Here is a 72,089-nt window from a genome sequence, read left to right as displayed (position 1 = left end):
AGTTACTGTAAACGAGTATTTAAAGGCACAGTATGACATTTTCACCACTAGAGGGAGTGTATTCACCACAAACAAAGGTGTAAATCTAAAAGTATTACACTTATTATGCTAGTATGAAGCAATCCATGATGACATTAGAATTTGAGCATGCAAAATTCTGTTGTCCAGTGCTACGGAAAAGGGCGGGGTAAAACAAGACAAATAGACATCGATAAGCGAGTGATTCGGTCCATATTTTAAATTTCTGTGAATAAGAGAGGTCACGTTTCCATCTATTGGTCTCACGCAATCACATGATGCTCTTCCGCAGGTCAGAGTGACGTCATTCACATGAACACACACACACACACACACACACACACACACTGTCGAAGGAAATTTAAAGGCACAGTATGTAATTTTCTCCACTAGAGGGCGAGTATTCACCACAAACAAAGGTGTAGTTTGATGATGCTGTGACTGAGTGTGGAATCATGGAAGTTGTGGTATTGTAGTATAGTTGTCAAATTTGACCATGCGAAATTCTGTCGTCCAGTTCTTCTAAAAAGGCGGATAAAACGAGACAATTAGACATCGATAAAGCAATCGATTTGCACCATATTTTACATATCTATAAAAAGAGGTGATGTTTTAATCTTCTATTGGTCTCACGGAATTAAGTGATGCAATTTCACAGCTCCAAATGACGTCATTAACACACAAACACACACTCCTTTAGTAGTAAAAATTGCTTGTTTCTCTAAATCTGAACATTCTTCTAAAGATTTAGGATAACGTAAATACAGTTGAAGTCAAAATTATTAACCCTGACTGAAATATGACATCACATGAAATATTAACATGAACACACACACACACACACACACACACACACACACACACAGTTAAAGGATATTTAAAGGCACAGTATGTGATTTTCACAACTAAAGGGAGAGTATTCACTACAAACAAAGGCATAGTTTGATGATGCCGTGAATCATAGTCTTCATTACTCCTGCAGAAATCATGTTACTGGATGAGCTAAAGTATTACACTTAACATACTAATATGAAGTAGAGTAAATCCATGGTGACATTAGAATTTAAGCAAGCAAAATTCTGTCATCCAGTGCTGCGAAAAGAGGCAGGATAAAACGAGACGACAGACAATAATAAGGCAAGCGATTGATTTTTAATTTCTGCATACAGAGAGGTCACGTTTTCATCTTCTATTGGTCTCATGCAAGAAACGTTACGCACGAGCTTGAGTTTCCGATCTGCTGCATTCGCATGTGTTTGAATGGAAGTATGGGGTAAAATCTGCAGCGTGACTGCAGTTGAAGCAATTGCTGGTTTATACGAGTGTGACGTTGCATGAAAGCCAGAGGAGCTTTTATTAGGCCACAGTCCACCACTTCAGCTCGCGATCACATGGAGATGGCAGCGCTGTTTATATCAGAATAATACATTTAAGGATTCAGTTATAATGCTGCTCTGTCCAGACTAATAACACACAACACATTTAAAGCCTCACTGCTGTTTCCATGTTAAAACCAAAGCAGAAATCTGTTAACTAGTTAAAATTGGATTAAAAGATTCTTCCTTACATTTGGGATAACGTAAATACATAAGTCAGCAAAATATAATAATAATAATAATAATCCTTACATTTATATAGAGCTTTTCTGCACACTCAATGTGGTTTTACAAATTGGGGGATCTCCTCATCCTTCACCAGTGTGCAGCATCCACCTGGATGACGTGACGACAGCCATATTGCGTTAGACCGCACACCACACTAGCTGATTGGTGGAGAGGAGACGTTGAAGTGATGAAGCTAATTATAATAAGGGGATGGCTAGGAGGCCATAATGGACAGAGGCCAGTGGGCAAATTTGGCCAGGATGCCAGGGTTACACCCCTAATCTTTTTCAAAGGACATCCTGAGATTTTTAATGACCACAGAGTGTCAGGACCTCACGTCTAACACAAAAGATGGGGCTTATTGAGCAGTAGAGTGTCCATCACTATACTGGGGCGTTAGGACCCACACAGATCACATGTTGAGCGCCCCCTCCTGGCCTCACTACTTCAGACAGCAACCTAGCTTTCCCATGTGGTCTCACATCCAGGTACTGACCAGCGCAGCCCAGTGGGCGACCGTTTGAGAGTTTGCTGCCGGCAAATATAATGCTGTTCTAGTGATTTTTGGATAATTGAATGACATATTGTGCCTTTAACTGCTGAAAACAAAAACTTAACCAGCTCACATTGTGATTTCAGACGTGATTTAATTGTCTGAAACTTCCTTTAATCCTAAGCTACAATTAATGGTGTTTGATCACTGGTTTGACAAGTTCACCAACATGGTTTTTGTGGTCAAATTTTCCCTCCGATAAAATTCTGGTGGTCAGAAAATTACAAACAGTTTCCTATAGCAAAACTTCTCTTATATCAAGCATTAATCCAACAACCAATAGGAGAGCTGAATCGGTCTGTTCTCAATCCCACTACCAACTTTTTAAAAAGATAGCCATTCTGCTGATAATAGTTTAGATTTCAGTCACAAAGACAAAACCTCAAGTATAATAATAATAAATACAATGCCTTTTTAGATTTACACCATAACTCTTCACACTGTCCACAAACCAATCAGCCTCTAAATAAAGCTGATATTACTGTAGCAGAGAGTATTTCACTGATACCAGCGAGAACAATGGAGCTACAGTACATCAAGACAGTTTCAAAACGTTGAAAGTAGGAAAAAGATAAAGGGGAAATGAGAAAGAAAGAGTTTTGTGCCAATGAGACCATAATAAATTAAAACATGAAAGTAGACGGAGAAAAGAGAACAGCTCTGAATGGTGTCTGATAAGTTTTGAGGTCAGTACAATTAAAAATAAAATGAGAAATTAATACTTTTATTAAAAAACAATCGCCAGATTATAAAAGATGCCTATTTAAAATGTGTTGAGAATCCTGAAACAAACAGATCATGATTTATACAGCGCTGTATTCAATACTGATCATCAAATATTATTACTGTTCCTAAAATCATCATTTTACAATGATTTTCTGAAGGATTACATGACACGGAAAACTGGAGTAATAATGATGCTTACAAATCAGCTTTAAGATGAAAATAAATACATAAAAATGGGCAGCATGGAGGCTCAGTGGTTAGCACAGTCACCTCGCAGCAAGAAGGTCGCTGGTTTAAGTCCCAGTTGGCGTTTCTGTGTGAAGTTTGCATGTTCTTCCTGTGTGGGTTTCCTCTGGGTGCTTTGGTTTCCCCACCTTCCAAAAATATGCACTATAGGTGAATTGAATAAACTAAACTGGCCGTAGTGTATGTGTGTGAATGGGTGTTTCCCACTACTGGGTTGCAGCTTGACGGGCATCCACTGTGGCGACCCCTGATGAACAGAAACTAAACGGAAGGAAAATTAATGAACAAATAAATAAAAAAAAATATTATTTATTTATCTTTATAAATATCAATTTTCTACATGAACAAATTTAAAAATATATATATTTTATAATGCTCAATTTTGTTATGACATTACTGTTTTAACTCTATTTTTATATAAATATATGCAACTTGTATATTAAAAAAATAACTTTTCTGACCATTCTATCAATTCCGTTTTACTAAACAAAGTAAAACTAAAATATAATATAGTAGAAATAATGGTGATTTTACCAAATAAATACAAATACCTGCTTTGATATTTCAAGTGAAAGTCAAAATTGTGTCAAAAATAATATTCAGCCATCATTCAGAGCAGGGGTTTGGAACTTTTTTTTTTAGCAAATGCATTTTTTTAAAGAGCCATTTGGATGTATACAGTTGAAGTCAGAGTTATTAGTAAATAATATTTTACTAGATATTTTTTAAGACACTTCTATACAGCTTAAAGTGACATTAAAGGCTTAACTGGGTTAATTAGTTTAACTAGGCAGGTTAGGGTAATTAGCCAAGTAAAATTGTGCTTAAAATTGAAAAACTGCTTCAATTCTAGCCAAAATAAAACAAATAAGACTTTCTCCAGAAGAAAAAATATTATCAGACATACTGTGAAAATTTCCTTGCTCTGTTCAACATCATTTGGGAAATAATTAAAAAATAAAAATAAAAATCAAAGGGGGGCTAATAATTCTGACTTCAACTGTATTTCTCAAAATGTCTTTTTAAAAATGCATTTGCAACTGTATTACTATAAATTATTAACAATTATTATAGTTTTACTACTACTACTATCTTATTATTTGTAATATTACGATAAATAATACAGATTTACACAAAACCTTAATTTATGTCCATGCACAACTCAAAAACAAACAAATATGAAGCCTCACATGTTGAGCAAGTCCATGAATGAAGAAAGAACGATTAATCATATTTTTATTTTCACCATCAACACTCATAATAATGTTGTTTGAATTTAAGTTACCATATAAATATAAAGTTATTTGCCCTTTATTGCTGTCGCAATTCACATTTATCCTCATTGCAACCACTGCACATTGGTCGAAACTTCCTTTTATTGTTAACAGAGTTCTTATTCATTGTGCTGTATAAAATTACAATTTAAAGGGAATTGTAATTGTATTTTCGAAAGGAAACTGATTTTCAGTGATGGTTATGGTTTTCAAACTGTAAAATAATTAAAGAAGAGAGCTGGAGAGCCACATATTTTTGGTCAAAGAGCGACATGTGTCTCGTGAGCCATAGTTTCCCTACCACTGATCCAGATCACATTCATTCCGACTTACTGACAAACGCCTATTTCTAAACTCACAGACAAATGTGTACAACCCAATGTTCTGAAAGACTGTGGCAAGATTTAAAGACTTTAAAAAGAGTATTTTTGTCTTGCACTGATGCAAAAATAGAGTCTTTTAAATATCTCATCAAATATTTCATCTGCTACACAACAATATTTCCAGACATGAACTAGTCCTCCTGACATTTACACTGATGCCTTTTTTAAAGTACCACAAAAAACTATTAAAGTGTTATTTTAAACACAAATGAATCTAGTTTAGAGCATCTGAGGAATACATTTTGGCATAACTATACGAATTTAAAGGGACAGTTCACCCCAAAATGAAAATTCTGCCATCATTTACTCTGTCAAAGAAGATATTTTGAGGAATGCTGATAGCTGGCACCCGTTGACCTCCATAGTAGCCATTTTTTCTCATATGGAACTCAATAGGTGCCAAAATCTTTTCTTCTTTTTTTCTCTGTAAGAAGAAAAAAAAACGGTTTAAAACCACACAAAAGATCACAAACGATGAGGTAATTTCCATATTTTGTGTGAACTGCCCCCTTTTTCTTTTTAATCAACAAAGCCTGTCAGATCTTTCAGTTTCTGCTGCAAATCAAACAGACCACTGGTCACCGGGTTCAACATCCATGCACAGCTCTTCAATTATTAACGCCGTAGTATAAAAATAAAACCTGATGCCTTCCATTTTCGCCTTCTTCCCTGCTTTTTTTTTACTTGACGAGTTCACCGTCTCCGTGTCTGCCTGATTACTCATCCCTGCAGGAGAGAGATGACACTAGAGCACTAGACTAGTTATCCATGCTGACTAGTGCTAACAGGTGAAAATCCACATTTTGATCCCCATAAATCAGTATATGCATGGATATATGCTCACATGAAAAGAAATATTGAGTGTACATGTATGTAGTGTGTGTTGTGCATTCACACACACCTGTCTGTGGTCTCCAAAAAAAAACAAAACATGAATGCTGGTGTGAGAATCAATGCATGAAGCACGCAGCAGCGCAAAACAATACTTGTTGCATGTTGAGAAAGTAATGCTCAGCCTGGACTATCAGATTAAACAACACAAAGGAGGAATTAGACAGAGAAAGAGAGTTTATTTAATCACATGACAGAACAATAATGCATGCAACAAACATCGCATACACACACACATATATGCATACACAGACATGTAGTACACTATACAGACATACATCTAGTATATACTCACTTGACCTGGGCTGAGTTCAGATCATATGTTAATCCATCAGAAAAACACGACGCTTTTCTGTGATCACGACATGAATGCTCCAGCTTCCCGCGGGTGTTAATTAAGATAGTAAACAAAAGCATCAACACTAATTTAAACAACACACACACACACACTCTGTAGTATATGTACGTGTGTGTTTGTGTGTCACTTTCGTAGGCAGCTCGCACAAATAAAATTAAATCTCGAACAGGTTTTTTTCCCCCCGCGGAAGGACGGGGAGGATGATGAAGATGACGATGATGGTGGTGGTGCTGATGGTGAGGATATTTCCCGCGTTTTGAAAGCGCTCCTGGATGTCTAAAGCAAGCGGTTCATGTTTCAGACAGACGCCACACACACATTCACACACACGCGAGCGCGCGTACACACACACTCTCACTCACTCGGGGCTCCTGGCGGAACTGCACCTTGCTCATTTATTTATTTATTTCATGTTTTTTCTCTCTCTCTCTCTCTTTCAGATGTCACGCGTGGGCGGTGGGAGGACTCACGCGAGTTCGCGAGGTGATGGTGACGTGGCGCGCGCGCGAACGGAGCTGATGGCGCGTCATACAAAAACAAAAAGGAGATTCTTGAGTATAAACAGCAGAAATACCAAACTAAAGCCCACACTTGATGCTGAGGGTTGTGGGGAATGCCTTTAAAGTACACATGAAATCAAAACTAGCCATATTGATTTTGTTAGATCACATTGCTAGTTTTGTGGTGGACAATTTATCTGTGCATGTCACTGGGAAAAACTAAATAGATTGCCCTTGTAATCTAAATTTAAATCTGAAAATGCACTTCTGGTTTGTTTTCAGCTAAATTCTAAGGCTGCATCCGATATCGCATACATCTATATATTAATATATTGGAATATATTCCATATATTAATAGAAATGTAATCGAAATCGACATAAGAGCCTATAATCGGTCACATTTTTCAAGGTCAATTTTTTCAATTACAGACCGCGTGTGGAGTCATGTTGCATACCTGTCAACATTGGGATGTGAAAATAAGGGATATGCCAGCCTGATCTCACAAGGAAACGTAATTATTTTACGTTTTGTCAGTTTAGTGGCTAATTCGTACGATTTTAAAAAGGAGGCGTGTCACCTAACCCCACCTCTAACCCCGACCGTCATTGGGTGATGAGCAAATCATACTAAATTGTACAAATTAGATCATACAAATTCATACGAATTAAGCCTGGTTTATACTTCTGCGTCAAGTGATCGGCGTGACCCACGGCGCATGCAACGCGCGTAGTTGTGCATTTATACTTCTGCGCTGTCCCTGTCGGTCTGCATTAACACTTCCGAAACACTAGTTGGCAGTGAGGTGTTAATATTCCTCTGTGTTGAGTTTCTTCGCTGCTGTTTTGCTTTTCCTGAACACTTCCGGGATGTACAAGTGGCTCAAACTCGCTCATCTTGAGGCAGGAACCGGCGGACGTGCAACAACTTTAACTATGAGGTAAACACAAAACAAAACTTTCCATCTGGAGCTCCTTCACGGGACTCCACACTTGTAAACAATCACTACATCGGGCTCGCACCATTCACGCAGCTCTTGGTCCCGCCCAGACTCGTCAGCGATACCAAGCCGACCAATCACAGAGCTTGCGCTACACGTCGTTGCAACGTGTAGTTACATTTTTTTGAGAGCTGCACATCAGCGACGCCGACGGCCACGGCGAAGTAGTAGAGATGCGCGGTTGGCGGTTATAGCCGCGGACTCCGCGGATAAACCGCGGATCGGGCGGATGACGTTACGAAAAAATAATATTTTAATTAAATTCGGGCGGGTGTCGGGCGGTTGTACTGTTTTTATAGGCATAGGTGGCGCACCAACAAAAAAGCCTAGGACTGACTTCACAGAATGGGAGGAGGAATCGGATACACTAATTCTGGATGAAGTACAGAAGTATTCCTCTACAAACTTCCGTATAGACGGATCAGCAGAGGAAAATCTACTTTCCTTTTGGAAGAAATAAGGCCAGGCATTCCCACGACTACAGCACCTTTCCAAGAGAATTCTATGCATTTCAGCAACAAGTGCTGCGAGCGAGCGCTCCTTCAGTGCAGCAGGGCGCATTATAGTGGCTATGCAGGCGCTCCCGTCTGAATCCTGACACAGATGCTATTTTATTTCTCCATTGTGCCAAGAAAAAATGAAACTAGACCTAAAGTCAGGCATATTAAACCAATTAGCCTATGTTATTTAGGCTACACATATGTTTAATATAAACCTTTGAGTTCGGTCAGCTGATAATTTTACGTTCATATTGGTTTAGCCTATTCTATTCTAGACATGTTGGCCTCGCTTTTACGTTCCGAGGCTAAGGTTATTTTGCCAGAATTTCTTTGTCGCAACTTTAATGGCGTAGTATTTTGTTATGCTTCAAGTTTGAGGGGAATGGGGATAATCCTCCATGGGTTATTGGGGCACTTGTCATACATGCACTTTAGCCTGGTCAGATTTTATGTTCGCTCAAAGAGGGATGGCATATCTGTTTTTCTAATTTAATTTCTAATTGTGGGGGTGACTGAGCCTACAAGGCTTAGGCACGATATGACGTTTTTATTAAAACTTTTTTTAACTGTTTGCCAAAGCATGCGACTATAGCCTATGCCTACATTAAGATATTTATGTTAATATATTTTTTACTGCCTGTTGTTTCTTTTGGCATATAAAATAGGTATTGTCTGATAGAGATATCAATAAAGGTTCATCTGTGTCGCAGAACTGGTGTTGTTTCCGATTTCTACAAGCTCAATAACATCCACAGCAAAAAATAAAAAATAAAAAAATAGTCGAAAAACTGTGCCTTATTTGTGCATCCTCGTTTCCTTTCCTTGCTTTCTTTCCCGTGTTTCCACCCCACCGGGATAACGGTAAGAGGGAAACACGCAAGGAAAAGACTCTTGGACCGAGGAATCGAATCAAGTGAAAAGACACGTCTTCGTATCTTTAGCGTCACTTCAAAGCGTCTTCAATTGCACATTTGGATTAACTGCATGTCTACATTAAAGTCATTCTCTATTCTATAATGATCAATAAAGAAACATTCATTTTATAATAAAAAGGAATAAGCTATTCAAATAAAGAGCCCAATCAGCAGATGGCGGGCGGTGCGGTTTTAAAAATTGGTCAAAAATGTTAGTGCGGATGGATGGCGGACGGATGATGAATTTTGTCATGCGGTTGCGGATGAAATAATAGCCCATCCGCGCATCTCTACGAAGTAGCATACGCCGGCGTTTGACGCAGAAGTATAAATCAGCCTTTAGCCACTAAGGCAAAAAGTTACGAATTGCCGTGAGATTGCGGTGGAAGTTAACGAGAATTATTTTATATTATTAATAAAATTTCATGAATTGTATTTTATTAACATCTACCCCAACCCTAAAGCCAACTGTAAAAGCAATATAAAAACAGTAGTTGTACTAAGTATTATTTTTGTTATTTAATAAATTACCCAACACATTTAATTTTTTTATGTCTACCCCTACCCTAACCCTAAACCCAACCATCAAAGTACTGTAAAAATATTAATTATTGTTATATAGTGTCACAAAAATTATGCTATATTGATGTGCAAATCCACAGCTGTATCCTATCTACCGGCAGATAGCTCTCTGCAACTCTCACATGGTCGCCCACTGAAGCCAAGCAAGACTGTGCCTGATCAGACCACATGGGAAAGCTAGGTTGCTGCCGGAAGTGGTGTTAGAGAGGCCAGCAGGGGGCACTCAACCTGCGGTCTGTGTGAGTCCTAACATCCCAGTATAGTGAAGTGGACTCTATATTTATGACGTTAAACCGAGGTCCCGACAAATCCCAGGATGTCCTTTGAAAAGAGTAGGGGTTTAATCCCGGCATCCTGGCCAAGTTTGCCCACTGGCCTCTGTCCATCACAGCCTCCTAACCCTCACCATATTAAAATTGGCTTCATCACTCTGTCTCCTCTCCACCAATCAGCTGGTGTGTGGTCTGGTGCAATATGGCTGTCATCCAGGTGGATGCTGCACACTGGTGGTGGCTGAGGAGATTCCCCCAATGTGTAAAGCGCTTTTAGTGTCCAGAAAAGCACTAAATAAATGTAAGGAATTATTATCTAGAATTTACCATTACTTCTGAGGTATTGGGCATGGATAACATACTTAACCACGGCCCTCCAACTGTCAGTTTTGACAACACACAGAAATGGTGAGGAGAAGGAGTCTGTTAGCTTGTAATAACTCTCCCCCTTGTGTGCAGATTCTTGGGTGTTGGTATTGAGTTAAAGGGCACCTATGGTGAAAAATCTCCTTTTCAAGCTATTTGGACAGACATATGTGTATATATAGTCTATAGACCATCATATTGGGGTGATATAAACACACCCAGTCCTTTTTTTAATTTAACAACATTAAAACGGTGGACCAATTAGAGCGGTTTTCAGACCGACTGCAACTTTACGTAGGAGTTGATTGACGGCTGCGCGCATTAACATGTTCCGGTAGTCACGTGTATATGTCAACAACACCAGGCAGACATACGCAAAGCAACCGGGAATAAAAGGTCTGTTCTGTTCGCTAGGATCAGCAATCATCATCAAATGTGATTAAGAGTAAGTTTCACATGTTTAAAGTGTTTTAAAACAGTACACGTGTGTAATTAACTACAGCAATTTACTTCAGCTTAACTTCATCAGCACAGCCGCGTGTCAGAACAATTATAAAAGAAGACGCTTCAATCCCGGTTTGTGGACGTTAAATCGGGTTTATTTTGTACATTAGCATAACAGATATCCACACAGTATTGGAGGTTAGCCTGTATCCTTTCACATTTGAGTGCAAAAACAGTGCTAAGCTAAGCGCGCTCTGCCTGTCTGCCTGCCTGTGTGTGTGTCAGATGTGGTGTGCGTGTGTATGTCTGTGTGTGCGCGCGCGTGAACTTTGTAATGATATTGTGTGTGACTCATCAATGCAACTTCACAATACTGATTAGTAAAGGTTAGTTCTTACTGTAGTATTTCTCACAAACGCTACGTGAGACCTTCTTCCTTTAAGTCTGTCTGTTGTCTGACGCAGCCGAGGGAGGAGATTAGAGCACGCGGGAAGGAGCGTATTAACAGTAGGTGGGAAAGACTCGTCTTAAAGGCGCAGTACGACAAAATCACCCCCTGCTGGAAATCAGTATAAAACAGCATCTTGTAAAAGGTCTAATGAAAAATCTGATGGGTGTTTTGAGCTAAAACTTTATATACACATTCTTGAGACGCAAAAGACTTATATTAAATCTGAAAAAAAGGGGTAACCTAGGTGCCCTTTAAAATGATTCTAAGGGCCCACTCACTTTTGGGGCCCCCAGAGTTAGTATAAGGGGGTCCAACCACCACACCCAAAAAATTATGTCATAGGTCTGAACCAGCCAGAGGCACACCTGGCCCCAAGAATCAGCTGGTATTAACAGTTCTAGCAGGGGTCCAATGTCAAAAATTTACTTTCATTAGGCCCAAAATTGTAAGCAGCGCCCCTGGTGGACATGGTAGAAAACATTGGCAGGCAAATCAATGCAAAGGCAAATGCAGCTTGACTAATGTATTCAGCAGTGAATTTCATTGCTTATGTTTTTATTTTTTCTAGTTCTTTCTAAAATGTAAAAAGGTACAGGGCATTAGTTAATTCAATTAATGTGTTCTATTTGTTTTAAAATTGTAATTAATAAATTAGGAAATTACTAATGGTGACTTTAATGTAATATAGTTTGCTATATTTACTTTTTCAAACTGCCCTCAACCAGATTTGTGTTTGTCCCTACATAGGAAACATCTAGAGATGAGGGCTGCACAGTATTACAAACAACAGACATGGTGATATTTAGTTTTTCTGCAATATATGCTGTGATAGGAATATAAAATCAGAAGATGACAAATGACACTATTTGTAAACAATTTATCATTTTAGATTGATTGGGAGTATTTTGTAGCGGAGTGCATCTGTGTAAAACATAATAATATACGAGCATAAAACTGAACATGAAATAAGTAGCGCTTTATGATTATTGATGGACTCTAACAGTATTGAAATAGAAAAACTCAATAATCAGACGTAAAATCACACTGTAAATCATTAAATAAAATTCATCTGATAAATCTACAAAATCGTATGCAAATGATTTAAATTCACCTTACACTGCAGACACAGACCTTAGAAAAACACATCCGTATAAAATATTTCACTCAATTATAAACTTTGTCAAGTCTATCACTATAATCATAAATCAAATCACTCCATATCCACATTTTAATCTCAATTAAAACAACACTGACAGTTGGATCAGAACTGCATCGTCTCCAGGATAAAAAATATATATATATATATATATATATATATATATATATACAGATGGATAAAACAGAAAAACTCTACAAAAGTGAACGGAAACAACAAAAAATTGTTGTTTTAGAAAATAAATCCATTATTCATTTTTACCTGAATTGCTTTGTTTCAGACACTTCTGTAGTTTCAGTCATTTTTAATAGATCTTCTTTCATCAATGGAAATCCACTGGAAGACAGAAATTAATCATTGACAATATCATTAGAGTTTCCATTAATATTACCTCATATTAAATGATGATGTTAACCTAACCTATAACCAAGCTAAATCTAAACTACATGTTTTTTAAAATACTTTATTTATAGGAAATCAGAAGTACACTTGATTGTCACCTGTTTATTCAACTAAAATTACTGTTCAGTGTGTATAAAACAAATGTATTATGTGGCTTAAATATGCTTTGTGTTTATATCAAATACATATATCTCTGTGTGTGTCTGTGTAAACCAAAATGTAAGAGATACATAACAGCTTTTAATCAAATCACTTACAACAATTGAAAGTCTTAGTTACATCAAGAGGATAAGTCAATCAGTAGATTGACTTATCCTCTCCACTGAGTATCTCCTCAGTTTTAAGAGCTTTATGACAAACAATCGGTGACTTCTAGCTAATTAAACAGATCTACTGAATTAGTTTTCTCTCATAACATTAAGAGTAAGCAGTTCATTACTGTTACATTTACACAAGTGCATAAATCTTTCAGGTCACTGCCCTCTAGTGGCTGAATAGACAGACAACTCTGAATTCTCTGTACTTTTGAGTCCTAAATATAAAAACAAATAGGGAATCCTCACACTGACACTTACTAAAACAACCAATGAAAACAACAGAACATTTGTTTGTTTTTTAATACAACAATAAAGGAGAACAGCTCGCTCAATTTCTCTCTCACTTCAAATGTGCAAAACCAAAAAGATTTAAGACGAAAATTCTTAATTTCTTACCTGATTATTTAGTGTAGTTTTACATAAGTAGGATTGTTAGAAGAGGTAAACCCACGCTCCAATTCGCTACAAAGCGTGCGCGCGCATAATATCATACCTGAACGTGTGAAGCTTCCGGTACGGTGTACAGTTTAGGACAATCCTCAAACCTCAGTCATAAAATGAAACGTTGTTATCGTAGTGAAAGGCTTCATGTAGCAGGGAAAACTACATCAGAAGATTTCAAAGGCATCAATCTCAAAGTTATAAAAATATATCGTAAGAAATGGTTACCGTGAAGGTGTGTCAACCATATTTTCACAGAGGGCCATTTCAGCATTATTGATGAGCTCAAGGGCAGGTTATAACTGTAAAATTTTATAAATATTACTACTCCTTAACATATTGTTCAATGACTGGCTCTTTATTTCATTGTAACATAAAAAGTAACATAAAGAAAAGTAAATACATGTTATTTCTGTGGGTTATTTTAACATGCATTCTTATATTAGGTTGAGAAACCCACATTTCTCCATCAAAGAAAAGATAAATACCATGAAACACAAGGCATTTCACCTTTCTCCAAAATTGAACTGCGTTTCATTCTAAAGGGCTCATCCCTATGCCCTATTCAGGCACTACTGAGAGCATCCTGACCAGCTGCCTCACTGTGTGGTTTGGAGCCTGCAATGCATCCTGCAGGAAAACTCTTTAACGCATAGTGAGAACAGCTGAGAAGATCATTGGTGTCCTTCTCCCCTTCCTCCAGAACATTTACAGCACCCATCTCACCCGAAAAGCCCTCTGCATAACAGCAGATCTCACCCACCCAATGCACAGCTTCTTCAGTCTGCTGCCATCAGGGAGGAGACTGCGCAGTCTCCAGGCCAGGACCAACAGACTGAAAGACAGCTTCATTCATCAGGCTGTCAGGAAGCTGAACTCTCTCCCAGCTCTGCCACCGCTTCTCTCTCCCTCTCCACGCACCTTTGGACTCTGACACATATGAAAATACACACACATACATACACACATCTGCACTGGTCACTTTATGCAACATTGGACTACCGGCCTATATATCATGCCTTTACAAGCCTTTTTGCACTATATACTGTTCTATATCTCCACAACTCTGGTTTGCAGAGTTTTTTTATGTATATATTACCATTTTATGTATATATTTAGATTACATTTTATGTATAATTATATTTATTGTAAATTCTTTCTTAAAACTTTACTTTTTGTATTAATATTATATGTTAGACACCTATGGTCTGAGAGTAACGTAATTTCAATTCTCTATATGTCCTGTACATGTGGTTAAATTGACAATAAAGCTGACTTTGACTTTGACTAACCCTTTTTTTACAGAGTGACAGCTGTAAAGCGATGAAGGGTTCGGAGGGCAAAAACAAAACTTCTTTCTGCAAAGCACTTCTGAACATTTACAATGTTTATTTTGCAACCTCACATTGTTTTTGTTAAGGTGAATAATACATCTGTGCAAGTTAATCCACTGAAAGACGTTTGTTTTTGGTAATCTTTAATCAAAGTCTGAGTAGTTGCTTCTGTGTTTGGAGTGGTGGTCCTTCTGTTGACGTTAACCTGAGGACTTCCATAGCAACTTAAGGATATTAATAGTATATATTAATGTCCTTAACCACACCTACTGCTAGTTTGCTATGAGGGAATGACATGCAAAAGAAAGCCCCGCCTCCTACTGAATATTCTGTGTTATTTGGAAGTATATCAGCATTCATTCATTCATTTTCTTTTCAACTTAGTCCCTTTATTAATCTGGGGTCGCCACAGCGGAATGAACCACCAACTTATCCAGTGTATGTTTTACACCAAGGGTGGCCAACCCTATTCCTGGAGAGTCACCTTCCTGCAGATTTCAGTTACAATCCATATCAAGCACACCTGCCTGTAATTATCACGTGGTGTTCAGGTCCTAATTAATTGGTTCAGGTGTGCTTGATATGGGTAGCAACTGAAATCTGCAGGAAGGTGACTCTCCAGGAACAGGGTTGGCCACCCCTGTTTTACACAGTGGATGCCCTTCCAGCTGCAACCCATCACTCGAAACAGCGACCTTCTTACTGAGGCAATTGTGCTATCCACTGCACCACCGTGCTGCCCAATACGTCAACATACTGAAATAAAACTTCAGTTTGGAACAACACTTGATGTGGTGGTCAAGCGTTTTCACTACAAAGTGCCCTTCATTCAGAGAGCGACATGTCCCGTTTGGAATGCACCATTTGTCACATTTGAGAGAAGCTAAAGTGCTCTTCTTCACACAGGTGAGTGGGCTTCACAAAGCACAATTTAGAGAAACACTATCTGTAAAAAAAAACATCTCTTTCTATATGCACCAAACACTTAAAATCAATCTTGAGGAAATTATGTTTACCTGTGAGTGTACCACAAATGAAGTTGCACAACTTGTTTTTTTCCATTTATTAATTTTCCTTCGGCTTAGTCCCTTTATTAATCAGGGGTCGCCACAGCGGAATGAACCGCCAACTTATCCAGTATATGTTTCACACAGCAGATGCCCTTCCAGCTGCAACCCAGTACTGAGAAACACCCATACATTATCACATGCACACTCATGCACTACATCCAATTTAGTTTATCCAATTCACCTGTGGGGGAAACCAGAGCATCAAGAAGAAACCGACGCAAACACAGGGAGAACATGCCAAGTCTACTTGTTTCCTTCAACCTTAAATACCTCTTACTAACTAATAACTAAAAGCACTTGTATAGTCTGTCTTTGGTTATACAATATGTATAGTTAGTAGTTTAATTATCACTCCAGTATTGTGTATAGGTTTAAAAAACTCTTATGTCCAGTATTGTGTTCATATATGATTGTTTATTTATGTAGCACTGCGAGACATGATATTTCATTGCAGTGTATGTCCACACGTGTAGAGAAAAGGCAATAGAGCTCAACTTAATTATAGAATTTCACTAAAATGAAAATTCTTCCAGATGGCTCCAAAGTATGAGGCAAAACTGTAATTGTATGCAAATAAGTGTAATAATAATTCACTCAATTTAAGATAAAACTTTGTCCATGTTTAATCTCAGTAAACCTGTTGTAAGCAGTAGTGCTTCTCATTACAAAGTGTGGCATCTTCTCGATTGTATTTTCGTGTCTTCTCTGTGTTCTGGCCTCTCAGGTGTTTGTGTTGTTTCTCATGGTCTTTTTCTTTCTTGTGTCTGTGATTGTCTTGTTGATGAGGAATCCACTGGCCTTATGGCAACAGTCCTTTCTGTTAAAAGGCTGTGTGATGACCTTCTGGTTGACACTACGTTCTTTGTGATATCTAAATGCTCATCTTTCACTGAAATTATTGACACACAAGCAAAGAAACAGCACAGATAAAACTTGTTAACTCAATAGATCATAAACACACAAGTGTCTGGTAAATATTTCTAATTATGTCTTACTGAATGGGGGGGGGGGGGGGGGGCAATCCTTCCTTACTATCTGCATGTAAATGCGGTGGACCTAAAAATGAAAAGAAGGTAGACAAAGCCGATCAGAGGAATAAATCAACTGTACAGCCATGTAGGGTTTAAATATTACTTGTGTACTTTTTGTTCATAGGTTAGTAATAATCTGTTCTTTAGAGTGTTTATAGGCTAACAACCTGTATGTTTATAATGTAGGATAATAATAAACATTTGATTATGATGTATAGAAATATAATACTCTATAGAGATTGTGTATAGGCTAGAAAGAATGTTTTAAGGTTTGTTTATAATGTAAAATAATAATAATCATTTAGTGTTTGTATATAATCAGATTTGTTTATAAAATAATAATTTGTTTAAAGAGTGTTATAGGATAGTAATATTCTGGTTTGTTTATAAGATAATAATAATCTGTTCATAGAGTGTCATAGGCTGGTAATAATCGTGTTGCTTATAATGCTTTAGTTTAGACCAAATGTCTAAAACCACAATGTCTTTTCTCATCTCTGTGCCAGTTGATAATTTACATTTACATAATGACAAAAGAAAATCCATCTATAAATGAAAACTTTAAAATGTAGAAACCAAAACCGGCTTTTGGCATTTCAAGATATTGTATGGGTTAAGAGTTTCTTACCATGACCACATAGTGTCATCTGTTCAATTACACATCTCTTCAGATCGTCACAATCTTAGTGTAGAAAATAACAGATGTTATAAAAAAATAATGTAATTTAGTTTACTGTATCTATTCCACACAAAAACATGGAACAAAATAATAATATACATCAACAATTATCTCCAATTTTAGATTAATTCAGAAACTCATTTCAAATGTCAAAATAATTCTTACAATTTTACACAAACATGTGCTATATTTTAAGAATAGGATATTTGTTTCTGTACTGGTTGTACTGTGTATGCAGTGGTGTGAAAAAGTGTTTGCCCCTTAGAGATTTCCTACTTTGTTCAAGTTTGTCACACTTTAATGTGTCAGATCATCAAACCCATTTAAATATCAGTCAAAGATAACACAAGCAAACACATCATAGAGTTTTGAAATTAAGGTTGTGATCTGTGTGTGTTTGACTTGCCTGGATTTGTTTTGGAGCATTCAGCCATTTTTGATATTTGTGCAAATCCTAGACAGATGAAAATCCACTGTAAGCTTAATATAAAAGTCAATAAACATGTTTTACTTGAAGTTTAATACACAAATTAAAAAAAGTTGAGCACGTATTTAATTAAAACCTTTAAAATAAACTTAACATGTCAAACTATGTAAATAAATGTACTAACCTCCTTGCTAAAAGTGACACCGATAGCTTGTTGACGTGTTGGACCAGATCTCTGTTGTTTCGAGGAAGTAGTTTAGTAAATCAAACAGGTTTTACAACATGAAGTTAAATATTTTCTGGCAAGAAAATATTGTTTCAAATGACTCTGACATGTTTGGACCTTATAATAAAAAACAAACTGTACACTTTTTTTTGTTTCCACGTTTCATGACAAGAAACAGGTTTCCAATGTTTCGCTTGGGCTTGCTTTGCTTCCCTGAGAGATGTTTGAAAAGTTGTTGAATATCTTTACACAACCATGAGGTAAATTTCATTGGTTTACTTTCACTTTTATTTATCTTCTAATGAGAAATTGGACAACAAATACTTGTCCAAAAATCAAACACAAGGCCTACATCAGAATGACCATAGAAACTACCAAATATCAGACATAAAGGCACCCAAAAATTTAAATTTCCACTTTAATAATAAAAAGTCTGTACTCCAGTCAAACGCTTTCTTTATTTTAATTACAAATTTCATTTTCAAATTTACATGATCACCGTGATAATTGAAGGGAAAGGATGCACTTGAATTTCACCATTTCTTTGTATCTGATAGATGTATATTGTTAAATAAATTGAACCATCATTTAAGAGTCATTTGTAAGAGTTGAGATATTGCAAATATTTTTGATGTCATTGACAATTCAAACATGAGCTGAAAACAGAGACAATTGACTCCACAACCCAGCAGGTGGGAATGCGGGAAAAAACACCTCCTGCAACATTTACATCTGAGTCTGCTGAAACTCGGCTTCATCCACCCCATCTCACGCATATGGTCATTTCAATGTTTGAATGTTCTAAATAAACCAAAGTGACTTTATCTATCATGTTTGATATCATTTGAAATGTCTCAGTGCGACTGATACAATGGTCTCATTCTCTCAGAAATGAGACCTCTTAATTCTCAGAAATAGACATAATCAAAACAATAAATATATAACTTCAGGCATCTTTTGAACCACTGTGAAGGGTGTGACTTTATGCACACACCCTTTTCCTTGAGGGAATTCTTGGATTATTTAAGGTAAGGTTTGAGAAAGGCTCAGGGCGATTCTGCCTACCCAGATCAGCCGTAACATGGAGCTTACGCTCCACGTTATGTATAATTTGAAGTCAGGTATGCATCTTTTCATCTTGGATTTATCTTTGATAATTTGATGTTTTGTATTGATCATTTATGAATTGACTGATTGAATTGGCATAATACATTTACCTGACTTATAAATTGTAATGTTTGACCATATTTTGCTCACTCTGTAATTATTAGTTCTTGTAGATTACGCTGTATCCTTGTTTCCGCACGTCTTGCGTCAGGTCAGTAGACGGACTAAAATCCAGTTGAGATGGAGCATTGGGCACACTAATTGTGTTTTAGGGATCCGGCTGACTCTTGATATTGATTCAAGTGTACTTAGGTGGAAAGGGCGTTAACTTACATCTAGGTCAACAAGTTGTTGCACGACTAACCTAGATTGGGTACCCGACCTTTGTTTGAAGGTAATATTATTCTAAATTAAGTTCATATGGGAAACCATGTGCTTGGTGAAAACCAAAGTTACTATAGAGTCCAGTAGTCGGGTACATTTATATTAATGCCCTAACCTCTAATTAGAAATGATGATTGTCTTAACTCAAAGGTGTACATCTAAGCGGGACTAACGAAAGTATTTTAGAACGAGCGCGCTGGTAGCGGCCATCTAAAGTATTAGTCAATTTACCTCTGTTTAATATTCAAGACTGACCAGAGTGTGTCCGTGAGGGACGCCTTCGGCCGAGCCGATTTCTCTGAGCGACATGAGCACCCGAATGAACGGATGTAATAGTTACTAGTGAAGACAAACGGTTCAAACATTTATCTAAATTACATATTGATATAATCTTTTTAATGTTTTATGATTGGAGTCAGATAAAACTAAAGATAAATATATTAATATTCTAAACCACCTCATACTAAAATTGGAGTCAGATATGAGCTAAATTTAAGGTAAATCAACATTGTGCACTGGAAAAACCGAACATGCAGTGAACCTTCATCCACCAGTGGACACCGGCATTGGGCCAACTGGGTGGACCTTACACATTCAAAATAATGATAAATGAACAGTTTCTAGCTTCTGTTTTGCTGCTCTTAACCATCTATGACACAAAAAAATAAGACTTCAGTAACTTATTAGCAATATGAAATCATCACAACTAAAGTACCCTAAACTGAGCTCATACTACAGTATATACAGCACACTATGCACCCATAAAGTGTATAAAATGTAACATTTTAGTATAGTGTTATGACAGATTGTGCTGACAATCGATATACAAATGCAGCTTTATTATAAAGTGGGATGGTCGTACAGGTATGGGTAAACAGGAGCACCAAAAACAACATAGAAGATCCAAAATGTAATCCAGATAACAAGCAATAGTCCGGGCAGGCAGAGAACGGTCAAAAATGGAGTAAACAGTCCAGGGATCAAAACACAGACAGGCAAACACAGGTAAATGCTTTGAAATGCACATAAATAGCAACAAGATTCAGCTAAGCTGTTGCTCATTAAACAAAGATTACATGATACATGATAAATGTGATATTTAAAATATTCATTCATTCATTTTTTTTTTTGGCTTAGTCCCTTTATTCATCAGGGGTCGCTACAGTGGACTGAACCGCCAACTTATCCAGCATATGTTTTACACAGCAGATGAACTTATAGATGCAACCCATCACTAGGAAACACCCATACACTCTCATTCGCACACACACACACACACACACTACATACAATTTAGCATACCCAATTTACCAATAACGCATGCTTTTGGACTCTGGGAGAAACAAGAACACCTGAAGGAAACCCACACCAACACGGAGAGAACATGCCAACTCCTCACAGAAATACCAACTGGACCAGCTGGAACTCGAACCAGTGATGTTTTTGGTGTGAGGCAATAGCTACCCACTGTCCCACTACGCTGCCAAAATTAAAATACAATATTGGAAAAAATTACAAACTATTATTTCTGTTTCTTAAACAAAAGTTTATAAAAATATGTTTAGTCGTTATGAGTACTTAAGAGTACAATATCCAGGAACAAATTGTGAAGTCTTCAGTAGAGCACTGATTTTGATTAATTAATGTAATTATGAATTAGATTATTATTATGTTGCATTCAGTGGTAACATACATTTTAAAGTGTACCTGACATTGAGGAAATACACATATAAGATGTTTATATATATATATATATATATATATATATATATATATATATATATATATATATATATATATATATATATATATATATAAAATGATTCTATATAAACATACAATGCTTCTACATACATAAAATGCTATAAAATTGATTATAATGCTTCTAATTCTGGGCCCCTTAATAGTAAATATGGGGGCACCAATGGTGCATGGGCCCTCGGAATTGTCCTAACTACATACAGTAAGTACATCTACATACTGAAATAAAACTTCAGTTTGGAATGACTCTTCGATAAAGCGGTCGTGTTTTCACTCCAAAGTGAAAGTGTCCTGTTTTGAATTACTGCACCATTTGACAAAAGCAGAACTTTGAGCAAAAAATTATTTTGAGCTGCTAATGGGTGACAAATGGTGACAGGGAGGGGCAATCTTGGTTCTGGAGCGCTCTAACACTAACCAAACACACCTTAACATGCTAATCAGAGCAAACTCACACTATGCTATCTGAACCGTGCCCAGGCCTGTTTCCCGGATCGTTTGAGAAGTGTGAGTGCTCTGAATCAGGCTCAGGCACGGATCACTTGGCCGGCACTAGCCCGGTTGGAAGAGGTGTGCCAGAGTACAGTTCACTTGGGCTTTGGCATGGTACACTTAGTATGTGAGTGCAAAACGTGCCCGAGCCCGAAACTGAAAGCGAGACGTGACTTTTAAGGTACTGTTTCATATGGATTTATTAACCAATCTTAATGTTCAATGAACACAAACTGCCGTAGATTATTAAAGACGCAAACCTCCTCACTGCACGACAGCTCTGCACCTTCAGCAAACCTCCTCATTCCTGCAGCACAAGGATTTTATGATTGTTTATGAGCGTCAAAAGTGGCTGATCTGTTTGGCGAAATATTTGACTGCATGTCACTGCATATCAAACGACTTTGTGTAAATAGTGTGAGTACGCCCTCTGTGTCATCAAGATCACTAAAAAATGCAATATGAAGGTGTATTTGATTAGGGTTGGAGCTAAACTCTGCAGGACACCAGTCTGTTTATTTAGCACTGTGGTCCTGCGAGACACAACATTCTTAAAACTGTATATCCACACATGTAGCGAAATGACAATCAAGCTCAACTTCACTTAATGGCTGAAACCAATTATTGCTCTACAATTAAAAAAAGATTTCAGAGGGCTCCAAATCTATGAAGCAGAACTGTAGCTGTATGCAACTAATAATAATAATAATTCAGTCACTGTAGGATAAACCTACTTTGTCCATGTTTAACCTCAATAATCCTGTTGTGTAATAGTGTTTAATTTTACAAAGTGTGGCAACTCTTCTTTTTATTTCTGTCTTCTTTGGGTTCTGTGTTCTGGCCTCTCAGGTGTTTGTGTTGTTTCTCATGGTCTTTTTCTTTCTTGTGTCTGTGATTGTTTTGTTGGTGAGGAATCCACTGGCCTTATGGCAACAGTCTTTTCTGTTAAAAGGCTGTGTGATGACCTTCTGGTTGACACTACGTTCTTTGTGATATCTAAATGCTCATCTTTCACTGAAATTATTGACACACAAGCAAAGAAACAGCACATGTAAAACTTGTTAACTCAATAGATCATAAACACACAAGTGTCTGGTACATATGTCTAGTTATGTCTTACTGAATGGGGGGGGCAATCCTTCCATACTAACTGTATGTAAAAGCGGTGGACCTAAAAATGAAAAGGAGGTAGACAAAGCCGATCAGAGGAATAAATCAACTGTAAAGCCATGTAGGGTTTAAATCTTACTTGTGTACTTTTTGTTCATAGGTTAGTAATAATCTGTTCTTTAGAGTGTTTATAGGCTAACAACCTGTGTGTTTATAATGTAGGATAATAATATGCATTTGATTATGATGTATAGAAATATAATACTCTATAGGAATTGTTTATAGGCTAAAAATAATATGTTTTTATTGTTTGTTTATAATGTAGGATACTAATAATCTATTAGTGTTTGTATATAGGCTAGTAATATTCTGGTTTGTTTATAAGCTAATAATAATCTGTTTAGAGTTTGTCAAAGGCTAGTAATAATCTTGTTGCTTATAATGCTTTAGACTAACCACTAAATGTATTTTTTTTTTATCTCTGTGCCAGTTGATAATTTACATTTACTGTACACAATGACTGTAAAAAATCAATTTATAAATGAAAACTTCAAAATGTAGAAACTAAAACCTGCTTTTGGCAATTCAAGACACTATAATCACTAAATTAACTAATACTAGAGTTAAAAGAGTTTCCCACCAGCACCACATGGTGTCATCTGTTTAATTACACATGTCTCCTGATCGTCACAACCTTACAGGACAGAAAATAACAAGATATTATGAAAATCATGTAATTTGGTATGCTGTATCTTTTCCACACAAAACATGGAAAAATAATAATAATACAAATCAATGATTAAACCACAATGACAAATCCCCATGTCTTGATTAATTCAGAAACTGACTAAATGTCAGTAATTCTTACAAGTGTATACAAACATATGCAATAATTTAAGAATGGGATATTTGCTTTGTACTGGTTACTGTATATAGGGTAGATCGTGTATATAACAGGGAGAGTTGTAACAATTCCACAAATCAGGGATGAGATGGAAGTCATGTAATATGTTCAGTTTCCTCAGGTTAACTTAAAGGTTCATGAAACCCTCTATACTTTTTTTGAGATTTCGACAAATTTGTGTGTTGAGCATCAGTTAAGACAATGTTAGCACCTGTCAGCTTTAATTGTGGGGAAAACGGGATAATTTTGAGCTTTTGTAAGCTAATTTTAGCTTCCGGGTTTAAAATGATTTTTGCGGCAAAAATCAGGGCCAATACAGCAAAGCTGTGTGTGCAGCAAGCATTTTTGTCTGGAGAGCAGTACGAGTATTGGAGAATGGCGGACGTTGTCTTTTAAGTTTTTTCACATTTAGACACATCGCCGTGCTGCTGTGTTCCCCTAAATCCTCCGGCAGGGCTAACGGTTAAAATAGACAGGGCAAGAGACCTGCTGCACTGAGTCTGCATTCAGACCCAAGGACTGAGGCAAAAGTCCTTATTTAAAGAGTTTATATGAACACGATAATCTTTATAATGATATAAAATGTGGTTATGTGTATCTGAAATTACAAATGTAGCAGGGCATTAAATTACTGTTTATTTCTTTGCATTTTAACTTTGTAAACTATAAAATCATGGGTCTCCGCATAGTTTGTGTCTCATTTTGTGAACCGACTGACAGTTGTTCGCTCCTCTCCTTCTTCCCGGCTCTGCTGGCCACGCCCACTATGATGCATCTTTTGAAAAAATTCTGAGGTGGACCTGAACCGAAAGTGGGGGGTGTCATGACCCTTTAACAATCACACATGGAGATTTTCCCAACCCAAGCTCATTCTGGAAACATAGCCCCGCGGACGTTTCTGGAGACCGCGATTTACGTGGCCGGAGGTACATAAAGGCCGCATTTAGTTTTTTTCGAGCGAATGCTGCGGGGCGGTATGGCACCGCTACGCCCCTCCTCTTCGCGCTCGCCGACCGACGGCTCGGCTCCGAGTGGAGGGCTTTCCCGATGCAATCAGTTTGTCCGCTTAGCTCACAGCGTTGTGTCGGCAGAGCGGAGGCCCCGGAGGAGGAGCCGGCCGCAGTGGACAACGACCGGGATCGAGTCCGGGGAACAGCAGTTCCAGAAATCAGGTAAGACAAAAAACGGAATCCGAAAAATGAGGGCAAGAATGCGGCGGTATCCGAAAACGCGGTCGAAATCGAAGACGAGGGCTTTTGTTTTTTTTTGTTTTTTTCTGGACGGCTTTTGCGAACCGTCGCTCGGGTTTAGGGAAGGAGGAGGAGGAGAAGGAGGAAGAGGAGGGCGGCCGAGTCGGCCGATCCGGCGGCTTTTCGTGTGAGAACGGCGCGGGCGCGAACAGCACGCGCTCCCGAGAGGCGCCCGAGACGCGAAAAAGCGCACACAGCGGCCTCTCGCGGATCCGCGAAAACAAAAAACGCTCGAATACGTACCTCCTGGGACGTAAATCGCGGTCCGCAGAAACGTCTGCGGGGCTACGTTTCCACAATGAGCCCGGGTTGGATTTTCCAGTCTTGCAAGCTAACCCTAATCCTGAAACTACAATAGAAAATCGAATTCTGAGGTAAGAAAGTAAAAAAAAAAAAAACAAGATAATATTTTGTTTATTACCTCTGCTGTTGTAGATGATGTTATATGAGTTATATCAGGTCAAATTGTAGTTTCTTTAGTAAAGAATGGTGTATCAACCGTCTGCTAATTTAAAAAGCACCATGCTAATACAGCTAGCTAAACAGTGGGTAACAGAAGGTGGGGTAGGTTGAAACACGTGTTTTGAAAGAATACAAACACACACACACACACACACACACACACACACACACACACACACACACACACACACACACACACACACACACATGAATGTGCACATAAAGACATGCAAAGAGAAATGTACTTGTGCTTGCACAAACACAAACATTACGCAGTACACTTCCAATATTCACATATATTGTATTTTTGCAGTCATTTATTTACAATAAAACTGTTGTTATGGCATATCACTTGTAGTACCCTTAGTTTTTGTGCATTTTGTCAACCTGTTACAACTTACCCCGTATGTGTTACAACCTACCCTAGTAGTGGGGTAGGATGTAACAGAGGGCAGGTTGTAACAAATGACCACTTTTTATTTGTCGTCATCTCACGACACGATCTTATCTCAAGTCTGATATAGTTTAAGAAATTTAAATGGTTGACATTTGTAGTAGACAAATGTGGGTACTTTGCCTGAAAAGTTTCAGTCATGTAGCTTAAAAAAAGGTAGTTTTAGGTGCTAAAGAAAAATTGTGTTATACAATCATCCCCGGTCTCCTACAGAGGTTTGATAAAGTGTTGGTCAGAGTTTAATGTTTTAGATCATTAAACTGATTTAAATAGTCAAAGATAACGCAAGCAAACACATCAGGCAGTTTTGAAATTAAGGTTTTGGTTCGTGTTTTTATTTTTATTTGTGTGTGTGTGTGTGTATTGGACTTGCCTGGATTAGTTTTGGAGCCTTCAGCCATTTGTGATGTTCATGCAACTCTGAGACAGATGAAAAATCCACAGCCTAAAGAACTAAAAGTTCATGAATATCTTTAACCTGAAGTTTAATACCTAGTTTTAGTGAAAACTTAAATTGTTGACTTAATTCAAACCTTTAAAATGAACTTAAAATGTCAAACTACGTAAATAAATGTACTAACCTCCTCGCTAAAAGCTTGGTGCTCGTCTCAGCTTGCTGTCAGGTCTGAACAGATCTCTCTTTTTTTGAGGAAGTGGTTTAGTAAATCAGACAGGTACTTTCCTTTATGGTTTGCATTAAACCGGTTTTACAACATCAAGTTAAATATTAAAGAGAAAAAAACAGTTTCAAATTACTCGGGAGATTATAACAAAATAAAACAAGCAACTTCCAAAAAAACGAACAAAACTGAAAACGTACTACACTTTCCTTTAAATCAAGTGTTGTACTGTTTAGTCTGATTCATGCTAAGAAACAGGTTTCCATTGTTTTGTTTGGGCTTGCTTTGCTTCCCCAAGTGCCAATTGAATAGTTGTTGAATAACTTTGCATAGTCGTGAGGTGAATTTCATTGCTTTACTTTCACTTCTGCTTATCCAAGTTGGACAACAAATACTTGTGCACAAATCAAACAATAAGCCTACATCAGAATGACCATACAAACCACCAAATATCAGACGCAAAGGTAGCCAACAATGAAAATTCACTCACTATTTGCTCTCTCTCAAGTGGTTTTAATCCTTTATGAGTTTCTTTCTTCTGTTGAGCACAAAAGAAGATATTTTGAGGAGAGTTGAAAACCTGTCACTATTGACTTACAGGAAAAACAAATACTATGGAAGTCAATGGTTACAAGTTTAGAACTTTCTTCAAAATATCTTCCTTTGTTGTTTAACTGAAGAAAGGAACTCATTAAAAGTTTTAAACCACATGAAGGCGTGTAAATTATGACAGAATTTACATTTTAGGTGAACTATGCCTTTAATATTATTTAAAAATCACCTGTCAGACTGACAAAACTCACATGATATTACTGTCTATTCATCAAGTAAAGTGACAACTGTTGGACTTTCCCCTAGTCCCCCAGGTTCAAAGATCAGTCAGAGGCTGCAAATAAGTTCAAATTAATTTAATGAATGAAATGGATAAAGCATACAGGGCCCTGCACTTAGATTTTTTTATGTCTTGTTTCTAGTCCAAATATCTAAAAATTGTTAAATCAAGAAGAATTTTCTAGATAAACAAAATATATTGTCTTGTTTTAAGAAATAATCTGCCAAAATTAAGAGAGTTTTTCCTTAAAACAGTCAACAAATAGTCTTATGTCAAAAGGAAAATAAAAATTATTTTGCTTACCCCATTGACGGATTAATTTGCTTGTTTTAAGGAAAAACTGTTTTAATATTGGCATATTATTTCTCAACCCCCCTCCCGCCCTCCAGTACTTCAGTAAGAAAGATCCTTCATCCAGATTAGCTGAATCTTCAGTTGTCAGGCAGAACAAATAATATGCACAGAAAAAGTTACACACACGCATAACAGAACACACAAGAGAGAGTGAGCCTGCACCCTCCCATCCACGCTAGATGGAGATTGCAGCGCAGCCTAAAAGAAAGAATTGTAACATTTAAATGATAACAAGCTGTCAGAATTTATTTACCTTCTCGTTTATCAGTCACACGAAGCCACAGCTGTTATGGAACAAAGTTATATGAGCACACAAACATAAGTTCATATATTTGATTAAAATACGATTAAATTATTAATGCATGAAACAAAGTTTAAAAACATCATAGTTTTACAATCAATCGTTACAACACCAGAGATAAAGTCAGACTACATAACAGCCTTATTGTAATATGTTTTTTTTTTTTATCCAAGAAATAGATGCTTTTTGACAATATGGATTTTATATATAATATGGATATCCATATAAGTATATTTTGCAATATACTTGCAAAAACAATTAGGCCAGAACAATAAGAAAAAGCTCACATATATATATATATTGTTGTGTACAAAAGACTGAAATCAATTCTTGGTCAAACAAATTCTTTATTTTGTAAGCTTTCATTACAAATCACATTACCCCCATGATAATTTAGGGCAGGGATGTCACACTCAATTCCTGGAGGGCCGAAGCCCTGCACAGTTTAGTTCCAACCCTGCTCCAACACACTTACCTGTAGGTTTCAAACAAGCCTGAAGGACTCAATTAGTTTGATCAGGTGTGTTCAATTACGGTTGGAACTAAACTGTGCAGAGCTGCGGCCCTTTTGGAACTGAGTTTGACACCTGTGCTCTAGGGGGAAAAGATGCACATGAATTTCAGCATTTATTTGAATTTGATATACTGTATGTATATTGTCAGATAAAATTAACCAACATTTGAGTCATATTTCATTCAAAATAATGATAAATATACTGTTTTAAGGAGTATTTAGCTTCTGCCTTGGAACCCTTAATAAGCACTTATAACACATAAAAAAAGCCTTCAGTAACTTGTAAGCAATATGGATTCATCACAACTTAAGTACCCTAAACTGTGATCATACTATATGCAGCACACTATGCACCCATAAAGTGTATAAAATGTAACATTTTACAAGCAGTTTAGTTTACATAAAAAGTGTGTTAATTTCATTTGAAGGAAAGCTAAGCTGTTGCTCACTAAACAAAGATCATAGATATATACACTAGATATCACATTCGGACCCTGAGCATGCGTCAATACCGCCGCCATACATGTACAGTGCTCCCAGAACAAAAGTCATTTAACAGCTCTAGTCAAGGCTAAAGCCAATCTGAAGATGTTGGACTTTAGCGCTGTGTACAGGTGTAGTAACAAGAAAAAAAAAAAGAAAAAGTATTTAGGCAGAACAATTCATAGATAAGGTTTCATTTATGATTTTGTATGCATCAAACTTTTGTGCTCAACAACTAATGTTATTGATGATAATACACTCTCTTACTGCACTGACCATCAGGCAAAATAGCACCAACTTGCTCAAAATACTAGACTTACGCTAGTTTTTTAAAAATAAAATCAGCAAACAACCTAAATGAAATATGACAACAAGATTCTGCGGTGCCAGAAACCTGTATTATAATCGGCTAAGTGAAGTAAAGGCTAGTTTTTGAAGTAACTTACTGTATATGGGTGCCTGATAACATAACTGTGCCTGCGCCTCAATGTGCATAACGTCCACCAAATGATTGAATAATAAAAAGGCTATATATTATTTAGATCAGAAATGTGGATATGCACATTGAGATGCAGGGATATCGATGGTTCACACGAGTCGTTCATAACAGAGATTAATTCACAAATGAATCGCTTCCTCTGTTAGAATTTGAAGTGAAAGCAGGAGGAGAGAAAGGGGATCTGATTTAACAGGGAGGGAGATTAATACATTTCCATGCACACAAACACATTCTCTTTGTCAGCAATGCCCATGCGGTCAATTATCTATCGATTTAGAAAAATGCTATAAAATTATAATTTTCCTAATTTAAAAAAATATTTGCATACGGATCACCAGGAAAACTCCCGATCACAGATATATTTATATATTTGTATATCTCTGGCTCCGGATGGCCAGTCCTCCACTGCACCTTGGTCCCGCATTCATTTCAAAGGAGCGCTACCCTGTACCAAAATGGCGGCTCTATTGACGCATTCCTTTCAATAATCAACAACAGCATAGGCGACATCTAATGTAAATATCTATGAACAAAGATTATATGATACATGATAAATGCGCTGCGTCATTTAAAATACGTTTTTGGAAAAAACAAACAAATTTCTGTTTCTCAAACAAAAATGTATAAAACATGTTCAAATGTTATGAATACTTAAGAATACAATGTCAGGAACAAGCAGTTTATGCTTTATGTTTGATACATTTCTGGGCCTTCTTGCGTTGGTGTTGTGTCTAATTTGTCTGTGTCACCTTCTAAATCTGTCATTGATTGCTCTTGCTCTGTCGCGTCAATCTCATTTTTTTTCTTGAGCCCTTTCTTCCTCTGAGGTCTCTGGAGCTTGTGCTGTTTGCTGATCTGTTTCACTGTCAGTGTTATCTTCTACTGCGGATGGACTTCTGCTCTCTCTGTTCACTGTAACATTGACACAAAAGCAAAAAAATAATAAATAAATTTAAATACATTTATAACTAACCACAACCACAAAAACATTTGCAAATGCATTAAAGAACTGTATTGTCCAGGTTGACTTCTCTCTCTCTCTCTCTCTCTCTCTCTCTCTCTCTCATTTCAATTCAATTCAATAATTGCTTTATTGGCATGACAAATGTTACAAATGTATTGCCAAAGCAGTTATAAAGTTTACATAAAAAGTAACAGTTGTACCATACAATTGAAGTCAGAATTATAAGCACCCTTTTGATTTTATTTTTTTAAATATTTCCCAAACTATTTTTAACAGAGCAAGGAAATTTTCACAGTATGTCTGATAATATTTTTTCTTCTGGTGAAAATCTTATTTGTTTTATTTCGGCTAGAATAAAAGCAGTTTTTAATTTTTTTAAAAACATTTTTGGGACAAAATTATTAGCCCCTTTAAGGTAATTTTTTTCCGATAATCTACAGAACAAACCATCGTTATACAATAACTTGCCTAATTACCCTAACCTGCCTAAACCTAATTAACCTAGTTAATTCTTTAAATGTCACTTTAAGCTGTATAGAAGTGTCTTAAAACATATCTAGTCATATATTATTTACTGTCCTCATGTCAAAGATAAAATAAATCAGTTATTAGAAATAAGTTTTTAAAACTATTATGCTTAGAAATGTGCTGAAACAATCTTCTCTCCAGTAAAAAGAAATTGGTGAAAAAAAAATAAACAGGGGCGCTAATAATTCAGGCGGGCTAATTATTCTGACTTCAACTGTATATCTCTTTTAGGATAAAACAGTAATAAAAACAATAATAATCAGTATATTGACAATGATTCATTTACAATCATCTGTGTGTGTGTGTGTGTGTCTCTCTCTCTCATTTAACAATAACAGTAAAAATAAGATTTTGGAGTCTTACTGTGTGTTAAAGTTTTGGTTTCCTGTTAACCTGTTGACAATTAATGGTGGGTGGACTGATTGATTTAACCCATATATTGAATATGATTGCATAAGCCGGGTGCCTCCATTGCAAATAACGAACTTGTGCACAAAAGACACAATATGTTAAAGACCCCTAAAACTCACAACCAAAACTCAAACTCGGCCGCTTCTCACTCAGGGCTGTTTATGCTAATGAGGGAAAGATCATCACTAGTGGGTAGGGCTTTCCCCTTCTGATGCCACATACGTTTACAAGTAACAAAACACAATTAAATACATCATTTACAAGCTAGAGAAAACAATGAGGCAACCATTTTAATCACACTTAAGCTACTTACACGTGTGAAATGGAGAAAGAAACTGATCCATCAACTGTGCACTGATAAAGTTAACAGTCAAGTTCTGACCAAGTCCCACACATCATTAGTCTTTTCTGATCCTTCCTTTAACAAACGGCTGACAAATACCCCGTTGTAAGCGTGTATTGCTGAAGCACTCGTCAGAAAAATTACAGAAACACAGCACAAGGCTGGGGCTATAACGCTGAGGTAGATTGGCAAAAATAAACTTTAACCACTGACTCAACACAGCCTCATCTTTGGGTAGGAAAAATAACACTAACTTTCCCTCACACTTTAGAGTAAAGCATCTATGCTACATGATTAAATGGGGATCTGCTACAGTGTCTTCCACTTTTTCTTTCTACAGTGTTTGTGGGCAGGGCCGGGGGTTTCAATTTTCCAGGGTCTGTGCGCGCAACAAATGGGTATGGCTTGAGTTCCGCATCAACATCACGCCAACACATCTAAAGACTCGTTATCCCACGATTCATTCAAACCACTATGAGTCAACTCTTTTATAGATGAATCAAGAGTTTTAAACAGTGCTCTTTCAAATTTAAGCCTTAGTTGGATATTTCATTTCACTTAGAGCTAGCTGTGTTACACACTGCATAGAAGGTCATTTTCAAAAACCCATAATAGGGGCTCTTTAATGTTTATCAATAAGAGGCTGGCTATTCACACACTGTTGCCGCACAACTGTGTTTAAATAACTTATCAAACGGATTTTTGCACAATAGTGAAAAATAATAATTTTAGACGTCTTGGTTTACGTTTTTAATTGATACACTGGAAAATGCTTACAAAATATATATTTTTTAACTGCTGTATAATTACATTGAATGCTGTCTATGTGCCTTCTCAGTAGATCCATTACAATTCTCAGCTGATCCAATAACTGTAGCTCCAGTCCACTGCCATCCACTGTGAGAAATCACAAGATATTAAAACTTGTCATTCAAAATTTATAATATATATTAATATATTTCTAAATTATATTAGGGTACACTATGGAATCTGACATCTCTGGTTATTACAAATATATAAAAAAATGCAATTTCTTTATAGTTACTGAGACATTGTAAGATTCTAAAGAAGACTATCACACTCCTCAGACCATTTAAAGTCATTTCTTACAGACTGGACGAATTCCTTCTGTACTATTTCTGCGTAGGTGTATCCAACCTAAAATTGGAGAAAAGTAAATATCATTTGTAATGTGACAACCTCAAAATGTGTTACAACCTCATTGCAGCTACACCTGTGAAATTAAACATTATTAAAATTTAATCCTCCAAGCTTAGTGTGAAAAGAGAGAGAATCATGCTATGGAACGCCCTCAGATATGGCCTATCTATTTTAGGACCTACTAAACCTGATATGCACTGTCAAAACTGTTTTTACGGTTGTGAATTGCCTTATGGGAGGTTGCTCTGCTCTGTAGACTTCTGATATTGAATATTCAACTCTACAGTTTAACAAAGTGACTTTTATTGACATTTTTGTAGTTTGAAATAATATAATGCATAATAGTCTGTAAGATAACAGAAAATGTAAAGGCAGTTTATTAGAAGGTTATTGTAGCGTAAAATACAACACCAACCCAGACAATATAGCCCTTTATTCTATTGAAAATGTTCAGAAAAGTAACTTTTTCTATCTTTTCAAGATTAAAATTGCAAGAAGAAACAACAAGTTCCTATAATGCAAATCTAAAGCATGATGTAAGGGGGGAAATAAAAACATCAATCACAAAATACTAAAACAATATGTAAATTTATGCATATTTTTAAAAGAGTGTGATAAGTAGCTTGAAGCAAAATTTTAAAAAGTCAATGAACTGCAGAAATTAGAAAAAAATAAAGAAAGAAGCTACTGCTGCAGTTTTAATGTCTTACCTCTGACTTGAAAGTCAACTTTTCCTGTTAACAAATGTCCACCATGAAAAACTCTACATGTGTATTGTCCTGAATCAGACGGTTGAACATTTCTGAGAGTCAGAGACACATTTCCTCTCTCCAGCTCCCGCATGTTCAGACTGAATCTGTTTTCAAAATCATTATTTATCAACTCCCTCTGTCCATTTCTATGCTCATAAATCAGTTCTTTCCCTTTAAACCATCTGATCGTCATGGACATAGCATTGGTTTCAGGTGAGAGATGAACAGGTAAGGTGACGTCTCTTCCAGGGTCAGCAGATATGGGGCCAATTAAAACTATAAGATTACTGTCTTCAGCTGGAGAAAATATAGAAATATATTCTCAATGACATGAATAATCCCAATCACAGCCATTCTGTAGTCACTAAAGAGTACTTAAATCACAAATATCTTTTCAACTTAACCCTTATGTGCTGTTGGGGATGTTTTCATCCACTTTGGGGGGACTTTGAGGCTTAATTTGGCAACAACTTTCTCTGCGTTTCAGCGAGTGGAATGATTTTTGGTGACAAATCTTATTTTCACATAAATTTTAGGAAAATGCAAAAGGAAAAACAATACACTCTGGGTAAATTGACTACCCTTTTGTTATGTTAGTGGAAGTTTTGGCCGCATTGACTTTCATTATAATGACATTTTTGATTGCAAAGCATTGACAGCATATAATTATGCATTCCTGATTGTTGCTGGTTTTCTGGTTTTTCCAGTTGGGAAGAGGTCAATAATACATACACATAGTAAGTGTATTTCTGCACACACACAGACACAATAATCTGCTGTTGTACTCCATATAAAAGCCAGAAACATTTTTGCACAGGCCTATTGAAAGGGTTAATAGTAGTCGGCGCCAGTGGTGTACTGGTTAGTACATCGACACATGCACTCTTGTCTTCACTGCAACCCGAGTTTGATTCCGCCTCGCTGTCCTATGCCAATCCTTCCCCTCTGTCTGCTCCCCATGCTTTCCTGTCAATTCTCTCTACTGTCCTATTTAATGAAGGTGAAAACCCCGATAAAAAAAGGGTTAAAGGTATAATATTACAAATAAAGGGTTAATAAAAATCACAAATAGTACCTCTTCCTAACACGGAAAACCACCAACAATCAAGATGCATGATTACATGCTGTCATGGCTTTGCTATCAAAAAATGTGGATATGCTGGAAGTCAATGGGACAAAAACAGCCCTCAACATAACAAAAGGGTAGTCAAATTGAACAATACACAAGGGTTAAACTATGTAGCATAAAAGTTTTCTGTCAAGAGATAAAACCATTTAAAAATCAGACTATACTGCAGCATTATTAGTGCAAGCATTTAACTCAAGAAATATACTTACAGACGACAGAGAGAAAAATGTGTTTCTTCAGTGTTTGACCTTCATGGCTGACCTCACATCTATATGAGCCGCTCTGTGATGATTCGACATCTCTAACAGTTAATGAAACATTTCCAATGGCTAGATGTTCAGCTGAGAGTCTCACTCTATTCACATAGTCTACAGACATGGTAATCTGTTTATTCGTATAACTACAAACCAGATCATCCTCTCTGTACCATCTGATCTCCATTGAAACAGCACTGATTGATGGATGGAGATAACATGACAGAACAGCATCATCTCCAGGATGAGACTGAACAAAGTCAGATGAACAAACCAGAGACAACGCTGTGGAAGAGAAAGAAAATGTTTACATTTGTATCTTCTAATAGTGAGTTATGTACAGTTCAGAAAAAAATTTAGTTACTTGCCTTGAGTAGTTTTTGACTCTTCTTTGGTATCAGACATTTTTATCTCTGTACATTTGGTGGAAAATTCATTAAAATGACTATGAAAACAAGTGTTTATGCTGTAAAAAAACATCAACATTGTGAGACAATATTAACAATATTTTAACAAAATTAACAATATTTATGTGCTGATCAATATTTGCCAACCAAAAAATGTAAAAACTTACTTTAGGCTCAGTGGTCTACAATAACAAATTCCCTATGTGATCTGTGACTCCACTTGATGATCTTGAAAATGCTGCAAATGAAATAGGTTATCTCATTAAAAAGGGATTGCTCACCGCAAAATTTTAATTATGCCGTCATTAACTTTCCAAAAACTATTCACAAACCTGCTTGAGTTTCTTTCCTCTGTCAACATTCCTGAAAAATGTTGAAAACAATATTGAAATTCTTAGAAATATTTCTTCAAAATAAACTCAAAGTTTGAATCTGGAACAAGTGTAAGGTGTGTAAATAAAACCCGTTTTTTCAAGTAATCATAAATATTTATAGAAAGCAAATCTATTCACAAAACAGAAACTATTTTAAATAGTGGAACATTTCAACATTATTATTATTATTATTTAAACAGATTACAATATGTTCCCTACTGGTAGAAACTAATTAGGCAACAGACAAACTTTCTACCCTAGACAGCAGAGTATGACACAAAATAAAATATGCTGTCATACAGGTTACTGATCCATTTAAACAAAACACAAACTGAATTTCTGTCTCTAAGTTTGGCTTTTTAACTGACACAAAGAAAAAATATTTTTTTATTTGACTATCATTTCAGTTTCACATCACTTTAAATGCTTCTTAATGATCTGGAAAATGTATAATTCATTTCATTTTCTTTTCGGCTTAGTCTCTTTATTAAAGAGGGGTTGTCACAGGGGAATGAACCTTGGACTTGAAGGGGAAACCAGAGCACCCGGAAGAGACCCACGCCGACACATGGAGAACATGCAAACTTCACACAGAAATGCCAACTGACCCAGCTGGGACTCGAACCAGCAACCTTCTTGCTGTGAGGCGACAGCACTACCCACTGCGCTACCGCAACGCATGGGAAATGTATATAGTATTCATTCATTTTCTTTTCGGCTTAATCCCTTTATTTGTCTGGGGTCACCACAGCGGAATGAATCGCCAACTTATCCAGCATATGTTTTATGGAGCGGATGCCTTTCCAGCTGCAACCCATCACTGGGAAACATCCATACACTCATTCACACACATACACTACGAACGACTTAGCTTACTCAATTCACCTATACCACACATGTTTTTAGGACTTTTTGGAAACCGGAGCACCTGGAGAAAATCCACACCAACATAGGGAAAACATGCAAACTCCACACAGAAATACCAACTGACCCAGCCGGGGCTCAAACCAGTGATCTTTTTGCTGTGAGGCGATTGTGCTACCCACTAAGCCACTGCGCTGCCATGTATACAGTATTTATCAATATTTGTAGTTTCACACAAATTATTCATTTAAATAAAATAGTAAAATGAGAGTGAGATCGCTCGCTGTCAAACTGACACTTATAGCCTGTATACAAAAACAACGTCACATAGCATCCAACATCACAAGTCTATTTCTACACATGAATCACTTTCAGAAGATTCATCTGAAAATAACAAAAAAAGAAGAAGAAAACTGTAACTTGCCTTGGGTTTTACAATCCTGTTGTCAAGAGTGAACATGGTGAACTGAACACAAACATGGATATCTGCACCTGACACTGAAACCAGATTTTCAGGTCTTGCATTTAACACGTAAGATTGGTTCTTCTGAAATGGAATCTGCTTCACTGAAAGTTCACTATGAATTTGAGAACTTATCTGAGCTCAGATGGCTGCTTTCCAAAATGCAGAGCCTGCTAAAAACAAAACATTCTTAAATATCATATACATGAAAAGAGAGGAAAGTATCTCTGAAGTTCTCCACACTTTGGTGATTTTCCAAAAATTAAACGCTGCTGGACTCACTGTAAAAGAGATCTGCGGTGTCATTTTAAAGATGACCGGTGTGGGATGTCAGAATACTTTCACACCTTTTTCTAATGACAAAATTGCTTAACAAAACTATAAATGTATGCATAGAGTAGTATGCATCTGACCCCAGTTCACTTGAGTATAATGTAACATATCCTAATGCATCTTCTATTTACATTCTGTTAATGTAAACAAAAAAAAAATCTGGAAAGCAGATATTTACAGCCAAGACTTTGCAAATCCTTCTGAAAAACACACCACAGGATAACACAACACCTTTTTAGACTTGATCTAGACAGTCAAGAGAATCTATATAAAAGGCTTGGCATCATTATTTAGCACATTAAAGGGCATTTTGCTTAACTGAAACGAAGCAAGGCCTCCAAAATTCTAACTGTTCAATCAACTTCTGAATTAAACATTAATGAACTGTGATTAGAGCATAATTAACAGTACCACTCAAGAAATAAGGGGACTGCTTTTCAGAGAATGCCTTACCACAAAATGTATTTTATAAATCACAGCTGGACTGATGTTAGCATTTACTTTCATTTTTGCATTTGCTTTTTATATATTAAGATTTGATTTGTGACTACTTACTTATTTATTTTTATTTTGGTTCGATGCTTAAAATCAATATACAGTGCATATGTGAGTACACCGCTCACAAACATATTTTTTAAATTGATATTTTCTACATAGTATGCTTTACAATATTATATTATATGTACATATTTGTGCATATACATTAGATTAGTTCAAATCGATATGTTAGGGGGAAATATATAAAATATATTTTTAAAAGAGGAAAAGTCAAGAGAAACAAAAAATGTATAAAATTTAGTTGAAATTTTGAAGCTTGAAATTTATTTAATATAGGCCTACTTTGTACTTGAATTTAAATGTATTATATTTCTATTTCTAAAGATGTTCGGTGACTAAAATATACTTTTAATAAATCTATTTGGTTCAAATGCACCAAAAAATATTACCTATATGCCACAGCAGAATGAACCACCAGCGGATACCTTTCCAGCTGCAACTCAGTACTGGGAAACACCCATATACACACATACACAAATGACAATTTAGCTTACATAATTAATCTGTAGCTACCTGTATCGTTGGACTTGCGGTGGAAACCCACGCCAACACGGGGAGAACATGCAAACTCCTTACAGAAATGCAGTCGAGGCTCGAACCAGCGACCTTCTTTCTGTGAGGCGACAGACTACCCACTGTAATTGAAATAAAAAATTATGACATTAAAAATAAGTATTTGAAAATAAGTTTAAACAACTACTCTCGTGTGTAGAAACGCTACCTAAAAAATATAACATGGATCAGTGGATTTGAAGGTTTTAGAGCTTGCTTCTTGTTGCCGAGCAACAGTCTAACAAACGCTTGTTGTTTACACGACACGAGAAGAGAGAGGTGAGTTACATAGAGGGCTAGCTTCACTCTCTGTTGAATATATTACAGCATTTATACTCTCACACATTCACATCCTTTCTATAAGAAAGCATTTTTTCCTTGACTAACAGTTGGATATGCTAAATATTGCTGCGAAACAGTGCAGACGGCTGCTAATAGCTAACAATCAACATCAGTCCGCTGAAACGGGACATGAGAAGTGCAGACATTCACACGCAACCATTTTGCTGATTGCTAAATTATTTTCATTGATGAAGGATGAGCGCTCGTGGGACTGTTGAGGGTGCGGGCTGTGTGACCTGGTGGGGATTTGGACCAGCTCGAGACCTGCTGAACTCAGGTAACCAAACGTAAGTTGAACAAGACTAAACACCAGATTATCCTCTAATGTTAAACTTAAAACTGTAACGCGAACTAACGAACTACTAAAACATTACATGCTTGGAAAAAGCCATTACAAAACCATTGATTACATATGACTAAAGTTTCAGGAAAAAGACCGTCTAACTGTTTAATCAGGTTTGCTTACAGGTGTTGTGTCGAGAAACGCAGCCCCTCGTCATAGACTTTCATTCTCAGTCTTCATAAAAAAAATAAAAAAAATAAAAATCAAAGGCCATAACTGATTAAAATGTAAAATTATTAATATTTTGATAGATAAAGCAGGGACAAGAAGTGAAACGCATTTTAAAACGCACGAGGTTTACAAATAAATGTAAAATAATAATATTGATTGTAGCCTAAAATGAGGCCTTTTTTTGGTGGGTTTTAAACAGACATTTAGGCTACATGGAACACATAAATTTGGTGTAACTGTTTTAAACTAAACTAAAGATTAAACAATTTACTTAATCTCATCTGTACTATATTAAAGTCAAACTATTTATTTATTTTTATATCTTCAGTAAGGCTTCAGTAAGGGTTCCATTAACTCACCTCAGTCACTCTCATTACTGTCTTAACTCTGTTATTGATTTTTTAAAAATCTATTGCAGTTAATAAAAGGGTGCGCCTCCCGCCACACCGGCATACATCATTTGATTGATAGATTTCTTTAGTGTGTTTTAATATTACCAGATATTTACTTATTTGTTTATTCATTTGTTTTAACTTTTATTCACTTGTTTTCTTAAATAAAATGTATTTAATTTACTTACAGTAGATATTTACTTGTTACTTTTTTAAAACTCATCTTTCTGCACTGTTTATATTGAAAATAGGGTAGAAAAAGAAAATATGTATTTCTTTGTTTGTTGGAACTTTGTTTAAACATCAAAAAAGGCAAAAAGAAAAGTACAAAACATCACATAGATTAGCTTAACTAACTAAACTCGTATGTATCCACTTGTGTTTTCATCATTGTATTTACAGACACACACAGACTGAGGCCACATGGAGAGCTGAATGTTTTGCTGGTGGGCAGTGGAGACCCCAGACACATCCTGAAGACCATCACTGGACTCATACACTCGGATACACTACATGTGTGTAAATTATGAATTCAGAGCCTTTATCACATAATACCACATGACCTAAATCAATGCTTTTGCTCATTAATAATAAGATGTGTGGCTTGTTGCAGGTTTGGGTGATTGAGAACAGTATGGAAGTTCTTGCCAGACAACTATTACTGCTGTATATATCACTTCTGCCCCCTGAAAAGATGAGTGTGCACAGTACGTATCCTAACATTACTTTTTCTGACTTTCATGATTAAGGGATGAACAATAATTTTACAGCATTTATTTATCACAGTTCAACATTTACTAATCAATTGTTAAATTATACAATATTAGTTAATTCAAATAGTTATTCAGAACTATTAATGAATGGCTGTACTGTTTAAAGGAAAAAACTAAGGTTAACTAAGGTTAACATACAGTCACTAGCCACTTTATTAGGTACACCTGTCCAACTGCTTGTTAATGCAAATTTCTAATCAGCTAATCACATGGCAGCAACTCAATGCATTCAGCGGCATGTAGACATGGTCAAGACAATCTGCTGCAGTACAAACTGAGCATCAGAATGGGGAAGAAAGGTGATTTAAGTGACTTTGAACGTGGCATGGTTGTTAGTGCCAGATGGGCTGGACTGAGTATTTCAGAAACTGTTGATCTATTGGGATTTTCACGCACAACCATCTCTAGGGTTTACAGAGAATGAAGAGAAAATATCCAGTGAGTGGCAGTTCTGTGGGCACAAATGCCTTGTTGATGCCAGAGGTCAGAGGAGAATGGCCAAACTGGTTCCAGCTGATAGAAAGGCGACAGTAACTCAAATAAGCACTCGAGGTCTGCAGAAGAGCATCTCTGAACACACAACACGTCCAACCTTGAGGCAGATGGGCTACAGCAGCAGAACACCACACCGGGTGCCACTCCTGTCAGCTAAGAACAGGAAACTGAGGCTACAATTCACAGACTTACCAAAACTGGAAAATTGAAGATTGGAGAAACGTTGCCTGCTCTGATGAGTCTCTATTTCTGCTTCAACATTCGGACAGTCGGGTCAGAACGCGCCATGTCATAAAGCGCAAATCATCTCACACTGGTTTCTTGAACATGACAATGAGTTCACTGTACTCAAATGGCCTCCACAGTCACCAGACTTTTAGAATGTGGGATGTGGTGGAACGAGAGATTCGCATCATGGATGTGCAGCCGACAAATCTGCAGCAACTGTGTGATTCTATCAGGTCAATATGGACCTAAATCTCTGAGAAATATTTCCAGTACCTTGTTGAATCTATGCCATGAAAGATTAAGGCAGTTCTAAAGGCAAAAGAGGTCCAACCCAGTACTGGTAAGGTGTACCTAATAAAGTGTTAGATGAATATTCCTATAAGAAATGTATTGTTCATTGTTTGTTGAGGTTAATAAATACATTAAATAACATTTACGTATGGAATGTCATTGTAATGTGTTACCAATAAACGTTAAAAGATTGATATATTTTCCGTTGTTACCAAGGGAAACGTGTAGGAAAATATAGGAAATAATGCAATAAAAAAAACTCTGAAAATACGAAAAGCCTTTAGTTTTTATAGACCTAACTAAAAATCTATTAACTAAAATTATATTTAAATGAATAAAATAACACTATTATAATAAACTAACATATTACTTTTTATTAATTTCTTTTTCCTTTTAAAGTTAGGGAATGATATAGGTCTGAAAATAACGTAAAGTATTTCAGTTTTTGTACCCTAACAATGTAGCATACTGCATATATGTTTGCTTATATAGTCCTGTGAATCTAGTTTTGTGTTGTATTTTTCAGAGAAGACTGAAGTGTTTCTGGAGGTGTTTGGAAACTTAGAGATCCGCAAAGAGGCAGAAGAGAGTGTAAAACAGGCTGCAGCTCAGCTCTCCATCTCCATCACTGACTCTCTGTCCACAGACACTCTCAGTCACTCCTGCCTCGACACCAGCTTACTGAAGGTCCATCACACACATACATACGCTCACCTGATCATATAACAATAAGCTCAGTGTTATTCACTCTTCTGCTGTTTCCTCATAGTTTAAGGAGAGAGATGAGCTGGTGCGGATCTTTAAGCTGTGGGAACGGCCTCCGTCAGCTCCAGCCAGTGTTAGTAAAGTGTGGGACGCTCGTGTTCGGCAGCATCTGGGCTCTCGATACGACTCTCGACAGGGAGCATTCGACTGGGATCTCAACATGAAGCTACATCAGAGAGGAGTATGGAGCACATCTGATGCTATTATATACTGCTTTACTATTCACAGCCAATCAGAAAAGTGCAACAGAGCTCAATTTACTGCATGTTATGATGACATTTGTTTAAAAAAAGTTAAATATTAACAACTTATAGGATGTTCATATATGAAACGACACCAATTTTAGTTAAAATCATCACTTTAAATTTTTAATTATGAAGTAGATTATGAAATAGGACATAGAAATAAAACAGAGATGAGATTTAAAATGGGTAAAATTAAGTGAAAACAATTTTAAATAATTGTAAGGTAAACAAGATAATGAATTCATTCATTCTTTCACTTTTCTTCAGCTTAGTCCCTTATTTATCAGTGGAATGAACCGCCAACTATTCCAGCTGCAACACAGTACTGAGAAAGACTCATACACACTCACATTCACACACACCCTCATACACTACGACCAGTTTCATTCATTCATTCATTCATTCATTTTCTTGTTGGCTTAGTCCCTTTATTAATCTGGGGTCGCCACAGCGGAATGAACTGCCAACTTATCAAGCATATGTTTTACACAGCGGATGCCCTTCCAGCCACAACCCAGCACTGGGAAACACCCATACACTCTCACATTCACACACACACTACAGAAAACTTAGCTTGTTCAATTCACCTATAGTGCATGTGTTTGGACTGTGGGGGAAACCGAAGCACCTGTAGAAAACCTACGCCAAGACGAGCAGAACATACAAACTCCACACAGAAATGACAACTGACCCAGCCGTGACTCAAACCAGCAACCTTCTTGCTGTGAGGGGACAGTGCTAACCACTAAGTCACCGTACCACCGATAAATAAGTTGATATTTATGTTGAATATGGTATAAAAAGCTCAACATTATGACTTAAGTAAAATATGACATTATTATGAGAAGATGAAGTCAGTTATTACATAAAAAGATGAAATTGTGGGATATGGCTAGATAGACATCACAAATAAAAAATGACAAAGCCCTCATTATAATTAAATAACAAGTTGAAATGACATCATAATGACATCATCATTTTTAAACAGTGAACATTAGCATGTTCATTTTGATATAAAATATTTAAATTAGGACATAAAAATTATTATTTGATTGACAAAGTCAATCATTAACAAGCCCTTTATGACAAAAAGTGTATGGGGAGAGTTAGGAGGCCATGATGGACAGAGGCCAGTGTACATAATTGGCCAGGATGCTGGAGATTTTCAATGACCACAGAGAGTCCTGACCTCAGTTTAACGTCTCATCCGAAAGACGGCACAGACTGAGTAGTATAGTCCCCGTCACTATACTGGGGCATTAGAACTCACACAGACCGCAGGTTGGGCGCCCCCAGCTGGCCTCAGTAACACCACTTCCAGCAGCAACCTAGCTTTCCCATGTGGTCTCCCATTCAAGTACTGACTGGGCGCAGTTGTGCTTAGCTTTAGTGGGCGACCATGTGAGAGCTGCAGAGAGCTAGCTGCCGGCTATTATTCCAGCAATGATTATTTCTTATTATTCTGAAGTCTTCTTATAATTATTACTATTTTGATAATTGTATGAAAGCATGATCTCACTGCTGTTTAACAAAACCCTGTGATTCTCCTCCATCAGTGTGGCGTCATCAACAAACATCAGTATGCCAAATGGAGAGAAACAGGCGTGGCCTTTGAGATGAGGGAGGGGCTTTACCAGACAGCCAATCAGAGTCTGCTTTCAACTCGAGTCTTCAACCATGTGAGTGTTTTCAATATTTCATAGACATTCACCATATACATTTATTTAATAGTGTGTGTGTGTGTGTGTGTGTGTATGTGTGTGTTATTACCAGAGAGGAAATGGGGTTGCTTTACGAGGATACTGGGGCGACATTGTCTCCAGTCCATATCTGTCCTTCGGCATTGAGACTGAAAACAAAGAGCTGCTGAAGACACAGAACAATCATTATGTAAAGGTGAAGAACACTTATTAATTCAGATTAAAATTACAGATGGAAACCTTGTGTGTACAACCACAGCTTTTAACATGTTGTATGTTATAGTCTGTATGAAACTGAAACGTACAATGTTTATTTTGCCAGCTCATATTGTTTATTCTTAAGGTGAATAATTACTCAGTGCTAGTTCATACACTAAAAAATGTAGTTTGTTTTGGTAATCTTCAATTAAATTCTGACCAATTGCTTCCACATTTGGAGTGGTGTTCCTTCTGTTGACGTTAACCCTTGGGTTTCCATAGCAACTGCATATAAATACCCCCTTTAGTTTGCTGTAGGGGAATGATGCCCAAAAACAAAGCCCTTCTCAATATTCAATTTCAGTTGGAACTGGAAGTACATCAACATACTATAAATAAATGTCTAAGCAACTTCCGGTTCATGCAGGCTTTAAAAAAACTCCAGTAACGTTTAATGAACTGCAGTGATATTTAAATGGTGATTTACCTCTCTCTGGTCATCTGTGTCTCTCAGACGGCTCAGGATATTTCTGAAGTGAATGTGCTGGAGTTGTTTGAGTGTCTCGCCGCTAGAGGGAGATCTCCACTAAATGATGATCCACCAAACACCTCAAGTTCCTGCTGTCAATCCACAGAAAGTCTCAAAACAGAAGAAAACTCACAGAGTGATCCGTCTGCTTCTCAAACTCAACCTGTGGAACATTCGCCAACTCAAGAGCTTGGTATCGTCCTATTAATGTCAAACCAATTAAAGCAATAGTTCACTTCAAGAATAAAATGTTCACTCCCTTGTCATCCAAAATGTAAATGTCTTTACTTATGCAGACTCCGGTCATAAAGAAATTGTTTTTTGAATAAACATGCTGTTTTTTCCTCTATATAGTGTTGTATTTTGAACATCCAAAGTCATTTTCATGATGATTCCTGGATGAGGATTCAAAACAATCTTATTTTTTTTTAAATTACAAATGTTTTTTTCTAATCAAGCAAGTTTTGGGATGCAGGAGTTTAAAGAAAATCCTTTAAAGTACTGCTATTGACATATTGAATCAAACTAATCTTCTTATAAACTTCCCATCACATAGACTTAAATAACATTTGTTTTGTCTTCCAGATCTGCTGAACGTGAATGGAGTGAAAGTGTCATTTCTGTCTCCAGACTCACTCAGCAAACTTCCTCTCAAAAGCAAATACAGGAACCTGTTCAACACCATCTTCTGTTCAGCAAGGTGAAGCATGTTTATATACTGGAGATCTGAGTGACCATCATAAAATATGTAATGCTAACACAATGTGTCTGTGGTTTTTCAGTATGGTCCATCAGCTGGATTCTGCTCTGAGAGAGATCGCAGCGCCTGATGCTGCTCTGGTTATAGAGTTAGCAACGTGAGTTAAGCAAAGTAAAAAATAAAACACTGACCAATAACTGTTGCTTACAAGATGTTTATATTAGCACAGATCTACTCAACCTGCACTGAATGCTTATGATCTCTGTTTTTCTTGTTCAGCTTCCTGTTGGATCTTTCAAAAGAGCAAGTGTCGGGTTTTGCTGTCAGAGTGAAGGAGATCGCTGAAAAATCAGGATTCACTCCAGTGCACAACCAGAACAGTGACAAATATGCAGTATTCACACAGAAAAACAACTGAAGAGGACACTGTTTAACTCATGCTATTGATTTTTTTTTTATTCAGGTTTTTAAAAACATTTCCTTCAAGTAAAATTAGATATTAAATTCAGCACATATTAACATATGAAGAATCTGTGTGTGTGTGTGTGTGTGTGTGTGTGTGTGTGGTAAAAAAACACTAAAATCTATATTTTAATAACTTAAATGTAGATGAACTAGTTATTTTAAGCATTACAAAATATACTTTCATTTAATAATAAATTTTAATGGAAAACTAGTATGAAGTGTTTGCTAAATTAACTCAAATAACAAATAAATGTCCCACAAATACACATCACAGGATGGGTGATTAATTGAATTGATATAACAATAGAAGGCTTTAATAATTTTATTGAAAAAAACAATGTATTTACACATTTCCACATACAATACAAAATTTGTTAAAAAAAGTAAAAGTAAAATAACACACAGATTCATTGTCCATTGTATTAAAACCGTAAACACCAAAGAAAATGTGACACACAGCTACAGAATAAAGTCTCTCGGTCTCCTGCCACTGCACTGGTAGGTATTGAACGGAGCAGGTTCTTTATTCTGATAATTTATATATGAGTGTGTGTGTGTTTGTGTATAAAAACTACCGGTCTAAAGTTTGGTGTCAATAGGATTTTTAAATGTTTTTTTAAATGTTCTGCTCATTAAGCCTGCATTTATATCACTACAAATACAAAACACATTGTAAAATGGTGAAATGTTATTGCACTATAAATGAACTGTTCGAAATTAGTTTTATCATTTTATTAAATAATTTATATCAGTGATTTAATAGATGAATTTTCATCTTCATTATTTCAGTCTTCAGAAATCACTCTAATATTAGTTATAATTATTATTATTATTATTATTAATGCCAATAATAATAATAAAAGCAATAATGACTGGACTAATAATTTCATTTGAAACTACATATAATAAAAAAAGCAGTTATTTAATTTTTCTTATAAATATATATTTTTTACATTTAATAAATGCCGCCTTTGGGTAAATATAAAGATAAAATATAAAAATAATAATATAAAGTAAACAGATAGCTTATTACGGAAGCTAAGCTGTGCAATAAAAAAGAAAGAAAGAAAAAAACAATACAAAACAGAACGATTAACAGAAGTGTATTGAGTCATAATTATTTTCTCCCCAGACCATCTCTTTATTTTAATACATAAATTCCAAACTGGCTAAAAGCAGTAAACCTAATACGCAATTTTTGCTGGTATCTTCTAATCTGATTTAATGCTTTTTTTAAATGCCATTTAAAATATATATATTTAATGCAATACCCGTCTGTCTTTGCACATTATGTGCATAACGGCCCTCAGACAGAACCAGCAGATTGTTAATGAGTAACAGTGGAATATGAGCAAAATGTGGATGTGCTGTCTTTAAAGGGCATTTAACTTGGAGTTTTAAATGACATTTTCATTATGACATTATTCTCTAAGACACTTTTTCCTATTGTGCTGTCAGAAATATAAAAAGTATTTTGATGACAAATAAAGTTAAGAAATAACATTTTTGTACAACTTAGATTTTTGACTGTTATCATTTTTGACTGTTACCTTCTCTTTTAGTATAACGGCTAGTAAAAAGGTAAATGTGAGATTGTGGAAACGAGGTTTAAATTTAGCGGCAATAGTCAGGTAGGGAAGAAAACTGACCGCGAGTGAACAAAGTTGGAATAAATAGCATGCACGGTCAGTGTGGAATAAAATGCACTAGGAGCATGACTAAAATAAACAGATTATATCACTTTTTTCTTAAAACTATCTACAATAAATTATAATAAAAATATAAAATGTAACGCTTTTTAATGCCATTTAAAGGGAGTTCACTCAAAGAAACTTACAAAGCATTTACTCTCCTTCAAGTGGTTCCAATTGTTTATGAGTTTTCTTTTTCTGTTGAACACAAAAGAAGATATTGTGAAGAATGTTATTCCATTGACTTCCATAGTAAAAACAATTCCATCGAAAGACAAATACTATAGAAATCAATGGTAACTTTTAAAATGTCTTCTCTTATGTTTAACAGAAAAAAAGAACGTTTTGAACGAGTGAAGGGTGAGTAAATGAGGTCATTTTCATTTTTGGCTGAACTGTGCCTTTAAAGCCTTATTTCGATAAAAATGTAATGTCTTGTAATGCTTCTCAGTGCCCTATAGAAACCCTGCAATAAAGTATTTTAGATACATTTTCAACTTTACCAAGTGTTGCATGTTATGTTGCATAACAGACTAGAGTCTGGCCTCATTTAACTCAGTTTAGCCAGCATCCAATCACTGATGACCTTTAAACATACTAGCCATGCCCTAAAAACCATTTACAGCACCCTAGCAACTGTCTCATAGACTGACTAGCTGTTCTAACACATGCTAATAATTCGAACATGCTAACAACATGACAATTCATGTTGGAATCATGCTAACATTATGCTAATTCATCCAACTTGATATTTTTTAAACTAAATAAATAACTTTCATCAGGCTTTCTCAAGCCACCATAAGGTTTGTCCTCAAACTTTAATATTTAATTTTTTTGTTACATGTCTAGACTAAATCAGAGTAAATCAGCAGTAACTAGATATAGTATACAGGTGTGTACCTACACTGGTTTCACGGTCGGGTTTGGTTACGATTATCATGCGATTCAATTCAATATATCAGTGCATCGACGATGCTTTCCAAAAACAATTTAAAATTTGACTTCACAGCAAAAGAAAAATGTATAAATGTATATTTTTATATTATTTGTTATACAATTTTGTCCTTCAATACAGTCAGATATATAAATTGTACCTTTAAAACCTCAAGTACATGCACAGAACAACATGAGCATTTATAGCAAATAAACAAATGTAAATATCCCCCTTGATTTCTGAGTCTTGTCGGGCGAGTTCTTACACTTTATGATTGGTCACGTGCTCAACAGAAAGAGCTCTAACACTCTGGTGCTGTTCACCGATGATAAACACTGATAAACGGCAGCGCCGTACACAGCTGATCCATGATAGACACGGTGAAGAAAACTAACTCTGCAAATATGCGCTTGTGTCTGTTTCCAGAAGTATCGCTGTAACAGCCGAGAGGAGAGGAAAAGTCACGCCAGCTGATCAAATGGGCCACAGTGAGAGAGAGAGAGAGAAACGGAGTTTACTTTCATTTTCCCAATAGCCGTGAAATAGGGGCTTTTGCTGTAAGTGTTAGTGAAAGGCTGTCTAGCAAACACACACAAATTGTGCAGTTTCTGTGATTTTAAGTAGTTGGAGTTTTTAAATAACACATGCTCTCCTCCCTCACCATAGTAAGCTACCACCACATAGCACATATGAGATAAATGATAACTGGTTATTATTATTACTGAACCGATACTGATACTGCGTCTACATTGCGTTGCACCAAAGAAACAATTAATTTTGACACCCTTTATATAGTACACCTTATGTTGTAGTACATCTGTCCTCTCTTTCTTCTACCTGTGATTGGACAGCCAGGAGAAACTTCAGTAACCCTCTCTTGTTCTTGAGGGAGTTTAATTGTTTTTCAAGGGGGTTCTTGGTATTGTGGAGATGTCTCTGATGAAATCAGTGCTATTCCCCATCTTTCTCTTATGTCTAAAAAATCTCTTCCCTTGCCACTCCAGATAATCTTCATCTGCAATATTCACGGAATAGAAAATAAGACTTGCATAACTTTCATAAAACTAAATCACATACTTAAATATAGCCATAACCCATTCAGCTCAAAAGCAAACAAATCACAAAAACAATCATAATGTGAGTAAAATGTATTGCTACATACTGTTTTTATTTCTAGTAATATATTGCCAAAATATTTATTTATATTATAAGTACATAACAGCAAATACATGCAGCTTATACACCCACCTGTGTGATAGGGCTGAAGAAATCTGATATCACTCACTGAAGACACTATCATCAAGAGTTAACATCAAGAGTTAACACGAGTTAACAATTACCAAGAGTGAACATGTTATTCTTCAGCTTATTAACATAAAACAACATAACTGAACATCAACATGAAATCAGAACAACAAAAGTCAAAGATCATTTACAAAATTCACTATTCATTGCTGATTAAATAGAAAAGTAAAATATGTTGATTATCTTACTTCTGCAACATACTGTTTTTATTTTAGTAATTTATTGCTAAAATATACACTACTGGTCAAACATTTGGTGTCAATAGGATTTTTAAATGTTTTAAAAAAAGCTTCTTCTGTTCACCAAGCCTGCATTTATATCACTATAAATACAAAGCACATTGTAAAATAGTGAAATGTTATTGCACTATAAATGAACTGTTCGAAATTAGTTTTATCATTTTATTATATAATTTATATCAGTGATTTAATAGATGAATTTTCATCTTCATTATTCCATTCTTCAAAAATCACTCTAATATTAATTATAATAATAATAATAATTATTATTATTATTATTAATGGCAATAGTAATAAAAGCAATAATGACTGGACTAATAATTTTATTTGAAATAACATATAATAAGAAAGCAGTTATTTAACATTTTAATAAATATTTAACAATTTAACTCTGGGAAGAGTTTGGGGAGATCATGGAGGAAGACTACCAGTACGCCCGTAGCAGTACGCCCGTAGCAGCCTCTGGACTGGGCAATTGGGGTGGTGGTTCCCATTTTTAAGAAGGGGAAATGGAATGTGTGCTCCAACTACAGGGGGATCACACTCCTCAGCCTCCCTCTCAGTCTATGCCAAGGTACTGGAGAGGAGGATCTGACCAATAGTTGAATCAAGAATCAAGGGTGAACCATGCTGTTTTCATCCAGGCTGTGGTAGTGGACCAGCTCTATACCCTCACGAGGGTCCTTGAGGGTTCATGGGAGTATGCCCAACCAGTCCACATGTTTTTTTGTGGACTTGGAGAAGATATTCAATCATGTCCCTTGTGGCATTCTGTGGAGGGTGCATTGGGAGTATGGGGTCAGAGGTGCTCTGTTAAGGGCTTTCTCATCCCTGAATAAACAGAGTAGGAGTCTGGTTCGCATTGCCAGCAATAAGTCAGACTGGTTTCCAGTGCATGTTGGACTCCGGCAGAGCTGCCCCTTGTCACCAATTCTGTTCATCATTTTTATGAACAGAATTTTAAAGTGCCGCCTTTTGCTGGAGGGGGTCCGGTTCAGGGACCACAAGATTTCATCTCTGTTATTCACTGATAATGTTCTGTTGGCTTTATCGAACATGGACCTTCAGCATGCACTGGGGTGGTTTGCTGCCGAGTGTGACGTGGTTGGGATGAGAATCAGCACCTCTAAGTCCGAGGCCATGGTGCTCCACCGGAAAAAGGTGGTTTGCCATCTCCAGGTTGAAGGAAAGTCCCTAGACTCCCTACCCCAGGTGGAGGAGTTCAAGTATGTTGGGGTTTTGTTCACAAGTGAGGGAAGGATGGAATGTGTGATTGACAGGCAGATTGGTATAGTGGCAGCAGTAATGGTCAATGTACTAGTTCGTTGTGATAAAGAAAGAGCTGAGCCAAACTTGTTCCTACTCTCACCTATATGATCATGAGCTTTGGGTCATGACCGAAAAGACAAGATCTCAGATACAAGCAGCCGAAATGAGTTTCCTTCGCAGGGTGGCAGGGTGCACCCTTATAGATAGGGTGAGGAGTTCTGTCACCCGGAAGGAGCTGTTTCAGATGCCTCCTGGACGCCCTTTTAGGGAGGTGTTCCAGGGATGTCCCACCGGGAGGAGGCTGGAGGGACTATGGGCCCTATCATACACCCGGCGCAATGAGGCGCAAGGCGCGACGCAATAGTTGTTTGCTAGTTTCAGCTTGGCGCAAGAGTCGTTTTGAAGTTTTGCGCCACGCTATTTAAATAGCAAATGCATTTGCGCTCAAATGTGCTCCCATAGGCGTTCTGGTCTAAAAATAAAAGCGTGTTAAGGCGCACTGCTGGCGCGTTGCTATTTAGAAAAACTGTTATAGATTTTTCAATAGACCAAAACAAACCCGATCTAAACTCCAGCGCAGAGCCGGTCTATTGTCCAGTTAGTTGTGCACCTGCTTACACACTGCTTAATACACACAAGATGTAGAGCAATATGCAAATATCTTTAAATATGAAAAAGAATTAAAATATTAAGGATATATATAGGCTATAATAAGAATATATATAGGATATAATAAGAATATATATAGGATATAAATATAAAGGATTAAAATATTACAAAACATTATTTTCTAGCCTACATAAATATGAAAATCCACTGCTTTATTACCTTCTTTATCTTTGGAGGCTTTTTCAGTTTCATTCATAACAATTTGCTTTTGTATAATGTTATTATTATTAGCAGTATTATTTATTATACCCATATTTATATTTGTTTTATTAAAGCAAGCTTAGATTTGTCCACCTGCAGGTTTTAGACCATATGAGGCACAGCATGTGTTTTAGGATATAACTCAGGTTTTTGAGCACACTTCAGTATTATTGTTCATTTATTCGTTTGCTGGAAATTAGAACTGAATTTAGAAATAGTTTTGAAACAAATCTTTGCGCTTAACAAACAAAATAAATTATTTATAGGCTAATTGATGTCTGTGCGTAAAGGTTTCCCTATCCAAGAGCAAAAGTGAAAGTTAATAATTTATCTCTCATTCTTGTGCTGCAGATGCTCTGTTCAACTGTTTTTTTGCTTGTGAAATGCTCAGTTTTTCCACTTACACTTACTTAACGTCATGTAAATGGCAAATGCGCTTATGGCGTGACGCAAGGCTCTTAAAGGGAATGGGAGATGAGACTCTGATTGTTTTTTTCTCAAAACACACCAATAACTCATTAAGAAAATAAACTCAACCCTTTTAGACCATGCGCCACGGCGCAAAGCAGATTTTTCCGTCCTTAAATTAGCAAAAGTGGATTCCGAAACGCCCTGAAAGCCTTTGTGCCCTGCGCTTTGCGCATGGACCATCAAAATAGAGCCCATTATGTCTCTCGTCTGGCCTGGAAACGCCTAGGGAAATCTTGAGTTCTCTCTTAAGACTGCTGCCCCTGCATCCCAGCCACGGAAAATCGATTGAAAATTAATTAATTAACAATTGAACTTTTTTTTTTTACATTTATAAATGCGGAACAGTAATGCCGAATGATAAACAGAATAATATTCTTAAAGAAAAAAAAAAACACATGAAAAAAAATGACCCCAAACTTTTTACCAGTAGTGTTTGTGTGTGTGTGTATATATATATATATATATATATATATATATATATATATATATATATATATATATATGCATGTATTGGTATATGGTATACTGTAGCATCCAATTGACGCTGCCACCAATACCCTTGTCTTTGGTACAGTTAACACCACAGCACCCCCTGCTCCAACCCCCCACTCCCAGAAATGCGAGACAAATGTTCGCAGGTATGTACATAACAGAAAATGCATGCATCTTATACACCCACCTGAGTCACTGGAGCCAAGAAAGCCATCATCACTCACTGAAGACACAATCAACAAGAGTTAACATGTCATTCTTTAGTTTATTAACATAAAACAACACAACTGAACATCAACATGAAGTCAGAACAACAAAAGTCAAAGATCATTTTAAAAATTCATAATTCACTGCTGTTCAAGTAAAATATGTTGAGCATCTTACGTGTGGGGCGACCTCCATTAATACTATTATTCAGACCTAAATTTGAAAAGCAGCAAACAAAATCAGGGGAACATTTTTAATTTTCCTATATTTATAGCCTCAGTTATGTAATACATCCAGAGGATTATATATATATATATTTTTAATTACTGTGTAAAGTACTGTACCAGAAATTGCAACATACTGTTTTTATTTCTAGTAATATGTTGCTAAAATATTTATTTATATAGTACATAACAGAAAATGCAGCTTATACACCCACCTGAGTCACAGGATAGAAGAAAGCTAGGATACCCCCTTGTACCTGAAGACACAATCATTAAGAGTGAACATGTCATTCTCCAGCTGATTAACATAAAACAACACAACTAAACATCAACATGAAGACAGAACAACAGAAGTTAAAGATCATTTACACTATTTACTGCTATTCAAGTATAAAGGAAAAATATGTTAAGCATCTTACTCATGGGGCGATCTTCATCAATACTACTTTTAAGTCTAATTCTGTGACCTAAAATTGAAAAGCAATGAACAAAATCAGAGGAACATTATTTTGCAGTGTAGCTTTACATATTTTTAAATTAACTTTATTTATAGCCTTAGTTATGTAATACATTAAGAGGATTCCATTCTTGTATTAAATATTCACTATACGGGAAGTACTGTACATGAAAATTCAAGGTATTGCAACATACTGTTTTTATTTCTAGTAATATGTTGCTAAAATATTTATTTATATTATAAGTAATAAGAATAACAGCAGATGCAAGCATCTTCTACACCCACCAAAGTCACCGACAATGGGATCACTGAATGACCCTGAAGACACAATCATTAAGAGTGAACATGTCATTCTTCAGCTTATTAACATGAATCAACACAACTAAACATCAACATGAAGACAGAACAACACAAGTCAAAGATCATTTACACAATTCACTATTCACTGCTGATCAAGAATAAAAGAGAAATATGTTAAGCATCTTACTCATGGGGCGATCTTCATCAATACTACTTTTAAGTCTAATTCTGTGACCTGAAATTGAAAAGCAATGAACAAAATCAGAGGAACATTATTTTGCAGTGTAGCTTTACACCTTTTCAAATTAACTTTATTTATAGCCTTAGTTATGTAATACATTAAGAGGATTCCATTCTTGTATTAAATATTCTCTACGTAAAGTACTGTACATGAAAATTCAAGGTATTGCAACATACTGTTTTTATTTCTAGTAATATATTGCTAAAATATTTATTTATATAGTACATAACAGAAAAACACAATCATTAAGAGTGAACATGTCATTCTCCAGCTGATTAACATAAAACTACACAACTGAACATCAACATGAAGACAGAACAACAAAAGTCAAAGATCATTTACAAAATTCACTATTCACTGCTGATCAAGTAAAAAAGAAAAATATGTTGAGCATCTTACTCATGGATGGAATTCCAGCAATTATACTGCTCAGGCCTGAAATTGAAAATCAGCAAGCAAAATCAGTCAGAGGAACCTTTTTTTTTTGCAGTGTAATTTCAATTTGACTTTATTTATAGCCTTAGTTATGCAATGTATTAAGAGGATTAGATTCTTTTTTATTTTACATTTACTATGTAAAGTACTGTCAGTTTTTTTACGTACTGGGTTAAAAATAAAAAACAAAGACAGAGAAAATACCTGAAATCTATTGAGACATAAATGTTTTCTCCTCAGGCGATTTCCTAGTCTGACCCCATTATTATCAAACTGGCTATAAAGCAGTATTCTAAAAACACTTAATATTATGAATTAGATGTTCTATTAGCATTATTCAGTAGTAAACATTTAGTACATCAAAACCTTTCATCAAATGTGTCCTAAAACTATTTAACGACACCCATTTTTGCCATAAGACCATTTTGAAAACCTTTTTTTAATCCACTTCAAATGATGAGTAATGAATATTATTAAGCGTTATGTTGCATTCACTTGTAGTGGAAATAGAAATATGGTGTAACCCAGCATATGGAGAAAAAAGGCCCATGACAACCCATCTTTTTATCATAGCAGAATCACTGGCATATCAAAAATCTAAAGAATTTAAAATGATTCAAGATGTTTTGATTAGAATTTAAATAGGAAAACTGATCATAAATGTCAATTAACTGTTAAACATATCTCACTTCAGTAAACCATATTAATGAGTAATTTATCTTCTTTGGCATTTCTCCATGAGAATTCTTCACTTTTTTATATGCAATATTTACACTAGTCATGGGATTCTATATATCACAGTTTCATAGTGGACCAACGTTTATCATTTTCATCATCTTGTTTCTTGTATATATATATATATATATATATATATATATATATATATATATATATATATATATATATATATATATATATATTAATTAAATATAATTATTTGAAAGTTAACACATTACTTAATATAAGAATGTTCAGTGCATTTGCCTGTCTCTTTATAACTACTTTCTGGATCAATCAAACTAGGTGAGAGTTCTCTGAGACCTTGAGAGGAACTGAGAGCTGAGGACTGGAAGCAACTGTTTCTATTGTTATTTCTATGAGTCAATACTGTCTAAAATGTCTAAAGTGGTTTAGCAATTTTTACGGTTAATTCTTTTTAAGTGATTTTACTTTTATTCAAGATAGACTTTGTGTAGTAAGGATAAAACTGCCTGAATGTAGATTATACCGGTTTTTAACCAGTTTTGATAAAGACGGCAGAGAGTACACTCAGCCTTGGATAGGAAACAGATTATACTTTAAGTGTGTGTGTTTTATTTGATTGTTGATCCGTTTCACAGGTCTGGAGTCAGCTCTAATCAGTCTAAGGGATGTCTGACGTTTATGCTTAAGATAATGTTCAGAATTGTACGCACGAACCCCACGTGGAAATGTTCCTTGTCTATCTGTGTTTTAACCAATCAGGTTAGAACACCTATATGTATGACGCTGTTAATGACGTTATGTGAGAGTATAATTGTTATTGATTGGTGATTGTAAGCAGAGCGGCCTAGGAACTCATTGCCAGTGTTGAAGCTGGCTTCTGCTGATGAAACTGCAAACTATCTTCAGTAAACTTCATTTATTTATTTAAATCTCTGACTTCTTCATTTGACATACATTCTTTGGGTTAAACTGTATACCATCACTACACACGGTATTGGGATTACTGCTCTAAAATATATTCTTTTTAAATGTCTGGGTAAAAAACAACAATGTTTACCCCATTGAACACAATATATTTTATTTTAGGAAACATAATAACTAAATAACACAAATAAATCACAGACTTCTGCTATCTATTTTTAGTTTGATTAGACAGATTCATTTAAACTTGACAAGTCATCTTTGGATATATTTCTTCTCTTTGGATATACAACAAAATATACAAGTCACTGCATGGTTCAGGTCTATAGCATGCTTTAATGTTGGTGCATTATTAAGGGTTTTTCAGATGTTTGCTTAACAGATGCTTTTTGTGTGGAGTAGGGATGTAAATTTCCACCAAATCCTGTGACCGATCATAATTTAAATGAACAATTTTTAACCTTAATAATGTGTCTGTTTTATGATATGTAAATTACAGGGAAAACGCAAGCATTCCCTGCCAAAGAAAATGTTTTTTTTTCTTTAAATAAAAATCTAAGATCGTAAAAAGAAGCAACACTTGCTTATTAAATATATTAATATAATCATTTATTAACTAAATGCAATTCTCAAAATATAGAGCCTCAATCAATGAATACTGAAGAATAAGCTGATACCAAGCATAATGATGCTTGCATAATTATCACTGCGAATTAAACTAAGCGTTCATTTTATATATATAATCTATAAATGTAAAGTATTTGAAGTAATTTTCATTCATTCATTTTCTTGTCGGCTTAGTCCCTTTATTTATCCCGGGTCGCCATAGCGGAATGAACCACCAACATATCTAGCACATTTTTACGCAGCAGATGCCTCTCCAGCCGCAACCAATCTCTGGCGAAACATTCACACACACACACCGGAGCACCCAGAGGAAACCCACGCGAACGCAGGGAGAACATGCAAACTCCACACAGAAATGCCAACTGACCCAGCTGAGGCTCGAAAAAAACTTAGTAGGCTACAGGCTAAAAGATGGCACCTTGGCAGAACTAAACATCGCTGCAGTCATATGTCTGTTTAAAGCTTAAAGAACAGACATATATGTAACCCTCGATACACAAATGTATTGTAAGCTGTTCATCAATGGACACTGTTCGCAAAATATCTGACAAAACTGAAAAAGAAATGAAATTATTTAATTTTCATTTTCACTTTGACAACACATCTTCCCTGTCAAATTAATGATTAAAAGGAAGTTGCCAATTTAACATTTCATTTTCACTGCATTTCCACATCAATACTGCCAATATTAAAATAAAAAGCCAAACTGAAAAATAAAATGCAAACACAATTTTTACAAAGCGTGTTATTAATATTCACTCTATATTAGTGACACAATTCAAATTAAAATGTAAATTTAAGCTTTCCTTTTATTGACACTTTTTCATTTCAGTTTTCATTTTCGATTTCATTTTAAACTTCAAGCTGTATGCAAAGCCTATGCTAATCAGTGGGAGGGGCATATTCAAGTGACGTCGAGTGCTTTCACTGTGACAGAGCCCGAGGGCAGAAGCACGGTTTTGATGGATGGGACAGCGTGAGTTACTAGTGTAAATACAGTATAACAGAAGTAAAATGGCAAAAACTGTTAGTCAGCTTTTACGTGAAGCAGCTGCTGCATTGTTACGGAGAATTCACGTGGGAGAATTTCTCAGACAATTCATCTAGTTTTCCACAGGAGACTGCGACTGTATTATCAATGGAAATCACCTTGTCATGCGTTTCATCCATTTTAGTGGTTAGCTTCTGAATCTGAAGTGTAGATAAGGAGATTTCATCCGAACCTTTATACCTCGTAGGATTCTTGGATGGAGTAAAACAAATAGGCTTTGCAAAAACCTCTTCAATGGCACCAATTTCTGTCTCAAGATTGATATTCTCCATGTTTGCTGACTTCATGCCCCCTTCTTCCACAAGGTATCCAGCCAATACTTTTCTGAAGGGACTGATTCTTTCTCTTTTTTTCCCCATTCATGTCAGAGATTAAATAATGTCCATCAAAAATATTCAGGAACACATATGCTTTTAAAATTAAAGACGTTACACGCTAAATAACTATTTTGTTAACTTTAACAAACTCCTCAAAGTACCCAAGCGCTAAAAAATGTGACCATTCACTCTGCTGCCATCTTGGCTCCCTCCATTACATTATAATCATTCAAACACTCGTAAAGCTGATCAGCTGCTATAGCGGAAGGCACAATGATGTCATTCCAAAGCACAGTTTCCTTGGATGCTGTATAATACTCTATTATAAATTATTTATTTAAATAAATAATTTTAATATATATTATTTAGTTGAGTAATCTGCCAATGTTTTTTCTCATATTTATAAGGGTATTCCTATTAGCTCTTTTGCTGTGTACTACCCACTAGTAACCTGGATTACATATAGCCTACTGTACAGTATATGACAGATAACACAATCATAATAAAAACTGATGCTTGCTGTCAACTAGGCTACATTATTTAAGAGCATTTGTTACATAGATAAGATCTCTTGTTCTCAAGCTTGTGTCTACTTTAAATGTAAAGATACCGGTCCTCGTCATCGGTAAAATAGCTTTAAAGCAAATCCTGTGCCAGTTTGATGCATCATGCTGGCTAAAACTAAACAGTGGGCACTGGGCAGTTTAACTCATTAAACATTCGCTCGCCTGACATGCCGCAAAGAAAGGTAGAAAATGAAAGGACATCAGCATGGAGCAGAAATAATCAAGACATCTTTAAAACAGTGACTTGTATAAAAATGTAGCAAATATACGACAGAAGTTTGTGATAAAACAATAACAGTGGAGCTTTAATTAAATCCTTATTTTCCATAAAGTGAAACAAATCATTCACCTGCAGTTGGGTAGTAGACGGGCCACAAACTAAAATATACACTTATATTTTGTCTGAAAATTTGTTTGGTATAATTTGTGCCTTAATTGTGTATTTTTGTTGGTCAGTTATCTACAAAATAAGCAAGAAGAACAAATAACATTTGAGGTGAAGTGAAGTGCGACAAGATTCTCTATGCTTCTGTGGCTAAAACACAATCTGGTTTGTTAAATAAAATTATAATTTAAATAAAATAAAAGTGAAATATTTACAGTTTAGAAAAATGTCTTTTTGTTTACTGTATGATCAAAAATAAAAGTATATTAAACGGTTTTCACAATTAATGACAAATCCATTTTGCCAGTCAGTTTTACTTTTATTTCTTTAATCAATTTGTTTGACCACAATAAGCAGGACAAACTTTACAAACTATTTGCAGCACTGAACGTGTTCCTTGATTACCCTACCTCGGAAAAATTAGTTTGGTCAGAAAGATGAGAGAACTCAGAAACTCCTTGTAAGAATTAAGATGTCTTCATATTTGTGACAATTTGTCAGAAAAAAAAATGCTCAAAACACCTTATTTTAAAGAAAATAGTTAAAGTTTGTATAATCACCCACCCACAACTAACCCACAACCCAATTAAACATGTAGCTTACTTTTTGATTACCTGACCCGACTGAACCGTGGCAGACGGCAGACGGTTCCGGAGCATCCAATTACGCACCAGCCGGCTGAAGGAAAGCTTCTTCCCTCAGGCTATCAGGCTGATGAACACTTAACACACCCCACACAGACAGACTCTTTCATACTCTCACTGCACACCATCAATATATAGCATGCACTGCACTTTAACCAATCCATACTTGAGACAATACTGCCTACAACTTTGTGGACACCTACTCATTTTACAAATCGCTGTTAATTGTACATTGTTGTTGTATTTGCACTGTCTATAGTTACACTGTCTGTATTTTGCACTGTCTATAGTTACACTGTCTGTATTTTGCACTGTCTATAGTTACACTTTCTGTATTTTGCACTGTCTATAGTTACACTGTCTGTATTTTGCACAGTCGTTGTATTTGCACTATTTGTATTTTGTACTGTCTGGAGCTAGCACCTAAGCTTTTCACTCATCATAGCACACATGCTGCTGATGATGTGACAATAAAAAAGGGATTTGATTAAATGCAGCTACAACTCATTCACCAAAAAAGCAAACAAAAATTACCTTTTAGGGTAATTAATAGATACAGTACTTGGAGCCGCATACCTTAATAAGTGAGCTACTGTGGTCTCTTACCTCTCACTTCAAGGTCAACTGTTCCTGTGATCTGGCATCCATCATGAAGGACTCTGCATGTGTATCGTCCTGAATCAGACTGTTGAACATTTTTCAGAGTAAGAGACACATTTCCCCGCCTCAGCTGCAGGACGGACAGACTCACTCGGCTCTCATAGGCACTGTTTGGCTGCTCCTTGCCATTAAACTGATAAATGAGCTCGGTTCCTCTGAACCAACTAATGTTCATGGTTTTAGCACTGGTTTCCGGTGAGAGACGAACAGTTAAGGTGACGTCTCTTCCGGTTGAAACAGACACAGGTTTAGGAGGAAGCACAAGACTGAAGTTTACAGCTGAAAACAGAAATACATCTACTGTCAAATCCCTGTCACCACTGCATATTTATAATCTTTTTATTCTTGTAATGTACTAGTTACAGCATACAAGGTGGTTGGTGTCAAAGCAAACACATTTTTTATTCATTAATCTGATTTTTTGCATTAATGCTAGCAGCTGCATCATGGACAGGCTTAATAAAATACACTATGCGCATCTATTAGGGCTGCTAAATTATAATTTCAGCATCGATATGTTGTAATGTGATCATTCGCAATAGTCACATTAGGATATGCACATTTGTTGAGTTTGTATTATCATTTGCATGTGTTTTTGAGGCCTATAAATTTATAAGAATTTAAAAGCATCCAGGTATAAGAAATTGTACCATTTGTGACTTTATTAACAATTAATTTTATTGAATTATTTTTCTAATTACTGTAACTGTACCTGAATAATGTTAAATTATTGCAAAACAAATAAATGGAAAACAGGGTTTATTTCCTTTGTATCTTTTCATTTATTGTATTTCTCTATGCTTGTAAATTGGTTATTAGATTGTTTGCAGATGCACTTCCTTACAGAATCATTCCAATCAATCTGAAATATTTATACTTTTCAAATAGTGCTATTCAGGTCAACATATTCATATCGCAATATACATCACAGAATAATAAAATAATTAAATGATAATAAATTTTCCAATGTTGTGCAGCCCTAATGTCTATCTGAAGTTGATTTTGCTGTGTCTAAATTAAACAATACAGTATATTACACTCCTGTATAAATTGCCAATATTTTAGTAATACAATAATTATTATCTTAACTAGTGTAAGTGCTGAATCCTGCATAATACTTACAGCTGATCTGGAGAAAAATATGTTTACTTATTGTTTGCCATCTATGAATGACTTCACATCTATAAAGTCCTCTCTGTGATTTTGTGATGCTTCTGAGAATTAAAGACACATTTCCAGTGTGTAGATCTTCAGCTGAGAGACTCGCTCCACCCTCATAATCTACATTCCCTGTCATCTGACCATCTTCATAATGACAGACCAGACGGTTCTCATGCCACCATTTGATCTCCATTGAATGAGCACTGATTGCTGGATCAAGACAACATGACAGAAGCACATCATCTTCAGGATGAGAATGAACAAGGTCAGATAAACAAACAAGAGACAAATCTGTGGAAGAGAAAAAAAAACTACCATAAACATTATTCTGATGCAACTTTGGTAACAGCTGAAACAAAGATTATAGATCACATTTTATTTTCCACTTTTCTTACTTTCTGGCACCTCTCCTGTTTTAGCCATTTTTAACAATTCTGGATGTTTGAGACAGAAATCCTCTTAACCTAGAAAAGTAATCATGACAGAGAGATTTTATGAAATGTCTTATATTCTGTTTAACATCACTACAAGCTCAATTCAAGACAACATGGGATGTTTTTTAATAAAATATAATAAATAAAAATGTGATTTGATTATTCTTTTTAACTTTTATTAACTTACAAAAAACAAAGATGCTGATGTTTCACTGAGTAAATCGACTGTATTCTGTAAACAAACTCATTTTTTATTTCAATGGTTTAACAGGCTCCAAAAATGTTGTGGCTGAAGCATGTTTAACAGTGTAACATCAACTTTCCTTATAAGTAACAGTTTAATTGTTTGGGAATTTAAGATGCTATTTGTTAAAGTTTACAACTAAATGCAAGTTAAAGAGAATGAACAAATTACAGATTCTTGATTGATCTAGAGTCTTTATTACAATTTCCAAAAGTTAAGGTAATAAAAGATGTGTTAAAATAAATTATTGTTAAAATATTTTTAATCTAATTTTATCTAAAATCCAGTTTCAGAAATACCAATTGAAACATTTGAAAATGCATAAAAACAATTTGCATTTACTGAAAAATGTATCACCATCAGGAATTTTTATTCTTACAAGTTACAAAGTAACTACTGAAAATATACTGTAGCACTAATTTTTTAAAATCTGTAATGAAATTTAAATATATCAGCTTGTTATAATACTTAAGTGAAGACAACAACATAACAGAAGGTTTCCTTTAGGCCACTGGTTAAATTAAATAGATTTCTGTTACTAATTCTGTCATTGTTGAGATTATAACAATTGGAACTATTGATATCCTTTCGCTATTTCGAGCATGCGCTGTAAGATCATCGAGTAAGCCTAATTTTAAAAGGTAGCCATATTTAAAATTCAAAGAAAATATTTTCTATGCAGTGAAAATTAAGGTGTCACATACTAAGCCCCAAAATTCGCCTACACTCTCAGAAATAAGTTTTTTTTATCTTTATATTGACTTTTCAAATAGCGGTTACAAACGTTCACATTGACTGACAGTATGGTCTATGGTAGTATCGAAACAAAAAAAATAATGTAGCCTACTTTTAGATTTTTTGCTGTAATATTTACATTTAAGGTTTAAATATGGAAGCTTTAGGTTAATTATGTATGTTTTATTGCCGCAGTGACAGTTTTTTTTTGTACCTTTATTACGTACATTGGTCGGTTAATGCTAATGTACGAATACAGCATTTTAAACTTTTTTTTGTAATATAACTAACATTAACCTATCTACTAGAAAAGTTTTACATTGACATTTGAATCTAGTTTTGTGTTTTTAACAAAAAAAATTAAAAGGTAGGCTCCCAAAAACACACATAACGTTGCATCGACCTAATGACTTTCCTACAACGTTGTACCAACCTTGTAAAAAGGCTGAGGAGGAACTTGTTGCTGAAGGTTATCACAACGGTGTCATAATGTTGTCATTTAAATGGCCCTTACTTTAGGTTGTGCTTAGGCGGCATGGACGACCACTGTAAATTTACTCATCATCAATGAATCAGTTTAGATTTCAACAGACCGTTCGATGCATCATTCAACAACGATCTAGGAGACGTAAGTATTGCCTTTTTTTTTCTTGATAAATAAGTCATCAGGGGTCATTTGTGTAGTCCGTTTGGGTCAAGCTCTGATTTGTCCTCTTGTTCACTGCCTATTTTGACTTGTGGCTGCTGTGGATCCATCTCTAAATTGGATTCTCTGTTGGATTTTTTTCTCTGACTGCTTTCTCCATACCAACAACTACACCTGGGGCCTCACTTTGTGTACGCCAGGTTTCATGCTCAGAATCGCTCACGTTTGGATTTACTAACAATGAAATTAACCTGGGAATGTGCGCAGCTCCATGCCAGCTTTATGGCTGGCGTACACACATTTTTTGTGCGTGTCTGTTTTATTTCCATTGGCGACTCCTAGAGGCAGTTGTGTTAAATTGCTCTCTACAAAGTGTCTTTGCAATGGCAGCAGTATGAGACGGGTTCATCTAGCAGGTATAGAAGGTTTCCATACCATACAGTTGACCAGCTAAACATTAAAGGGCAATTTGCAGCGGTCGCCTGTTTTTCCAATTTAATGGGAGCGATTTACCGCACACACATTGCTATAAAAACACTATCTGAAGATGAATTTGCATGCGTGAATCAAAACATTTCCATTACACAAATTTGCAAATAAAATATGATGCACAAACTTATTAATGATTCCTACTTGTCTTTCTCGTGATAAATAGTTGGCAAAATCTGATATGTAGCGGGGGAAAAAGTAGAATGACTTCATCAGACGCTGGATTCGAACCGAGTTCATGCTCAAACGAGTCAAAACATGTTAACATGAGATTTACAAGCTGCGCCACTGAGACTATTAAGGGTACTACAACATTTTACACCTATAAACCACACTATTTCTTTTTTTAATTCACTCAGTGCGATGTTCAGACCCAACTGTGTTAACCGCATCAGCTGAACTCTCCTACTCTATTTTTTCTTTTGTTGTTAATTCCGGAGAACAAACTTGCAAATGGCACCGATTTTCTCTGGTCTACCTCGGAAAGCAGCTCCTCCAATTCACATTCTGTTCAAAGTTTCTCTTTTTGCTTGCTTTTGCCTTTGCTTTTTCCTTGGGGTTTGCCAAAGTAGAGTCATTAGCATATTCATAGGGGGAGGAGGCAGGGAGGGGTTTTTTTTGCTCGTGCATGTTGCGCTCAGTTATACGTTCATTCGGATGTACAAAAGAATATGCATTTGATTCAGCGTACGCAGTGTTTCATACATCTGAATTTTTTACTGCGTACGCAAATTTACAGCTTTGTGCGTACACAATGTTTTAGTATGATTTCAATGCAAGTCTTCGTACATGAGGCCCCAGGTCTTCGGCTGCGCTCCCCATTCTGCTGTATTCTCTAGTCCAGAGCTTTACTGCCCAGTGTCCGCATTTTAATTAATTCATTATTGTTTTTTTTGTTTACTTCTTTTGTTTGTTTACCTTCTCAATTTACATTTTAATTTAGCCTACCCTTTGAGTTTAATTACATATAGTTCATTATTAAATATAATCTAAACGTTATACTGTTTGCTTATAATTAGATGTGCACAGTATGTATTACATGTTGTAAAAATATATAATAAAGATATTTAATTATATTTGTGTGGTATTTTTACACTTCAAATACACTTACACATGCAGTTATTTTATTAAAAAGGAAAAATAAATAAACAATATTTGATATTAAGCAATACTGGAAAATTAATACTGCTCATCCTATACTCTAGGGCTAGGCAGTATTAATAAACTGCCAGGAAAAAAAAATACATGTAGTAAGAATGTAATCTCGCAGCTGCTGAATGTCACACAACGTTGCTACAGCCTTCTCACGTCTCATGTCTAGCGAGCAAGTAAGTACGTTACCTTTCTAACAACATCTTTCCCGAGTTTCACTTTCACTTAACTGAATGCGCAGTGACAATAAAGATTGTTATTGTCGTCAAAAAGCTAGATTACTTTCATAAACTCGGTATCAAGGCGTACACATGTGTTAAATAGAACGTAATATAAAGGCTATAAAAGAAATGCATACTTACGTGTTACACTAATCCGGAGTTATGAAAAAGTTTACCTGCTGGAGGATGGTGGCGGCAGCTGGAAACTCCTGTCAGACGACATGCACCTGAATTAGCCACTCCCACAGACACTTGACAGATTACATAAACAGGAAAGAGTTTAAAAAATAAATAGATATGTACATAAGCCTTGCTACGTTTTATAAACCATATCAAAAAAAGTATACTACCTACGAAATGGTGTACAGGCTATAACAAAGGTCAGTCCTAAAAATAAGTAATAATCCTTAAATCAAAGGAAGCACCAGAAAGAACTTTACACAAGCAGATAATATAACTATAGGCACAGTAGTTTAATTACTGATCCATTGAAAAATGCTTTAATTACTGATCATGTTTAGGTCATTTAATTAGCCGAGTATACTATCTTAAGCATTTGCAGTTGTCTAATAAATGTAATATAAAGTATTCTGCATAATATACTTGTGTTAAAAATATGAATACTCTGCATGAAAGTATTTTGTGCAGAAAACTTTACATTACTTCTCATTTTGACAGGTATGCATTTATCAGACAACTACATCTTTAATTGAGCAAGACCAGAGGTGGGCAAACTACGGCCCGCGGGTCATATGCGCCCGCTGAACACTTTTATTAGGCCCGCGAGGCAGTTTTTAAAATGTTGGTTATAATAGACTATCTTTGCTTTAAAGTGAAAATTTGTCACATATTAAGCTCCAAAACGCATCTACACTCTCAGAAATATCTCTTTTAAAATATATCTGTTATATCAACTTTTCAAAATGTACAATTGTCTGTATCGATAGCCTAAAACAATACTAAATGTAGGTCTACATAGTAGTAGCAAAACAAAATAATATTATAGCCTTGGCCTATGGGGTTATATTTGTGCCAAAATTCCCATGCCTGCTTTCTGATTTGTATTTCACATTTGTCTTCGTCTGCTCTCATTGCCCGCATGTTTAGGAAAATCAGCATTGTTGACGTACATGCTGTCTGTTGATCTCGTCCTGTCGTTTTTTTTCTGTTTTGTACTGTCATATTCTGTGAGGTATTCTGTCATCTGATCTGTTGTCCTTATTGTTGTCAATTCATCTTTACTATCATCCCTACTGTTGTATGCTGTCGTTTATACTGTCAATTATACCATCATCCTTACTGTCGTCTATGCAGTCGTTTATACTGTCAATTATACCATCATCCTTACTGTCGTCTATGCAGTCGTTTATACTGTCAATTATAACATCATCCTTACTGTCGTCTATGCAGTCGTTTTTATTGACATCTAATCCAATCATTCTTTTGTTGACTTGTTCTGTTATCTAAAGTAGTTATGATCCGTTATCTCGCTGCACGATTGCTATCATTATGTAAATTGTCAAATGTGAACAAGGCATATAGGCTACTACACTTTTTTTTTTAAAGTACATTTGTAAACTGTCCCTAGATTAATATACGTATATATAATTTTTATTAGCAGCCTATGTGTGTAAAGTTGAAGTCCATATCACGCCTATGATATTGCAATTATTTAAAAAATATATATATTTACTAACCTAATAATACTAATATTATTGATTACTTACTGATTTTATTAGTCAAACTGACTAACTGACTGGAAAAAAAAAACAATTTATTGTAAATACAGGAAAATTGTCCTTGAAAAAGATTCATTGGAGACCAGGTTATGTCAAAATGGTGTCTCTACTCAAAATGCTATCTTGAAACCCTTAATGCCTCTAAAAATATATAGTCAACAGTAAGGATGACTGTATAAACGACAGCATAGACGACAGTATATGATAGTTTAATTGACAATATAAACGACAGCATAGAGGACATTAAAGACGACAGAACAGAGACCATAAGGACGACAGCATACAACGGTAGGGATGACAGTAAAGATGAATTGACAACATCAAGGACAAGTTGGACAACAGATCAGATGACAGAATACCCCATTGAACATGACAGTACAAAACAGAAAAACCGACAGGACGACAGATTAAGACGACATCAACCGACAATATGTACGTCAACAATGCTGATTTTCCTGAACATGCGGGCAATGAGAGCAAACGAAGACAGAGCAAAAAGCAGGCATAGGAATTTTGGCACGAACCCTATACTGGCCTACCTTTTGAATTTTCTAGGATGTTATATGTACTTGTAAGGTCCAAATTTGGAGGTTTTAGGTTAATCATGTATGTTTTAAATAGATATCGCCGCAGTGACAACTTGTGTTGTACTTTTATTTCGGACAATCCTATCGGTCGTTTAATGCTAATAATGCTTTAAGACGTACGAACCCAGCATAATTGACTGTATATTTTTTAGTAATATAACTGACGTTAATCTACTACAAAAGTTTTGTATTGAAATATTAATCTAATTTAGTGAATTCAACTAAAAATAAAGATAGGCTACCTTTCTAACAACATCTTTCCCGAGTTTCACTTTCACTTAACTGAATGCGCAGTGACAATAGATTGTTATTGTCGTCAAAAAGCTAGATATACTTTCATAAACTCGGTATCAAGGCGTACACATGTGTTAAATAGAACGTAATATAAAGGCTATAAAAGAAATTCATACTTACGTGTTACACTAATCCGGAGTTATGAAAAAAGTATACCTGCTGGAAGATGGCGGAGCTATTGTAAAATCCTGTCAGACGACATGCACCTGAATTAACCACTCCCACAGATTACAAAAACAACGTACAAGGAAGAGTTGAGAAAGAAATCCAGGTAAAGATGTAGGCTATAAACATTTTTGCTAGGTTTTATTCACCATAATCAGTACTGCATAAGAAAGTGTATAAAGGCTAAAAAAAATCTGTCCTTAAAATAAGTAATAATAATCCTTAATTCAATAGAAGCAACAGAAAGAACTTTACACAAGCAGATATTATAACTATAGGCACAATAGTTAAATTACTGATCCATTGAAAAGTGTAAAGAAGGCATTACTGATGGTGTAGGTCATTTAATTAGTTGTGTATACTTGCAGTTGTCTAATACATGTAATGTCATATATCAGACAACTGAACCTTTAATAGACCTGCAAAATTGTCAGTCAACATATATAGTATGGATATGTACAGTTGAAGTCAGAATTATTCACCCTCCTGTGAATTTTTTTTTTTTTCAGATATTTCTTAAATGATGTTTAACAGAGCAAGGCATTTTTCACAGTATTTCCTATATTTTTTCTTCTGGAGAAAGTCTTATTTGTTTTATTTCAGCTAGAATAAAAGCAGTTTTTATTTAAAAAAGGTCAATATTATTAGCCCCCTTAAGCTATATATATATATATATATATATATATATATATATATATATATATATATATATATATATATATATATATATATATATATATATATATATATGCAACATGTGAACTTGCCTCTCACCTTCAGCCATTTTCAGTTTAAGACACTGAAGAAAATCCACTGTAGTTCTGAAAATTGCAAGTCTATTCATGACCTAAATAGTGCAATTTAACATTCAGCACAATAAAATATTGCAGTTTTAGCCTATAAAAACAATGTTTGCTAGAACCAGGATATCAGAGGGATAAAGATGGTTAAAGAACAAAATAAATAAGCATTACTTGCAGATAAATGTATGAAATCTGCAAATACACTTAAAAGACCCTGAAACATAATTTATAACTCATATGCCAACTTTAGATATTTGGTTATCGGGTTACGAAGTAAATGTGCAAAAATCATAGGTCATTTGCTTCAATTTTGATTGTTTACCACAGAATTTGATTAATTACAGTTAATTATATAGAGGTAATAAAATGGGTATATATCTGCCAAATGACACCAAAACCTTGCCAGATGTAAATTAGCTTAAATATAAGCTACACTGGCAAAATAAATTCTACAAAACTGTTGCAAGCAATTGATATAGGCTTAATTTAAACAGAAAAATTAAATTTAGTAATGTTCAACTTAATTTGTTTGTTTAAATTAAGCCTAAATATATGGTATTAATTCATAAAGCTAAACCAACAAATAAAAAAAAACTGCAAACAAAACAACAACAAACAGTAAACAAATCAAACACCCACACATACAAAAACCACTAAACACTTGTGTGCTTGAACAATTTTAATAAAAAAGTGACCTGTTGTCGCTTCCTTTTCATTCACATACGTACAAAAAAACAGCAAGGAATGACAGATTGCCAGAGTAAGAGAGAAGGAGTAAAGCTCTGCTGTGAATACAGACAGTCTGAAGTCAATGAAAAGTCAAGCGGATGCAGAATACAGTACAGTACTGGCCCAGGAGGAGAGAGAGAGAGAGAGAGAGAGAGAGATCGACGGCTGAACATTCATCAGACAGATGAGGTAAAACACTGCCGCTCGCATTGCTACTGTCTTCAGTTCAAGTTAATTATTATTATTATTAGAAGAGTGACAATAATATCATAACAACAACATCATCAACAACAACAACACAAATCTTCATTAAGGTTGAAACTCAAGTCAGAAACGCAGTGTTAGAGAGAATAACACACCTTTTTGAATATTATATATGTATATATATGTGTATCAATATTTTCACAATGACCATATATATATTGTGCAACAAGACCTAGTGCACTTAAAAGGCAACTTTATATCGTAAAAACTGCCGAATATATGAGGGTGTAACACAGATAAGGGTACAGCTGCCAACAGATTGCAGAAAAACTGAAGTAAAATAATGAAGTTTACAAGCTCTTGCTCTCAGTCCTGCCAAGAGAAGTGAAGGGCAACAGAATAATAATGTTGAAATATACTGATTATACATTTAGGATTTTAAAGAGCATCTTTCCATTCTTTAATATGTGAAACCAGTCACCGCCTTCATGTCTTCAATTAAATGAAAATGCAACGTAAAGTTTTGGGGTGATTTATGCAATAGTTGTGATCAATAGGAAGTTATAGCTGAAAACTTTAAAGCTTTTTGTTTGATTTATTTTAATTAATTAGTTAATTTTTTCCAATTTATTTAAATTATTTTAATTTAATTAATTTGATTTAATTTAGTTATCTAATTTAAAAAGTTAAACTTAATTTGAAATTCTAATTTAATTTAATTTATTTTAACAATTTTTATCAATCGGGAATTATACTTTTAGCTTTTTATTTGATTTATTTTCTTTTTTTTACTTTTTATTTTATATTTATTAATTCGTTTATTTTTTCCAATTTATTTTAATTAAATATTTTAAAGCTATTTTATTTATTTTATTTAGTTATTTAATTTAATTTCAATTGTTTGATTTAATTTAATTCAATAATTGTGATTAATGCATTTATACTTATAGCTGTATACTTTTAGCTTTTCATTTGATTTAACTTATCTAATAATTTTGTTTATTTCTCCAATTTATTTTAATTATTTAGATTTAATTAAAATAAATGAAATATTC

The 72,089-nt window shown here is 35.5% G+C and overlaps 4 protein-coding genes and 3 long non-coding RNA genes across 25 annotated transcripts in view; 3 read left to right on the top strand and 4 right to left on the bottom strand.

The window, feature by feature from the left end:
* The window catches only part of kcnc3b (potassium voltage-gated channel, Shaw-related subfamily, member 3b), a 142,123-nt gene extending 135,686 nt beyond the window's left edge, over window positions 1–6,437 (bottom strand). For all 3 annotated transcript variants that reach the window (XM_087308781.1, XM_087308782.1, XM_087308779.1), the window contains exon 1: window positions 5,991–6,437. The gene's annotated coding sequence lies outside the window, so the exon portion shown is untranslated. The remainder of the gene's footprint in view (window positions 1–5,990) is intronic.
* LOC137489270 (uncharacterized) overlaps window positions 1–12,160 on the top strand; it is a 31,474-nt gene extending 19,314 nt beyond the window's left edge. Inside the window, exons 3-4 of one of the 2 annotated variants that reach the window (XR_015525397.1) lie at window positions 6,494–7,718; window positions 9,267–12,160. This is a non-coding gene — a long non-coding RNA (uncharacterized LOC137489270). Of the gene's footprint in view, window positions 1–6,493; window positions 8,808–9,266 lie in introns of those variants that run through there. The other variant, XR_015525396.1, reaches the window with a different exon arrangement.
* A 4,034-nt stretch (window positions 12,161–16,194) lies between these two features.
* LOC110438361 (uncharacterized) lies at window positions 16,195–26,946 on the bottom strand. 4 transcript variants are annotated; one of them, XR_015525372.1, is made up of 7 exons: window positions 26,669–26,946; window positions 26,461–26,540; window positions 18,122–18,172; window positions 17,917–17,990; window positions 17,460–17,513; window positions 16,796–16,856; window positions 16,195–16,689 (listed from the first exon to the last, which is right to left on the bottom strand). It is a non-coding gene; the product is annotated as an uncharacterized LOC110438361 (long non-coding RNA). The 4 variants fall into 4 exon arrangements; XR_015525371.1 differs by having other exon boundaries at window positions 17,917–17,964; XR_015525370.1 differs by lacking the exons at window positions 16,195–16,689; window positions 16,796–16,856; window positions 17,460–17,513; window positions 17,917–17,990; window positions 18,122–18,172 and adding exons at window positions 21,921–22,921; window positions 23,028–23,078; window positions 23,658–23,711.
* Window positions 26,947–28,521: 1,575 nt separating this feature from the next.
* LOC101882555 (butyrophilin subfamily 1 member A1-like) lies at window positions 28,522–39,229 on the bottom strand. 7 transcript variants are annotated; one of them, XR_015524287.1, is made up of 13 exons: window positions 38,953–39,026; window positions 38,745–38,866; window positions 37,302–37,510; window positions 35,972–36,002; window positions 35,807–35,877; window positions 35,601–35,698; window positions 35,387–35,517; window positions 35,188–35,279; window positions 33,808–34,146; window positions 33,047–33,094; window positions 32,747–32,833; window positions 28,759–30,602; window positions 28,522–28,630 (listed from the first exon to the last, which is right to left on the bottom strand). XR_015524287.1 is itself a non-coding variant. In XM_087308093.1 (12 exons), the coding sequence occupies exons 9-12, from the start codon at window positions 34,046–34,048 to the stop codon at window positions 30,484–30,486; spliced, it is 495 nt and encodes a 164-aa protein (XP_087164219.1). In that variant the 5' UTR covers window positions 34,049–34,146; window positions 35,188–35,279; window positions 35,387–35,517; window positions 35,601–35,698; window positions 35,807–35,877; window positions 35,972–36,002; window positions 37,302–37,513; window positions 38,745–38,866; window positions 38,953–39,229; the 3' UTR covers window positions 28,522–30,483. The 7 variants fall into 7 exon arrangements, 5 of the variants coding, with proteins under 5 accessions (XP_087164219.1, XP_087164218.1, XP_087164220.1 ...); XR_015524286.1 differs by having other exon boundaries at window positions 35,188–35,517; window positions 38,953–39,229; XM_087308093.1 differs by having other exon boundaries at window positions 28,522–30,602; window positions 37,302–37,513; window positions 38,953–39,229.
* Window positions 39,034–46,476, top strand: dnaaf3l (dynein axonemal assembly factor 3 like). Of its 2 annotated transcripts, none has more exons than XM_087310148.2 (12): window positions 39,034–39,062; window positions 39,320–39,402; window positions 40,434–40,546; window positions 40,645–40,738; window positions 42,345–42,505; window positions 42,588–42,764; window positions 44,385–44,507; window positions 44,602–44,724; window positions 45,241–45,448; window positions 45,841–45,955; window positions 46,038–46,112; window positions 46,235–46,476. In XM_087310148.2, exons 2-12 carry the CDS (start codon window positions 39,321–39,323, stop codon window positions 46,371–46,373), a joined length of 1,410 nt encoding a protein of 469 aa, XP_087166274.1. In that variant the 5' UTR covers window positions 39,034–39,062; window position 39,320; the 3' UTR covers window positions 46,374–46,476. The 2 variants fall into 2 exon arrangements, with proteins under 2 accessions (XP_087166274.1, XP_087166275.1); XM_087310149.2 differs by having other exon boundaries at window positions 39,320–39,412.
* A 250-nt stretch (window positions 46,477–46,726) lies between these two features.
* si:dkey-224b4.5 lies at window positions 46,727–69,315 on the bottom strand. 5 transcript variants are annotated; one of them, XM_087310159.1, is made up of 15 exons: window positions 69,254–69,315; window positions 66,864–66,900; window positions 66,690–66,764; window positions 62,988–63,056; window positions 62,554–62,883; window positions 61,378–61,710; window positions 55,520–55,555; window positions 55,067–55,114; window positions 54,865–54,897; window positions 54,542–54,589; window positions 54,338–54,379; window positions 54,076–54,111; window positions 53,879–53,914; window positions 50,294–50,338; window positions 46,727–50,060 (listed from the first exon to the last, which is right to left on the bottom strand). In XM_087310159.1, the coding sequence occupies exons 4-15, from the start codon at window positions 63,013–63,015 to the stop codon at window positions 49,939–49,941; spliced, it is 1,137 nt and encodes a 378-aa protein (XP_087166285.1). In that variant the 5' UTR covers window positions 63,016–63,056; window positions 66,690–66,764; window positions 66,864–66,900; window positions 69,254–69,315; the 3' UTR covers window positions 46,727–49,938. The 5 variants fall into 5 exon arrangements, with proteins under 5 accessions (XP_087166285.1, XP_087166284.1, XP_087166283.1 ...); XM_087310158.1 differs by lacking the exon at window positions 66,864–66,900 and having other exon boundaries at window positions 66,655–66,764; XM_087310157.1 differs by lacking the exon at window positions 66,864–66,900.
* Window positions 48,018–62,193, top strand: LOC103909773 (uncharacterized). Of its 2 annotated transcripts, none has more exons than XR_015525402.1 (3): window positions 48,018–49,602; window positions 53,774–53,837; window positions 61,391–62,193. It is a non-coding gene; the product is annotated as an uncharacterized LOC103909773 (long non-coding RNA). The 2 variants fall into 2 exon arrangements; XR_015525401.1 differs by lacking the exon at window positions 61,391–62,193 and adding an exon at window positions 56,579–57,189.
* Window positions 69,316–72,089: the final 2,774 nt, after the last annotated feature.

This window comes from Danio rerio, chromosome 24, assembly GCF_052040795.2.
Source record: "Danio rerio strain M-AB ecotype USA chromosome 24, GRCz13ab, whole genome shotgun sequence".
Lineage (NCBI taxonomy): Eukaryota > Metazoa > Chordata > Actinopteri > Cypriniformes > Danionidae > Danio > Danio rerio.
This window is presented reverse-complemented; position numbering and strand designations above follow the sequence as displayed.

Bases quoted from the DNA above. Each gene is read 5' to 3' on its own strand.
- LOC101882555 (XM_087308091.1), bottom strand. From the start codon at position 35,637: ATGTCTGATACCAAAGAAGAGTCAAAAACTACTCAAG. The intron at 34,147-35,187 runs GTAAGTATATTT...TATTTTCTCCAG, and splicing joins CATTTTTCTCTCTGTCGTCT to CTGAAGACAGTAATCTTATA. The intron at 32,834-33,046 runs GTAAGAAATGAC...GATTTCTCACAG, and splicing joins AGAAGGAATTCGTCCAGTCT to TGGATGGCAGTGGACTGGAG.
- dnaaf3l (XM_087310148.2), top strand. From the start codon at position 39,321: ATGAGCGCTCGTGGGACTGTTGAGGGTGCGGGCTGTGTGACCTGGTGG. The intron at 42,506-42,587 runs GTCCATCACACA...GTTTCCTCATAG, and splicing joins TCGACACCAGCTTACTGAAG to TTTAAGGAGAGAGATGAGCT. The intron at 46,113-46,234 runs GTGAGTTAAGCA...TTTCTTGTTCAG, and splicing joins CTGGTTATAGAGTTAGCAAC to CTTCCTGTTGGATCTTTCAA.
- si:dkey-224b4.5 (XM_087310159.1), bottom strand. From the start codon at position 63,015: ATGGCTAAAACAGGAGAGGTGCCAGAAA. The intron at 62,884-62,987 runs GTAAGAAAAGTG...TCTCTTCCACAG, and splicing joins AACAGGAGAGGTGCCAGAAA to ATTTGTCTCTTGTTTGTTTA. The intron at 54,898-55,066 runs GTAAGATGCTTA...TTGTGTCTTCAG, and splicing joins TGATGAAGATCGCCCCATGA to GGTCATTCAGTGATCCCATT.